This window comes from Centrocercus urophasianus, unplaced genomic scaffold (genome assembly GCF_019232065.1).
Source record: "Centrocercus urophasianus isolate 14NV4802_14NV808 unplaced genomic scaffold, USGS_Curo_1.0 seq_13, whole genome shotgun sequence".
Taxonomy (NCBI): domain Eukaryota; kingdom Metazoa; phylum Chordata; class Aves; order Galliformes; family Phasianidae; genus Centrocercus; species Centrocercus urophasianus.
In genome coordinates, this window is record NW_024884475.1 from 24,767,033 (window position 1) to 24,839,121 (window position 72,089).

Genomic DNA, 72,089 nt, shown 5'->3' on the forward strand with positions numbered 1-72,089 from the left:
GTAATTAACACTCCATTTGGTAAAATGATGGGTTTTGGAGAACTTTAATTTATTTCAAGCATGTTAAGGATTCCCTTTCACCTCAAAAGAAATTTTCTAATTTTTCAAAAGATGATTTTCTGAGCCTGTGGAGGTTCGATGAATAACATCAACAATAGATGGTATCTTTATCAGAGAGGTTAGAAAGGGGTCTGATACTCTTGAGCCAGTTTTTTAGATGGGCTCATTCTAAGTGGTAGCTTTGGAAACAGTGCAAAAATATCAAATATCCCTCCCCTTCCTGGCTTCCCAGCTATGTATAGTGAGGCTTTTCACTAAGGCCCAACACCAAGAGCAAATGGGCAAGGCTTAGAAAACAAATTTACAAATGGAAGTTCAGTGAATAAATGAACTGCAGAGTCAGAAGAGCAGAAATGAGTATAAAGTGTGATGTCACTGCTGGAGTACTCATGTGGAATTGGAAGCTGCAGTGAGGGATGGAGGTAACAGGCAATCATTCAGAAGTGGGCAGCATCTTCTTCAACAGCAGAGTATTATTTTCACTGGCAGTAAATGCTATCTTTCAACAGGTGTTAGATTTTATGCACTCAGGGAAGCCAGAACAGACACTAACAAATCCAATATGATGTAGGGGAAGGTATCTTGTAGACCACAGTCAAAGTTTAACCTGCACCACCTTGCAGTTGACAGAACAAACTGTGTGGAAAAAAAAACAAAACAAAACTGCTGGCTTCTGCAGAGAACTAGAACGTATATCTTTGAGCTGCAGGGCAGATCAGAAGCTTTTATCATGTGTTCACCCCCTTCTCCCCTCCTCTTAATCCTGCAAAGCTCACCTCCCAAGCCACATCAACTGCTTTGTACCCTTTCAGGGATAAGAAGAAAGCCCTGCAGAGAAGATGGGAAGCTAAGAAATTGCAGCTCCTCTTCCTCTGTCTGCCTTTCATCAAAGATGGAACCCCATCTTAGTTAAGAAGAACTGCAAAAAAGTCAGCAAGGAACCACATCTTCTTCATTGGATAACATACATGAAGACTCAAACTACCAGAAAGGAGGACCATTAGTTTGGACCAGCATCAGGGAGAGTTGGTAGCCTATTGCTAAGAATCACCTCAGGTTTTGTTCACTGTTCTCAGAGAAAAGGGATCCCAATAGGCACCTGTAAACCTATCCTACTCAAGGACATTTCATTTGTCTTAATCCTATAGATTAATCCCACAGCTTTTTAGTTGTAGTTTTGCTGCTATTGTCACCCATAAGCCCTCTATGAGCCTTATAGACTAGTGTACATCGACTTCAAAGTTATCACTGTGATAACACTGACAAGAAAGAGCCCCCAAAAGTCACAAAAAAATTGACTCTCACAGCAAATACATAAAATAAAAAAGAAGGTTGGAAGAGAATTTTCTCCTGTATCCACTTAGAAGAAACTCAGCTGTTATTGGTAGCAGGGAGGTCCAAGAGATAGTAACAGTTAGGGTTATCAAAAGCACATAGAGGCGTTCTCCTCTGCCACCTCATCACCATGAGTTGGCTTAGTCAAACCAGAGGTTTGCCTGAGCTCGAGTGTACATTAAGTCATCACCACTCAAGCACCAGGCATTTGTTGGCACACTGCTAATTATGAATGGTATTACCTGTAAAATATTTTGTTCCATGTGGGTAGAAAAGCGTAAATAACTATGTATTATTTTTACAAGCATACAGGAAATTAGAAACACATGGACAGTAAAATACTTCTTTGTACACAGCGCTTTTAATATGAGTGCCATCAATTTCTCAGACTTTGCTGCTCAATGAAACTTCAGTACCAAGGAACTTGATTTTTAGACAGTGCTTTCTTGGAAAGAAAGCTAGCTAAAGCATTCAATGCCACCAATTTTGTTCACTCTACTTTCTTTAGTCAGTTTATTCACTTTATAAACAGCCTGGGATAATTCCAGAAGAGCAATAAATCAAGCAGCAGACTTATACTAGAGCTCAATTCTGCATATCATGATTATCCTGTAACTAATGCTCCTCTTAAGGAAGATTTACTTAAAACAGAATTGAGCTCAGAGCAACACAGAGCCTGAAATGCCATGCTAGTTCCAAACCCCACATTTACTGATCTCAGTGAGACCATAAGCATCCTTAAATCAGAATACCTTGCCTTCTGGATGCACCTTTTGTGAACAAAGCACAAATGTGCAGAAAGGTCTTAAAGTTCTGTATCTGGTACCTAGAGGATGTAGCAAAGTAATGTGGGATGAACATCTGCCATTTTGTGAAGATCACATTCTACACTTCCACAAAATAATTTCCTGTGTCAGTGTGTTTCAAATGATCTATTGCAATGCTTCTGGACTCTTACGACCAAAGAGGAAGTCCATGTTCTCTTCACAAATAGAGCCTAACCCAGCCCAGACAGGTCTTGATAGCAGGATTTCCAAACTGAGATTTGGCTACATTCCATACATTTGAAGGGAAAAAAAAATTTTGGATGCCATCAACCCAGGGATGTTTTGGAATGCACTAATAATCCCCAGCAGAAAGCAGCCAGGTTTGGCTTGTAGTGACTAATGAAGCTGTCATACACCATTCCTTCCTGCTGTTTAATAATACTTTTGAAAGAGCTCTTTATGGAGATGAATAGCATAGTAGTACTACAGCTGAGGAACTGGCGTGCTGTCAAAGAAAACAGAGGCTAGTTTACTATGCATGGCACTGTATTTTTCATTATACTTCACAAAGCCTTGTTATAACTGAAAATGAATTCATCACTGGGGGATACATATTATTTAATAAATAGTTCAATACTGTTTTGAGACTTTATCCCAATAGCCAGATTTCATTATAGCAGCAAGATTATTTGTAGTTGATACAATCTCTACTGTTTCTCAGATCCTGAATTTCAGGGGATTATATCAGACTTACTAGCAAAACTAATTGTGGTGGAAATGCAGTCCATTCTTTCCACTTTCTCCTCAGTGACACACATATGCACACATGCTCTATATAGCATACAGTTAATTGAGGGGCAGTTCAGCCAACCGAATGATGAAAGTAACAGATCCCGTGTTCAGATCCAGATCACAGCTTCTACTCTGTTGGTGGGGTGATGTAATGTAGAACTGTACATGCTATTTTTGTATTCCTCAATGTTCTCATTGGTCATCTCAGGTAATCAAGGGGCACAGTAATACTACATCTGTGCAGAATACTCATATCAAACATTACTTGCAGCTTGTAAAGAGTTACGGGATGTTTTTCCCCACTCAGGTGGAAGTTCACTAGCCTCCTGCCTCAGCACTGTGCCCAGGCCTGTTTGCACGAGTTCGCCTGCTAAGGAATTCTTGGGAACTTCAGCAGCAGTATCAAGTAGAAAGGTTGCACCTCTGCTCCCTTACTCTCTTACTGTGAAGCATCTTAGGAAAATCTAATGTTCTCCATAGCCTTACAAGCATTCTTTACCACCTGTTCTCAGATGAAAAGCAGTGACGCAAGACTGACATATCAGCTCTCCACACAGAGCTCCACCAGCATTAGCCAGAGCCCAAGACTGGGTTGCCATGCACACACTGAATACAACTAAATCTCAGAAGCTTTAGTTAGGGATCATGGGCCTTATCTATGAAGGGATTTTTTTTTATTATTAAATACCCCAGCTGGTCTGCTTTGAAGTACTGCAGGGTTGTACAAAACATACCATAATGATTTTTAACATTCGCCAGCATCAGAATTGATATTATATAGATCTAGCTTGTCAAATCTCAGTTCAGTGATGTAAAGGAGGGAAAACACCTCCAAGCACCTTATACTGACATAACCCATGTAGTTCTGCATCTGGAGAGTTAACTGAGTGACCCAGGGAGCCATCACATCTTGAGTGAAGATTCAATCCCCAGTTTTCTTTATTCTGTTTTACCTTACTTTTACAGAAAGTTACGGGGCTGAAGGACCAGAAGTCAGAAGGCCCATCCTTCTCTCATGGCATCGTCTTTTTTTGCTGCCATTTTTAAGCCACTATCAGCTAGCCTAGAAGTCCCACTGCCAGAAACCAGACAGCGCTGTGTTTCAGGAGTCACATGGACAGATAAATTTGGCCTTGTGATTTCATGATGCTTTTGAAGCTAAAAGCAGCTAATTGGAGAGGAATAACAGGAAAACTGAAATCAGGCAAATACTTCTGTGAAACACTTCCCCAGCACCTTCACAAGTGTTATTTCTAGCTTACATCAACAGGCAAGTGGCAATTCAGAGTAACAAGACAGCATTTGAAAGTATTTGACTGTTTCTTCCTAGAAAACTCTAGGTGGACCAGAGCAGAACTGACCCCTTGAAAAGCCTTCAAAGTTTATGCCTTTTCTCCCAGAGTCTGATACCTAGCAAGAAGATACCGTAAGGCCTGGTATAATGGACCCCTGGATCTGTTTAACAGAAAAGGTCACATCTGCATGCTCCTGAGTATCTGCAAGAAAGTTTTTTAATTTGTTCTTAAAGTGGTCTAGAATCAAAACACGGCATCATTCTGCAACTTCCTGCACATGTTGATGCATTTTGTTTTTGTTTACTGGCATTTGTGGATACAAACAGAAAGCATTCTTTTGTTTACTATCAGAAGGCAAAATGCTTATGCAGTAGGGATTAATAGAGGTTTCATTTTTGATCAAGAGAGCATTTGAGTAGTTCTGCTGCATAATGAATATTCTCATAGGTGGAGAGTCCACGGAGAGGATCATGAAAAACTGAGACAAAACAGCAGTGTCTAGTCAATGAATTCTGCATATTATCTATCAGCATCCCTGCAATATAGTACACTAATAACCCAGTTTATTTTATAATAAGGGTATATGCTAACATTTTACAGAGTGCAGACAGCATCTTAGTTTTAAAAAAAAAAAAAAAAAAACCAACACTAGTTCGTGAGAGGTCTCCCATCACATTTGCACAGATAATCTCTCTACTCACGATCCTAGTACATCTTTTTGGCAACCAGAACAACGTCTTACACAGATAAGTAATATTTGGAAAGCATCTATCATTTTTCTATTTTTCTAATGCAGTCAACAGCAGAGAACAGGCAGGCAAGTCAGCTCAAGAGAGGCCACCAGTGAGCGTCGCCCACCAGAACTTCGGGGTTGTTGATGCAGTGATCTCAGCACCCGCTAACTAAGAAAGATGCTGCTGGATCAGGCATCCCCCAGAGGTTTTGTGGGCATTGCTGAACACAGCCATTTCCCCAGGTAAGTATTCTTCCCTCTGCACAGTGCCAAGCAGCATGATGCAATGGTAGATGACACTGTTTTTGCAGATGCAGTCTTGGACTGAAGCTTAACCCATTGACTACTGAAGGCCGTGGCACACTGCTGGATAGGGCACCAGGCTGTTGTCTGTTCTGTCTGAATTTCAACCTTAAGAACATGCTTTGGCATTGGAAATTTTATGGTATCAATATCAATGACTTCTCACAACTCTCATGCAATATTCTGATAAGCAGTAGAAAGATCTTCTTTAACAGTAGGTGAAGTCATCTAATTTTATCTCAGCTTCCTCTTACTGAGGAGACTCTGTGAGACTCAGCTGATGTCAAAACATTTGAATTTGATCTGGGAAAAAGAAACTGGGGGAAGACAGCATTACAGTGTTCAGGTTTTACAGGAATAGCCTAGAAAAGTCTACTGTTAAAAGAAAAATAATTGCTTCTGTGGAAGCTTGGCTGAGATTTTTGAAATTACACCCATGTATTTTAGTGCACTAGAGTTTTTTCAGATCTACCCTTCCATCTGGAAGTTGTGCAATCAAGCTAAGATGTGTTTGCTATTTTATAAGAGCTAGATAGTATTATATGATCAATAGATTCACACACCCTTTCTGGCTAATTTGATAGGAACTAAAAAACATTTCAGCAAAGTAAACGTTGATAAACACCTATGCATGAATTGCTTGAAGAAATTAAAAAACAGAAAACCTCATTCTACGTTTCTCAGTCTCAAAACTGCCATCAACATAGCTGTCAGCCCTGCTATACCTGGGAAGTCTATCTGATCTGCTCCTTGTTTGTCTCCCAGTTCAGCAGTGTTAGTAATGCATCATGCTCTTCAGTTTGAGGTCTCCAGGAAATTTCAGCTGGGGAACTGAGGACCAGCACCTCCATTTCACTTTTCTACTGATGTAAGACAAGCAAGTTTGAGGTATCTATGATTTCTAAGACCATTTCACACATAAATCAAAGATCAGACAACTCCATACTTTTTTTCCTAAGACACACTTCAGCTCCTTTGCAAAACAAAATGGAAAACTATTTAATAAGTGTCAGTTTCAATTTCCTCATTGAGCCACATGCAGGAACAGAATTCAAGGAGCTGCCCATACTATGGGAGGAAGCAATGCACCCTAAGTCTCAGAGGCAGCAAGTTGTCCCTGTCCCCTTCCTATCCTCTTTGGGAACCAGGCAGCTACTATCATATGTCCTCCCTATCCAGAAGTTACATCTGTGTGCAGTCACTGATCAGACACAGATACTCTCAGAGAAGGCAGACTGCTGCTGTAGTATTAAGGAACTTATGCTTCCCCTAGACCACATCTGGAGGGTATGCAATGGACTGTGCCTTCTTAAATCGGTATTGCTGCACTGAAGCCTAGAGGCCCCACACCACCCATGGTTCTGACCCATTCATTATAAGGTGATTGCACACACTGCCAGTACTTAAGAGAACAGCTATAGAAGTTTTCTACTAAGAGCGTGCTTGTTATTTTTTCCTAGAAGATCATTGCTTTCAACTTTAGACCTTCTTAATCCCCTGACAGAAGCTTTAACCACAAGTTTGCTTTTATGCCGCAAGACATGCAAGTGACCACCAATTTCAGTTCCATCCCCAGAGTTTACATTATGGGCTGTTTGCCCACATTTGAAGGAGTGTCTGACATCAGGATTAAATCAGCTCCAAGGACTTCAGTAGCTGGCAAGTCCTTTCTGCTTCTCTTCTCCACTCATTTATCAGATCTGGCTCAAAGCCCACTCCTTCCCTCTTTTGATTTGCATCCTGCCCCCAGGTATACTCACAAGGGCTTTTTTGAAAGGAAAAAAAAAGTGTTGATTAATTAACATTGGAAGAAATTAAGTAAAGAGGAATAGTCCTAAAACTTTTGATGAAGCAACACTACATTGTTTAATTTTTTTCCTCTTAGCTTATCTTTCCCTAACATGGATTTGGTATTGCCCTAGAAAGCTAAGTCCATCTGAAGACAGGTCTTCATCTCCAAAGGATATAATTACTTTGCTGCTGAATTAGCCAACACTACTAATGTGAGAGCTTTTCAGGCTTCAGGTATCACACCACAATAGGCCAGAATGATGATGAACACCACCCTATACATTGCTCAGAGAAGGGCTGCAAAAGCTGGCAAAAGTGCAAGTGTCAGAAGGGCTGATAGAAGGATAAACTGGCTTTGGATTTAAGTCTGCAAAAGTCACACAGTACAGCCCAGTGCATAATGTCTCACTACTTCATTTCAGACCTAAATAATATAGTTAAGTTTAAAGAGGTACAAAAGTATCAAATGGACTGTGATGAAGAAACATTTTGCAAATAAATCACTCTTCCTTCTCTTACAACACCTGCATCAGAGGATGAAAGCAGAGATACAGAGATTGCTTTTTCCTAAATAAATGGATTTATCTGTAAAGAAGTTTTGTAATCAGGATTAGCTACTTAATATCCATAAATCAAAGGATTGATTCCATGCAACATCAAATAGCCAACTTTACGTGACACCTGCTGCGGAGTGCTTCACCATTTGAAATACTGTCTTCTCATAACACTTAACATCCATCCAGAGATTACAAAGTTTGAACTGCTCTAATCAACTCTGGAAACCCCGTACTTCACATGGAAGGTTTAAGAGGAAGAGAACTTGAACCAGAATGACAGGCGAAACTCATCCCAGCACAGGGGGCTCCATACCACTCTAGGCATTATCTACCATTACAAACAAATGGAATCCTGCAAGTCACTAAGCCAGGTGATATCCAGAAAACTCAACACATTGTTAGATACACCCCTCATTTTCAGTTCCCAAGGTGAAAAGATAACCGGGCTAGAGATGAAAAGTCAGAATCCAGAAGGGACTGTTCTTATTGCACAGATAAAATTTAGTGGAGGGGGGGAGAAGAAAGCAGTATGGGAATAAACAGACTATCTCCAACAATTTTACTGTCATTTTTCCATTCAAATACTTCTTGAAAGCGTTTACAGCACAAAGTACTGCCTCTTCTGCAGCAAAAAGTTTGCAAATTTACTTCCTGAAGCCCATAGAGGTTCTCCACAAGCAATATTCTAGGAGCAGTTACTTGGGTAAGCTGGGAGATCTGTAAGAAGCATGTCTCAAAGAAGATGGATGCTATCTTCCATATCTCCTTTTTTATTGGAATTGAGGGGACAGCTGCCTGTTATTTTCTGCACCCCAGGAAATGCCTGGCTGCCAAAGAGCTCAGAGCCAGCAAGGGATTAGCACACAAACAGAATTCATGCACCTGGTAGCCACACAGTTAGATATGCCATCTTCATGGGATACAATACTTAAATCTCATTTACAAAGAAACAAAACCAAACAGAAATTACTTCATGTCGCTGTAATTATGATAAGTATTGGAATAATTTTGCAGTCTTAATACTGCATTAAGTGGCTGTTGTTTTCCCTTAATTGCAGTAATTTGTTGAAAGACTTATATAACTGTCATAAATATAACGCTCCTGGTTGCATGCATAAACTGTTCCTAAATAATGCAGGACTAATATCATTTTAAGTGACCAGAGCCTTGACGGCTCTACAGATTTCACATGCTCTGTGCAATATATTAACTTCGGCCTTTTGAATGGTATCAGAGAACAAGTTCCTGCATGGCAGCCTTTCTTCCTCCCACTACTGTCCTTGTGCTTGACAGCTGCTGGAGGAGCTCCCTGCCCTTGGCTGTGCATGTTGGATGGAGTGGGGCTGGTTACCACTCCTGTGCCTAGCTGGGCTACCAAGATGCTGGATGTCAGCCACCTCATAGGGCTGAGCATCACTCACCCATTCCATTATCAGTGCCCACTGTGGGACCTCTGCCACCAAGCTGAACTGGAATCAGGCAAGCCTCAGTGTGCACTGGAGATTCAGACAGTCCAGAACAGATAACTTAGGGAGTTCTACCTTCTACCTATGTATGTGCCCGCTATGCTAAGGCAAATGAGTTAGTAGAAGAATTGTCAGAAAATTTAAGAATTCAAAAAAATTATTCCCATCTGCAGTCTTATGTGCAAACATGACAAACGCTTAAGAAACTTCAGGAACAGGTAGCCAGAAATAAGGTCTGAAGTTACTGAAGAAGATCTGCCCCATCCTGGGAAATGAGAGCAGAGCCAAGCCAGACAGGGTACAGGAATTATCCTGACCATGGGTGGAAAAGGAGGACTTTTTACACTGACCCTTCGAGGCAGCATCTGTATTGTCCATGCTAATATTATGTGCCATGGGAACCCATATGAATAACAGAAAGCAAGTTTCAACCAAAAACAGGAGACCTTTAAGCCTCCCCCAACACCGGCTGCCGATGTCCATTCAGTCACTGACCTGAAGAAAACCAGGAGCAGAAAACAGACTGTGATGGATCCACTGTGACTGTTTTGAAAAGAAGAGGTTGTGCAATCACAGTAATATCTTAATGTTTGGAAATGGAAGTTAACAGAGTGTTCTTTCCCCTATTTTCCTTTAGGGATTTGTGAGCCATTAAAAAAAAAAAAAAAAAAACACTTTTAAGTCTATCTGCATCATTTCAATTTTACAACTATCATCCGAAATCAAGGAACTGCTATCTACTGGATCCAGTAGTTCATTGCATTACTGAAAAGCCAGGCTAGAAATAAAGGTCTGTATTCTCTTATCAAGCTACCTGCTAGCTTCTCCAGACTTCAACTTACCCCTTAACCTGAAAGAGGCTTCATCTGCTCTCACCTGGTATGTGATAGCTGAAAGGACAAGTCTGCAGAGAGCACAGTTCTGGAGGTGCGCAGACCATCTCACTCAGAGGCAGCCTTCTCCATCATACAGAACTGGGAGGCTTTGGGGTCACAGGTTCACAGAGAGCCCATTAAAAGCACATTCATGTCTGTCAGCCTTCAGTAGAAACTTTAGCAAGTGAAACGATTGGCAGTAATTCGTGAAACTCCACCAGCCCCATTAGGATGTTAGGAGCAGCCTCCTCTCTTCACGAATCCCTCGTGTTCAATTCATTTCCAGTTTTCTTACCCAGACAAAACATCGAAAAAACAGAAAACTTGAGTCTAAAAATAACAGTTTCCCAGTCTCCCAATCCTGCTAAGCAGCTTCCCAACAGTGACATCTTCTTCATGCAGTGTAGCAAACCTAAAGCACACACACTTCAGCACTCATGGGTAAAAATGAGCCAACACTGTTCTTATTAAGTTAGACTTATTTTCAGTGTAATACAGGTGTGTTATGCAGTTTCATCAGCTACCTAATACTCAGCTCTTAAAATAATGTGACCACGAATCAATGAAAGCAGTAATTGCCTGAATGCTTTAGAAAAAGTGAAAGAATATTTCCCCCCACAAAATTCATACAGAATACTCAGATTACTCCTTGTTCTCAAAGGAGATCCTCCACCAAAGCAAATATCACACTTTTTTTTTTTTTTTTTAGTATTTTCCAAGTATCTTCACACACCATATCACCAAAAACTACACAGAAAACCTCACACACACTCATAGGATTTCAGTACATTTTTTCCTTCCTTGGTTTCATTTTGTACAGTGTCTCTCAGGAAGGCTTGTGGGAAGAAAAGATTGACAGAAATTCTAAACTCATTAGAAATAAGCTCAAGCAGTGATTACGGGGTACTGATCTGCCTACTAGCTTTCTATTAATTTTCCAGTTTCCAGCCAACAGCCACCTGTATGATGCCTCTAAGCAAGAGCTGCAGACTGCATGAGTCACTGTGTTTGCATACTGACATACTGATGAAGCCAAGACCTACCTTTCCTGAACCCATCACTCTTCTGCCATGTTCTGTCACTGAAGTTATCTGAAGTAACATTTGTCTCTGAAAAATACAAAACAAAAAACCCCACGTAAATCAGTAATATCCATACCATAGAGAGGATCAGCTATCTGAAGCTATTAATGCAATAAAATACAGAAATAGTCATAAAAATATGTCCACAGCACAAGCCTCTTGCCACACGCAGCTCCACACCTCTTTGCCTCATTAACTTTTTCTGTATTTCCTGAGAAACACTGGATTTTCTTCCACGCATTTTGAGATGCTGGAGGGCAAATAGAAACAGGCATTCCCTGTGCGAGTGGAATATGCGTATTCTTAACCCTCATTATGCACATGGAGAGTATGTTAAGCAGAAGGAAACATGGAACCAGGACACAATGCAGTGCCACATTTTGGAAAACCATAGTCCTTTTGTTCCCCTCCCCCCTCCTGTTTTGTTTATATTGTTTCTGTGGTCACTGAGCTCCTAAATCTGGGTTTTCAAGGACTCCCAAGGCACCTCAGGACAGGGAAGCCTGTAGTGTTTCTCTGCAGCCCTACACCACTGGCTGTGCAGCATCCCCCAGGACTGACAATAATTGAGACTAATGCCCTCATCTAGGAGTCACTCACTACCCTTTCCTGAACCAGCTATCATCCTCTCTCCCTCTCAATCTGCTTTTACAATCGCATCCACAATGGATGCTGGTTCCTTTCTAAAGCTGTTAACAATCAAAATCTTTAGTCCTGAAACTGCTTGGGGAAAAATAACATAGCAACTGCAATCCTGGATGTCCTTCCATTAACTGTAGATGGTTTTCCAACACATTAATGCGCTTCATGCTACTAGGCAGGAAACATCTGTTTCTCTGTGCTCAACCAAGTTTTCCTTATAAAGCAGTCCTCAGTATGCATCGCTGGGTCAGTTTGGACAGAGACTAGCAGATGAGGTATTTTAATGTATTATATAAGTTGGAAGTGAATTGTACTGGAATAACTTAAGGAGGTCCACCTAGAAATGGTTCTCTCGACACACATGGAAGTACTTTATCTCAAAAATAGAAGAATTAGTACTTTTTTTCTTTTTTTGAAAGGCTTTTGTCTGTAATATTCCCAAGTAGGAGTTTACTCAAGAATTACTCACTGGTCAGATGCACACTGTGCCTGAGAGCATGACTGCTCATGTTTTGATACTGGAGATTAATTCCCCTTTCTCCCCAGTGGTGAATTCACCTAACATGTATAGAGACATGCGTCTGGAGAAGGGAAGCCTTTTCCTTCAAGATGTGCAGCTCACACAGATGCATAGACAGTAGGTGTTCTAGCTATCCCTATGGAGTACTTTACCCTGTGATTATAGGTAAAACTAATATATAATCACTACTTTATGCAGTAATGACAAACATTGGATAAGCTTATAAGAGAACTAAAAAAAAAAGTAGTATTTTATTACCTTAAACTTTAAACACAGTTATATAATCAACTAGAAATGCGAGTGCTAAATTACGTTGTGAGCTACATATACATCGCAGTGAAATTACCAGTTCACCCTAAGATCAACACATAAGAGACAGGAGTGTTGTGTTCAAATGATCCAGAATTGAATGTGCTTTTTTTACAGCTTTCTTTCATAGAAAACAGCCATTTCTCTGTTGAAGAATTAATTTTCCTTTACTCTTTCAAGTAGTACACAAATATTGAAGAGGAGTGAGTTCCCACACATTGAGTGAAAGTGTTACCAGACAGAATTCACAGTTGTTGGGAGAAGAACAAAGCATACTCTCGGGGGTGTAGTTACATAATTCTTGTTTTCCCCCCTGTAATAAAGGAGAGTAAGGCACTTGCTACACTGTCAGTCAGACCATTTCTAGATCAATGTACAAAAACCAGACAGTTGCTACTACTCTCAGAAATGGTTCAGCCTACAAAAGCTTCTAGTACAAGAAATTACTGATACATCTAGGCAGCACATGTCAGGAGTTAAAAACCATCTTGTTCTACTGTGGTTTAAAAAAAAAAGCAAAAAAATCACACAGTCACAAGCCAATAAGAATTCAAGGATCTGCAGAAAACACTACCTAATGAGGACAAATAAGTCCACGCAGTAACTACTTACAGTCATCACAAGTATTTCTCAATATTCAGTATTTTAAGATAAAATATTTGTGTGCAAGGTACTTTGGGACTTCCTATATGAACACTTTCCATTTGAGAATATCTTTTCCACAGCAGATGAAACAGTACACATGGGTATTAAGAGAGGAAGAAAAGAGCCCACAGACAAGAAGCTTCAGAGAAAAGCTTGCTTCTTCCACTAACGGAATTTCTTAATAAGATTTTTTCTATTCAAACTCAACCTTTGTTTTCCATTCTGACAACAAGTGGGGTGCAGGTGGCACACCAGAAGAGCAAGATGCCGCCCAGAAAGACCTAGACAGGCTTAAACATTGGGCTCAGGTGAACATCAACAAATCCAAGTGCAAGGTCACATACCTGTGTCAAGGCAACATCTAATATCAGTACAAGCTTGTGGATGAGAGGATTGACTGTAGCCTTTCTGAAAAAGGCCTGAGGGTACTGGTGGATAGCAAGCTGGACATAAGCCAGCAATGTGCCCTCACAGCTCAGAAAGCTAAACGTATCCTGGGTTGCATCAAAAGAACCATGGCCAGCAGGTAGGAGGTGATCCTGCTCCTCTACTCTGTGCTGGTGAGATCTCACCTGGAGTACTACATACAGATGTGGAGTCCTCAGTACAGAGAAACATGACCTCTTGGAACACATCCAGAGGCCACAAAAATTATCTAAGGGATGGTGTATAATCAAAGAATATTAGGATGTTATAATCACAAAGTAAACAAGAGAGTTAGAAGAGAGTTAGGCAAAGCAGACTATGATAACAAAAGAGAATAAGTAGAAGGCTTACCCCTATCCTGGGCTCACTCACAAAACTCCAGCAGAGCAGATCTCCAGAAGAGATCCTTCCCCACTGGTAGCCAGCTCTTAAATAGGTCTAGGAGCAGCACAGGTGAATTGTTGAATTGCCTTCACCTGTGCTCCTCTGCCTGACTGATTGCTCGCCTCAGGTGATCAATCAGAGGGTCAGGCCGTGACTCAGCAGTTCCCATACAGATGGAACATCTGCTATCAGGACAGGCTGAAATTGCTGGGGCTGTTCAGCCTGGAGAGGCTCCAAGGTGACCTGATAGTGGTATTTCAGCATTTAAAGGGAAGCTACAGGAAAAAAAGGAGACAGACCTCTTAGACAGGTTTGTTGTGATAGAACAAGGCGAAATGGTTTCAAGCTCAAAGAAAGTAGATTTAAGTTGGATATAAGGAAAAAGTCTCTTACAGTGCAGATAGTGAGGCACTGTAACAGGTTGCCCAGAGATGTGGTGCCCCAAACCAGGAGACTTTCAAGTCAAAACTGGACCAGGCCCTGGACTATCTGATTTAGCTGTGCACACCCCTGTTCATTGCAGGGGAGTGTGGACTAGATGACCTTTAGAGGTCCCTTCCAACTGTAAGAGTTCTACAGCTAAGATTTCTGCTAAGCAAAGGTATAGAGACCTACAACAGATATTCTAAATTAGCAAAGGATGAGTCATTTCTCATACAGAACCACTTAGAAGCTCTAATATACCTATTGCATTCCATCTACATTTACAGCCTTGATTTTAGTCCCCAGGATCGTGGCCTCCCAATGCACAAAAATGCAGTTCGTAGCAGAGCAGCAGAACTCCATGCTACCAGGGACTGTTGTGAGTTACACAGAAGAGAAAGAAAAGCTACTGAAGTTATGGTCAAAGCTACTAAATGTTGCCTAGACCACTAGATATAACTTCTACTCTAAAATCCTGACGTGAAATAAAACATCACAGAAAACAGCTTAAAGTACTTTAAGAAGCATTCAGAGCAAGAGTGAGCTAGAAAGCAAATAGCATGCAATCACAAATCACTGTAGATTCCAAGGTTTTTTATCAGTTATGGATTCCTTAGCATCAATCTAATGCAGATTTTCCAATTCACCTTTTATGCAACCTAAATCATAAGGGGTATATTGGTGATCAAGCAGCAATTTCTACTGCTTTATTCAGATGGAGTTCAGTTACCTCTTCTTTGCTGTCTCTACGCCATTATCTAAAGTTTGCAAAAGCAAGTTGAATGATAAAAACATTTTCAACTCCTAGCAAACGTAATGTATGTGTCTAACTACAAGTTAGCAACACACTTGATAACAAAACCTGTACCTTCAATGTTTGCTGCAGGCGTGAAGTCTCTTCCTGTGAAAGAAGCAGCACTTAACACCGAGGTATTTTCATCCTGCCAACATCAGTAAGAAGAGCAACCATAGTTTTGCTAGCAGGGATAAACTTGAGGTTAGAAATCAAGCACAGAACAGAAAAACCCTACCATTACATATTTAAAGTATCAGCCATCCCTGAAGCAGCTGTAGAAATGCCTGCAATTACCTCAGGAATGAGGAGCAGCTGAGTTTAGTTCCCAGTTAGCATTTATTGATCTAGTGGTTGTTAAACCTGTACATGTTGGGGGATCTCTAAGGGTCTTTAAGGTTCTGTCCAAAGTAAGCCATTCCACGATTTAGGAAGTAAACTTTAGGAGTGGAAGGATCTTAGGATTTTACATCTTAGTAAATCTTAGTACATCTTAGGTTTGGGGGCAGTGGAAGGACAAATGATGTGGGAGAAAGGTGTGGATTTGTGTGTGTGTGACATTTGATCTATTTCTCTGAAAGGCCCTATGGTTAGTTGCTGAAGGGTTGGAGAAGTCTCCTCATAAAAAAAAAAAAAAAAAACAACCACAAACCACGTGTGTATCACCATAGCAGAAGATATTAAGATACTGCATTTGGAAGTGTGAGCTAGTGGTGATTTCTTTGGGAAGTGCCAGCAGGGCCTGGTGATAGTCATGCCTCCAGAAAGCTGCTCTGGATGTGGATCTGCATGTCTTGTTTATTCCATTTGCTTATCCGAGGCACCCTAGAGATGGAGGATAAGGAAAGATCAGAGGAATTTTTTTCTACCTGACCTTTATCTTTTCAGCGCACTGCCGTGTATCTGATGTTGCCATGCATACTGCTAATACTGGAGCTTAGAAGAAAGAGAATGCCTTAAGATGAAAGGAATCACTTAGCAAAGTGTTATGAATGTTCATCTCCTCATCTTTCTGTCTCTCGGTTAGGTGGAGAGAGTGATCTTGCCTGAATAATGTCTCTTTTGCAAGTCTGACACTGGAAATATCACTTGTACAAAGAACACTTACACAGTTGCATGCACGCTTCTGTAGGAAGTCTGACCAGAAATTGTAAAACCACTGCAAGCTCTCTGCACAGTGAGCCATTCAGAACCATATGATACCACAGCCACTTATATGCAAGTAACAGTGGAATTGCCCTCTTGAAAGTGAAGAGTATTTCTCCCTTTGATTTTACAATATTTAGTGGACAATTCTGCACGTCCTTTGTACTTTACTAGAGGTAAGTGCGCACTCTTCACTGTGAATATGCTTTCACAAGGAGAATTAATCTTTAGGAGTCGTTTAACAAAGCAGATTACATGAAGGTGTTTTCTTAAGGGAGAAGACAAGTAATTTCCTGTTTCACACAGAAAATGAATGGAGAAAAATAATATCACAGCCAAGAGACAGAAAGAATCAAATCTCAGTTTGTGTGTATGATTCACGATCCCTTCTTGTGATGAATGAAGCAGCACACATTTTGATATGGAGTCCTTTCACCATGTCCTTGGTTTCGTATCATTTGCAGAGTAAAAACAATCAAAAGTACTTCACCCCCATTCTCCCTATAGGAATTCAGATACTCAAGTCACTCTGTTCTTTCTGGAACACATTAGTTTCACAACAGGTAAGCAGGAAGTAAAGACACTGAGTAATTTAGGAAGCAATGCAATACCTCTCAGAGCTGACTGGGATGTATGGCCTTGATTTGAAAAGGAAATTCTACCTTTCTGTTCAAAACTGTGTTCTTAATGTTGCAGATGTATCTTTGCAAGAGTTAAAGGACAGTTGTAAATGTCTCACAGTAATTATTTACTGTTTACTAGGAAGAGAAAGTTAAAGATCATATGGTCTGTAATGGGCAATTTTCCTAACTTATATCTTACAGACTATTCCTCATTTTCACTAGCTAGGGAAAGAATATCCATCTGCCAGTACGTTCTATGGATGCACTCTATAATTGGTGTTTTTAAACTAAAATCAGATGTATAGCATATTTTACAAAGAGACAAGGAGGTATGTGGAGATCTAACACAAGTGTCTTAATTTAAAACAGCACTGCCAAATGCAGGTCATTTGGTCCTTCATGGAAGAAGATGAACTTAGATCTATTTTCCATTCTTTGTCCTGATACAGCTGTTAGTGCTGTATCTTTGAAGATAAGCTGTCCACATGTCCTTCCAAGGGAAGCCAGATGGTCACAGCACATCACTGATGCACAACTGCAGTGTTAGTACAGGCTGAGTGGAACTAATGAGTGGAGCGTGGGTGGGATGCTCAATGACTTAAACATTTGTTTCTTTTTCTTCTTTAGATGATGCTGGTGGTCCGTGCAGCCTAGTAACCTTTGGTTCAATTAAGGTTGTAGGTGGATGATTCACACAATATTTTTTCTTTATGTCTGGACACTAATGAAAGCACACTTCTCACCATACTGTACATCAGTATAAGATATGCCATACTCATAATCACCTAAACTACATCTAAAATGATATTTTGTACTTCACACAATGCTAAAGTAAGACAAGATTTCTCATATAGTAAATTTTGAACTTTCATGAAGTTCTTTTAGAGAGTAGGTCTTTCCCAGACAACATTGCAAAATATCCTTTAACAAGGATATACTGAACATTGATCTAAAGCAACCCTGTATTTTATCTTACTGGTTAGCCTGGCAATGCAATTAGGAAATTCTATGCTCCTTGGAACATTACTGCTTCATATTTGATTTTTGCTGCAAGTGCTACTTCATCTCTTTTGTTTTTTCCTAAATAAAGTCGTTGTGCTTAATGTAGCTTTTGTAAAGGTGATGACAACTGCTTGTGAGACAGCAATAGGTAAGAGGAGGAAAGAGCTCTTGCAGGAAGGTGAGAGCACAGCAAAAGTAGTGAACAAGAGCCCAACTACCTCACTGCTTGCTGCCGGAGATCTGCTTAAGCTGTCTCTTCCAAAGAAAACAAACCCAACCTTTCTATTCCTCCAGTTCTTCTGTCTTCTCTATACAAGATCTGGTCATGTTACATAATGCTTCATTACAGGAAAAAAAAAAAAAAAAGTAATCCTTAACACTGGTTGAGGTCAATTAATTCTATAAAAAAGTCACAGAAACATAGAATCATTAAGGTTGGAAAAGACCACTAAGGTCATCGAGTCCAAAAACTGTCTCCTTCTGTGCTCTTTTTAGACATATATAATTTGGTTTAAAGCACTTTATAAGTTTAGTCCTTTTTTCAGCTTAGCACTTAAGACAGTTTTTACAAACTATTGTTTTAAATATATTAATATGAAAATACTTATTCAAGAGATACTTTGGGGTTATCCATATTTATTTTGCTGAAAATTGAACTAGAAATGAAGTCACACGTTTTTTACTTTTCTTGGTATTTCGTACTCTTCTTTTATTCTGCATTTAACCATTGTCAACACTAAGAAAAAATAGAAGTTAGTCTGATTTCCTAGAACAAGCCATGCACAGTCACAGTACATCTCCCTTGGCTTTTGGCCTAAACCACAAGGATTATACTCTTCATTGCCACTCATAACTTCTAGTTTATGCTTTCCAGAGCTAAATTCCTGAATTAGACACCATATTTCCTGCAGAAAATAGTCTAACACATTGTAAAGAGAGAGTTAGGAGTACCTGAACAGAGTTTGCAGCCGCCAGCACACTGACCAGAGAGAAACCGAAGGCAGCACTGTCGCAGCACTGAAGTAATGCAGACCCCTCTGGGACTCCTCTGCACAGCTTGAGGCCATCTCCCCTCCCTGAGGCTGAGGCTCACAGTCTGGAAATCCTCCTCTGGACACTGGCATTTGCCCTGGGCAGCGTTTTTCATCCAGAGTTTGGCAGAAGAGAAGCAGCTCTTCTTTCCTCCCCCAGGGGACATAGATGCAGTCATATGGTTTAAGCTGCTTTCTAAAAAGTAGTTTTCCACCTTGACTCCACTTCTTTGCATGCATGCATGCATGCCCACCTTCTGTGTACAGAACTTGATTTATCAGAGCTGAGGCTGTCTACTGGCTGCCCTTTTGGCTTGCCTGTATTCACACACTGAGCACAGCATAAACACAGATCCCTCTGTTACAGCCCCCAAAATGAACCCCACCAGCATGTGTTGTCACCTTCAACTGCTGTAGTAATAACAGCATTCATCATTAGCATTGTTAATTGGTAAACTGCTAGTAATATTTGTCTTTTGTCTGTTGCCAAGCTCTTAATTCAGTATGAGGAATATGGTGAAAGTATCTAATACATTTACATGATCAGAATCTCCATTTTGCTGTTTGTTTTTCTAACTCTGAAGCCAAAATATCTTCCAAATCATTGACACAAAGAAGGCGGAAGCCTTTAGATCTTCAAAAATTAACTTTTTTCTAAAGCTTTAGTTCTTAAATGAACTGTGAAATGGATAATTAACAAGGTCTTCAGAAATACAAAATCAAAGCTATCATCGTTTTTGACTTAGTTTGGGACAAAAAATGACTACAAACCACTGCAGCATACCTTTCAGGTGCCAGTGTGAGCCTGCAGGGAAATCAGAGCATCCCTGCAAACCAGGAATTCTCCTGCCCACCCTCCAATGTGTACAGTGGTTCCTGATGAACACAGAGGCCAGCAGCTCACCTATACCTGTTCAGAAGATGTAGATCCCACAATCAGAAAAGTAGCTCAGCCTGAAAATCTGAGACACGTCTTTATGATTTTACATTTCTTCTCATGATTTCTGCTGAAGTTCCCAGTTTTTTTAATAGAAACTTCATCAAATTCACTCTTGTGGGATCATCTTGACGTCAAAGGTATTAAAGAATGAATAATTACGGTCCTGAGAAGAAATGCAGCATTGGACCTGAGTTATTCTGTGTACTAATGGAATTTATTAGTTCCCAGGCATGGAGCTAGGTTAGAGTCTTACTCATAAAATATCTGAAGCTAATCAATCGGCTGATCTTTGGTCCATTAAAACCAGTAAAACTGGACATCTACAAAAACATGCAGCCTTCCTACAGTTTTTCCAAGTCATGCTATGATAATCAGTAGCTGTGAAAATGAAGTCCCTACACACACATACAGAATCATATCATAAAACAATAGTATGGCTTGGGTTACAAAGGACCCCGAAGCCCACCCAGTTTCAACCCCCTGCTGTGGGCAGAGCTGCCACTCACCATCTCAGGCTGCCCAAGGCCCCATCCAACCTGGCCTTGAAAGCCTCCAGGGATGGGGCACCCACCGCTTCTCTGGGCAGCTGTGTCAATGCCTCTCCACCCTTTGAGTAAAGAGTTTTTTCCTAACATCTAACCTAAATTTCACCCCTTCACCCGTTTAAAGCCATTCTACCTTGCCCTATCACTATTAGACTGTTTAAAAAGTCACTCTCCTAAAGGGAGCTATAGAAGGTATCTCTCTTGGCAGTGGTTCCTGAGATGGGAACTGGGAGTCAGCATGGGTTGGAATGCAAACTCTGAGCTGCACAACAGCGTGCTTGTGCCCCAATCCTGGGGAAGGATGGGTACAGCACTGGGCTTTAAACAAGGGCCTGTGAGTGGAGCCAAGATGCTGAAAGCCATCATTATAGAGTCCGAGACAAAAAGGAACAATAACAACAAACAGTTGGGTAACCTTTTTGAAGTGGATGTGCTCCTCTTTCACTGTTTTCTGAATCTTCTTAAATTTTGATTGGCTTTAGATTAGAAAGCAATTGGCAGACACTCAAAATTTAAAATTGATGAAGCACAATCAGTCTGTTCATGGGCCTCTTGGAAAGGAAAATAATGATCTTTCAGACAAAAATGTTCAGAGGAAGCTAAGCCACAATGTCAACACGTCAGAAAGCAAACAGTGGCACTAAAATGGCTGGAGCAAACAGTATTTAAAAGAAGGATTTGTCCTGGAGGAGTTGTAGCAGATGTAGAGAGCTTTGTGCTTGGCAATCTACAGGACACTCCTTTATGCTTCCAGGACACGCTGGCAGCACAGCAAAGCCCAGGGTCACAATTCATTCAGAGAAATCACATTAGGTCAGAGGTGTGACCTGCAGAAATGTGGTTCGTGACATGAAGGATTGGCATGGCTGCACTGATCCAAGAATTAAAAAAATGTCAGCTCCATGGAGTACCATCTAGAAAGGTAATCCCAAACAGGAGCTCCTAACACACTTGAGGTAGCTGTGACCCAAGGTTAATTTTTTTTTTTTTTTTTTTTGCTAAGAAAGCATATGAAATACCTGCGCTAGCCTCTCCTCAACAGGAGTGTGGCAGTGCTAAGTCACTGTGAGTCCATCGCTTACTCTCTCTTCTCCCTGTGCAAAAAGCAGCAAATGCCATGGGACAGCCTGCTGGGTCCTGGCTCTGAATCCCCTCGGGATCCCAGGGCAGCTTGTGGGATGCTAGGATTCTGATGGAGCTCGTGAGTTCGGCAGTTCTGGAACTCAGTATTTGAGCTGTGCATCAAATTTGATCTACTTTTACATCTGTATGTCTGAGTGATGTGTCACTGACTGTTGTGTAAGCGTGCCCAGAAGAAACGACGTTCCTTCCAGTCAGCCAAGCAGCAGGTTGCTCCTAGACTGTAGCCGGACTTTTTGGTGTGTGAAGGATCAGGGATGGGATTAAGTGAAGGATCTATTCTTATGGGTTAACCAGTTGTCTGCTGGAGTAGTTTGAACATTTGGGGCAGGAGAGCGAGGGCAGTGCACTGCATGTGTAAGTGTGTGAGGAGCTGGGGAGGGGATAGAAAATCTGTAACCAATAGGCACCTTTTCATCTTTCTTTCTCTGTTTTCCTTCCAGTGGTGCCCAGATAGAGGACAAATCTTCCCATAAACAGTAATCCTTTAGAAAGTGCTCAAGTACTGCTATTACTTAACTTCCTGATTAGTAGCAGTCACCACCTGCTACCTCCTGCTCCTCATTGTCCAGCATAATGGAAGTGTTCATTTCCCCTGGCTGTGAAAAGGTAATGGGAGGGGAGTCCCTGTTCTCTGCTTTGGCAAAAAGAGCAACAGGCCTCCTTTTCTCCTGTAACTAATCCCAGACCATATTTATCCAAGAAAATAAAATTCTGTTTCTGCCAACAAATAGGGCAGGTTATGAACACTTTTGGAAAACAAAACACCACAGAAAAGCAATCATTCTGATCACTTTGAACTAAATCAAGGATTCCTGCTGCAGGGCTCTTTTATTGCCTGACCGTGGCTTTGAGATCCCAAAGGAAAGACAATATATTCAATATTTTTGACACCTCAGACATGCAAAGACTTCTGTTTTCTTCTGAACTTAATAGCTGAAGCTGCCAAGAGAGCTGCACATTCTGCCTTGAAAGACAGCTGTTAAAATAGTCTCCTTTGATCAAAATTCTTCCACATTTATGGTTAGAGCACATAGAGTATTATAGGAATTTCTTAGCATGGGCAGAAAATCATAAAAAAGAATGAAAGTTGCAAAACCCTAAAACTGCATTTGTCATGAGCGGGCATAACTTTTGAAATGTCAGTTAAAAGGAGACAACCCCTGAATGGACACTGAGGATTCTCAGACTTTGTATTTCCCTGAAGTCCCCTATTGTTTTACACCAAGAGTGGTGCTGTCTCTTCCTAGGGAAGCACAGGCGGGCAGTAGATTAGTCCTTATTTAGATGGTAAGTTCCAGCCTATTTGAATTGTATTAAGCATTCTCCTTCCTTCTGTGGGATTTGTCATAAATCTTGAGTAAATATACTTAGCACAATCTCAAAGACTGAAGTTTTGATTTCTCAGAGGGCTCAAATCTTTAAGCCTTAAAACTTCTCTTGTTTAAGGGAGATAAAGCAAAAGAATCTACTTGTCAAAACAAACACAGGGAAAAAAAAGCCTCCCTACAACCCTAGACATTATCTCAATGGGAAGTGGCACTCATTTGAGGCTTTTTGCTAGCATTCTTTGCCCAGGAGTGAAATCTATTATAGGAATTAGTACTGCCCCTTAAAACGGTAGCATCACTAAGCAGCAAATGAATCCTACTCTCCTTCCCTCTGTTTTCCTATCCATTCTCCTTCTTCTAAACAGTATTCAAAGGTTTCTTCAAAGGTCTTCATCCTATCTTTGTTGCCATGGTCTCTCACAGAGTTGAATCAACATTTTCAAAACTAATGCCCGCTCTAAATGCATTGTTGTTGGGATGCTGAGTCAGTTCTCTGCTGACTATGGAGAAAGGAAAAAAGGATCTTTGAAAATCAGTTTTAACATTCAACTAACCTGAATGGGGAAAAGCAAGAGATCTGTACTCTGCTAGAAAGAAGCAAAACTTCTCAGGAGCAAGATGCCTTGCATTTGGAGGAGAAAAACAAACTGTCCTGGGCTTTTTGTGCCAACTGTTCTTTTTCCTCTTTCATTTTATTCATACTAGACCTGAGAAAGATAATTGCTTCTTAGAAGGAAAAAAAAAAAGAAAGGAAAAAAGAAAACAAAAAGCCACCGCAGAAAGATCCTGTTGATTAACACACAGATCCCAAAGTAAAGCCTTGCTGTGAGGGTGACAGGGATGCTTGGTATGCAGTAGCAGTGACAGGCATCGCTAGCTTTGGCACGCTTGAAGCAAGCAGGGGTAAATGGCGAAGAAGCATCGTTATTTTAAGGGAACTAACAGGATACCATGCTTCATGTATCAGGTGTTGTTTGCCTCTCTTGTTTAACTACTTGCACGGTCTTTGGAACAAGGTCCAGCTCTAACACATGTATTTGTACAACACACAGAAAAATGTTTGCTAGACTAATTTGAACTTCTCAGCTTTGCTCTATAAATAAGAACCTCTATTTGCTATGTAAATGAGAGCACCAGACGCTTCATAGTTGAATTACAAGAAGAGGTAAGATCTTTGTCACAGGTGAAGCTGCATCAACTTTAAGCTGCCTTTAGCTGCCCGGCCCCAGCTCTTTTAGGTCTTTTGAACAACTGTCCTGAGCCAGTGGTCTGACATGGCATGCTAAATTCTGTATATTTGTTCATTATTCCTGGGAGAGAAATCCGCATGAAAATTCTGCTGGTGTAATTATATGCCTCAGCTAGAGAAACTATTCATCTGTCTGCAACAGATTTCACCTTCGTGTAACAGATGATGACTTTGCCAGAGACTTTCTGGACGTTGTAGCAACCGCAGGTTTTACAGCATGTATTTGTAGTACGGGTCATAAACTGAAAGAAAGGAAAAAAATCCAAAAGTGATTAGATCCTTACAGCGTGTTCGAAAACAGCCCTTCATCCTCAAGGAAAATCACAGTTTAATGGGGAAAGTTGTTAACGGCAGCTTAGGAAATGTAAACGCAGTCCCTTTACCCTTCTGCCATTCTATTTCCCAACGTTAGGGAATTTAGGCAGCGAATGAAGAGATGCCAGACAAGGATCTAAAAACAGCACAGGAATGTGTTGTGAGTCTTGATTGCTGAGATAGATGGGACACAATATCTGATACATTTCATGGTGACAAGATTCCCATAACTTTAAAAAAAAAAAAAAAAAAAAATCTATGTGAAGTACATTCATTAACTGGGAGTAGTAACGGTTGTCCCCATTTTTCGCATAAAATCAACACACTGAAACACAGATTGTGATCACTGTCTTTGAAGTTTCCAAAGCTGTCCATGTTTTGAAGGCTTAAAGATATTCCCAAAGAGACCATACACAGATTGCATGTTGTTACTCATGAAGAGAGGCCATCATCCATTTTTTTGCCCTTTTCTCTGCGACGATGTCTCTTATCTCCCTGTGGTTTTAATTCATATAACTCTCGCCATTTCACCTCTAAATCCTTTCCTTTCTGGTCTTTGGAATTTCCTCTTTTTTTTTCTTACCCTTTGTGTGCGTGCGTGCTATTTGTCTTCCCCCACTCAAAATCCACTGATTTTCCCTACCCTTCAATTTACATGCTTTCCCTAAATTCCAGCCTCCCAAAACTTTCTTGTTCCCCCTTTCTAGTCTGTTCTTTGCTTTACAGACTATTTTAGCACTGTTTGTTGCTGTAGCTTCCACGGCCTTTTTAGATTTCTTGAATTTATTTCCACTCTCTGACCAGCCCTGTCAACCCATCAATCCTACAGCTCATTGCACTGTGAGCACTTGCATTGCAACAAATACCTCATCACTTGAAATCCATTTCTCCAGCTAATGCCTTCTGTTGGATAGCAGTGCACCTGCATTCTTCTTGTGACTTTCCATCTTTTAGATTCCTCCAGGCTCATTTATTCTCTGTCCAACAAGCATTTCTTCTAATGAATAAATTCTCAGAGCTTCAACATTTCACTGTGTTTCTGTTATCCTTGGTTTGGTCTCAGATGCACTGCCCTTTTTGTGCCAACTGATGTCAACCAAAATCTCCCCCCTTTCCATGTCCATTTCAGTGCCATGAGCAATTGTGATGAAAAGAGTGGAGAATAGTTTCTTCCACATCTGCCCACTTGGGCTTCCTTCCTTGCTGCATGTAACCTCGCCATGGAAAAGATGCACCAGCACTCAATGTCACACTGATGGGTTTTCCCACCCCACGCGCAGCACAGGAGAGAAATGAGCACTGCCCTCTTCCCTTTCCTCACTCCACACCATTGGCTTCATCTTCATCTCCTCCTTGGGTAGATTCACTGAGGGCTTTGACATTACATCTGGGGACCTGGACCTCCCCAATGCTCACCAAGCAAACAAGAGTGTCTGCCTCTTCTCAGTAAGGGCCAAGAATGAGAATAGCAAGGGTATTTCAGGTCAGGCCTGAGGCAAATTATAAGACAAGTTGCAAAGCTCACACAACATGTGGCCACATTATGTGTGGCTCCAGTCAGCACTAACAGCCTTCATTGAGCTCCATGTTCAAACAATTTAAGCAAACAGGAAATACAGAAGATAGGAGTGGGGAAAAAGCCTTCGAGGAATTGGAGAGGTCAAACTGCTTGGTATACTTGGTAAGCAAACATTGCAGCAGAGAGGAGGGCAGAGTACCCATGGGATAGACAGAGATGTGCCCAACTTCCTACTGTGCAAAACCAAATGAACATAAATAAGTAATCCCATTTTAAAAAGTCACTCAGCCAGCAATTTTCAGAGCTGCATAGGAAACTGACTGCTGGTTTAGGCTGTGCTTGATCATGTGAATTATTTGGGAGAAAAAAAACATGGTTTTGGTTTAGCAGTGAGGAAACAAAAATGGGGGGGAAAGGAGGAAAAAGAAAAACAAGTCTTAGTAGCAACAAAGTAAAATTCAACCACACCAATATAAATAACTTCGATACCAGTATTGGGAAGTAAATATAAAAACATTTTAAAATAGAACTTAGAAACCATATTGTATTGTTTAGCATGAAAATAATAGGCTTTCAAGGCAGTACTATTAGAGAATGTATTTAATCCAGAGCAGAATTGGCTATGAAACCGTCCACTCTACCATGGGAATGCTTAGCTCAGTATCTGGTAGGTTGCCAGCCATTTAAAATGTTTTTGTGTTGGTTTAATGATTGTTCCCATGAGCACTGATGGTAAGGGTTGACATTAATTAAAATACTAAGTCATCAGAGCTTGCATTGTGGGGAAAGGGAGAATGGGCTGGATCCGATTGTCTTCAAGGTTTCTTTGGCCTTCCACATTATTTTTTTTCTTCTTAGATGCATCATACATGCCAAGTATCCTCTTAGCTGAGGTATAACAATGTAAACAGACTGTCTCTGCAAATATAATCTTTTTAGGTTTTCCACACACTCGTTTAACTGACTAGAGGACACTCATTAAAATCAGCTAATCATGTAATGTGGCTGTGTTCTGAATGCTAAACAAAATGCCTAAATGAAAGAGGATTTTAAAACATTGTCTGCCTCTCTTAATTTATTTCTACTGTATATTCAATGGCACACAATACAGTAGGAATGCTGGGCCCTATCCTCATTAACCTCAAAACTCATTATCTCATATAAAATCCAGCCTTTTACATAACGTGTATTGGAAAAGCTATGGAAAAGGATATGAAAGACAATGTCTTTAGGGATAGATTCTTGGAACACTACAAAGGATTTTACTTAGAACTGTGACGCTAATAAAGAAAAGCAGAAAATTGCAAGTATGATGCTATGCTGAAACAACACTTGCAGAATTTGGATACAGTAGCTATCATTATGTCTTTCACTGTCATTTCATTAACTCTCCAAGATCGCCCAGAGAGGTTGTGGATGCCCCATCCCCGGAGGCATTCAAGGCCAGGCTGGATGTGGCTCTGGGCAGCCTGGTGTGGTGGTTGGCGACCCTCCTCATAGCAGAGGGTTGAAACTGGATGATCATTGTGGTTCTTTTCAACTCAAGCCATCCTGTGATTCTATGATCCAGATCTTCATGGGCACACAAGCAAGAACTCATTTAATACATAGAGTTCTCTAAAGGCCAAACATAAGAGTCAAGGCTGCACTTTTCTGCTACCACCACCTAGCCAGTGAATCAGCAGAGAAGCACAACCCAAATGAGGTGTAGAAATCAGCTACCATCCCGGCTCTGGTACTGGCACAAGGGATGGGGCTTCCTGTGACACTGGGATGCTGTGCAGTAGAGTCCTTACCTCTAAAGACCAGCAGCTCAGCCACCATTGCTTTGGCAAACACAGGCGTTGCTCAGCCGAGGCCCTTCACGCAGCTCTGTCACCCTGACATCAGGTGGGGCTGAGGTCACCACAGGCTGGAGATTCATGCTTGGATGGGATGGGCGTACTTGTTGGCTTTTGGATGTGAATCTTCAGCCTCCTCCTATACAAAACGACCAGGTCTTTGAGTCCCCCTCATGTAACATGGAAGAAGGAGAGCATTTGAGGAGGCCTTGTCCATGCACACAGGGGCGGTAGGTCCGATGCCCTCCTGGGGCTGCTCTCCAGCAGAACCACCTCTGAGCACGAAGGAAGCTAGTCGTTGGGAAGGGAGAACGGCTTGCTTTTGCTTTTGTTGAAAACCGTTTTTTGCAAAGCTCTGGGAGAGACTCGTTCCACGTGCGATTCCCTACTCCCCTTCCCCTCGCTCTGGGTGCAGAGCTAGAGAAGCCCTCAGCGCTTCCGCAGGGCCGGGGCCCCGTTCCCCATCGGCGGGGCGCCGGGAAGGGGCCGGGGGGCCCCGCTTTGTGGCCGCCCGCCGGCCCCGCCGTGGTCGGAAGCGCCAGGGTAATCCGGGGAGCCCTCCGCAGAGAGTGGGTGGTCCGCGGGGACGAGGCACGGGCTCCGGGCTGCCCGGCCGCTGGCCTGAGCCAGCTCCTGCAGCTGGGCCGAAGGCGGCCGCAGAGCGCTCTCGGCACATTTCTTCATTTCTCACTTGAGTGCCCTTCTTTAGTTCCCTTTCAACTGCCCACTTTATATCGGCTTCATTACACCACCGCTCCATTTGTAATGTAAATCGGGAAACTCAGGGAAGTTTTTCTTTTGGCCTTGTCTACGGAAGAATACCGAGAGGTATTCAAAACGTATTAACACAAATCAATGGCACCAATAAAAGCAAAATCTCCTTAGCAACATAATCTTGATTGCAAAAGGAGAACTGAGAGCATTTAGCAGAACAGTGGCCCACATGGAATACGCATTTGTCTAGAAGAATGCAGCACAAAGCCTAAAAGAGAGATGCTGAAAAAATCCAAAATTAACTCACACCGAACAGTTACTCTTTTTTTCAAAAGTACACAATTGGCTACATTAAATCTATCGTGCGCTTTTCTGCTCAGCAACATTGTATCATACCGCTTTGCAAGGCGAAATTACAACACGGAATGCTTCACAGCCCCTGGCCGAGCACCCTCCCGCACACACTCGGTCTGATGCGCGCTGCGTTGGCGCACACACGCAGATAAACCATACACACACACATCACACACGCACCGTACGAGGAAGGTGCTAAGATTTCTACACTCGAATAACCCAAGAGCTGTAAAGCATTCCACATGCAGGAGGAAAAGCTAGCTCCTTATGTACCACACCAAGCCCCACGGCCTCGAGAGCACAGGATGCGTTGTTCACTGGGTTCAGGTCTGCCTGCATCTCATGTCGGAGCCTTACGCATACTGGAATTACACGAATGGAGTGATTCCCTTGTGAATAAACGGTGTCTGCCTTAACGAGATGGGAAGTGCATAAGGAGAAAACTAGCACGTTAAAGGTGTGCAAACGGCTTCAACATTACCACCCAACCATAACAGTTACATACACAACTGAGCTTACCGGCATTAGGACGTGAAAAGCTTGAGTAACTCCAAACGCAGACTTGATGCTAGCCTGACAATTTTAAGACAGGCAATTCCTCTAAGTTTGGTGACTCTTGGACTAGAGTTAAATTACTGTTTTCTTTTCTTCTTCCCCCACCCTCGCAGTCCAACCAAACATTGACTAGAAATGAGGAGAGAACGCTGTGTAAATTTGAGGTATTTTGTTCTTTTTTCTTATTCTTTCCCCTCCACCCCAAAATACTACATAGGCAAAAAATAGTACGGCTTAGCAGATAAGTTAACAAACATTTTATTAGTTTGGAACACAGACAACTTAACAACGCTTTAAAAAAATCATATTGGAGTCCATTCCAAGTCTGGGTCAGGTCAGGAAAAACAATGCTGATGTATTAAATAATATTCTAGAATTCAACAATAGATTAACTTCAGTAATTTAGCAGTTGTGGTTAAATATTCTTAAATACGTGTATTTACAATTGTGCAGCCTTAAAAAGAAGTCTCATTCTTTCTGTCTTCTCTCCCCAAAGCCCGTGCCCTGTGAACACAGTGCTGGCCTCTGAATTTTAACAACTCTCATCCAGACTTAAAATATTTGAAGAGGAATGTTACAAAAGCAAAAATCACAGCAACCCTACCTTCCTAAACTCTTCATTAAAGGGAATCCTCTGCAGGCTTTATCATCGAGTCTATATAAATAGCAGCTTCTTAATATCCAGTTCTATGTTAAATTATTGCTTATGCATTTTCTGTTTCACAGATCTAGCATAGATGCAAAATATTTATTTAGAAGTTTGCCATCTTGAAAGCTACCACTCCTTAAGTGACTCACTTTCTGCTACTGCTTTTTATGTTTAAGAAGTTCTTCCTAAGCAAAGTCTGCAACCTTTTAAAACAAAATGAATTGCATTGGGCTAGCACACAACATTTAGGCACCATTTTCTAGTTTATTGTTCTTTTCATGTTTGGAATTAGTTGCGTATTCTCTTTGCCACATTCAGTCTCATATAGAAAGAATCACTTTCCAAATCTCTAAGTGCCCTGCATTTGTTGTTGCCCCACTGAACCAAACCACTCATGGGCAAAACTACCACACAGTTAACACACAGAATATCCCAACAAGTTAGAAAGCCTGTTGCAAGCACAGAGGAGCAGAGAGATTTACAGTTGATGAGTGAGATGTGTGCACTGGTACAGTTAAATCAGTTTAAACAGAGCCACTAAAAATATCAGTTACATTGCATCTGGATATCTGACTCCTGTTTTGTTCAATTTCTAAGCGTGACCATAAAAAATGGATTCACAAACCTAAAGCACTGTAACAGAAAAAATCATCAGCTAATTACTATGTCTAGTTTCCAGCATGAGACAAAGAAACTATCAGTGATGTAAACGAGGAGAAAAAGCATGTTTCAGCAAAGCATTTAAGATCCGCTCTCCAAAAATGAGGATTTGTTAATGGCTCCCTTCTCCATAGAACTGAAAACTAACTACAAAGATCTCTTTTAGTTACCTGAACTTAAGCTATCCTAACTGGATGCCACTCCTGGCACTCGGACATACTGTCACATGACAGGAGCTGCCTGGGCAAGGAAAGAATTTTCTTTGGGAACAATCAGTGCATTACAGGCCCCAGCCTAGGGAAAGACTGGTCTGCAATCTGTGCAGCTCTCACCAGTGATTCCTTTTTGGTCTGGATATTTTCAACTGAAAGATGCTGAGTTACAAAGTACGCTTGTCTCCCTATCTGCATAATAGCACACTTGTTACAAAAAAACGACAGTAGAAATGAAGACACTTCATATGATTATTGAAATGGGCTGTTAGCCTTTACTTAACTTTCATTATTTAATATCATTTCATACGGTTCAAAACTGTTTTCCAATACACACAAAATTTCAAACCTAAACCTCGAGTTCAGTCTTTCATGTGTTGCTTCTTCTAATTTCTGTGTTTCATTAAATTTCCCCGGATGGTCTGCTGTATTTTCAAGAGCCAAGCATTTATTAATCTCTTTCAAGATTACAAATCTTAATGAAATATTAATGAGCTAATTGAAGCAGAAGAATTTTAAATAAATTCAACATTCAGTTAATAAGAGATGTTCTACCCAAATGCCACGTGGTGGAGATGCACACATCAGAACAAGTCAAGAAACAGTTTCATACAAGGATTCCTTTTTAAAAATTTGCAAAAAATCATTGCTAATTCAGCCCATGCTGACTGAAACACCACTGTGAAATAAGTTTTAAAAAAAATTCATCAACTACGAAACACTGTTAGCAACAGAACAACCTGAACGGATATCTGTAACGAATCTGTAATGAAGAACAACTGCAGGATGGCTTTGGTTGTAGTTTTTTTCTTTTTCTTTTTTTTTTTTTTTTTTTTGTTTGTTTTTTTTGTTTTTTGTTTTCCTTCTCCCAGTGAAAGCATTTGCTTTCGGGTACTTCTCCCCTTGTGAAATGTTTCTACTTCCCTAGGAATGACACAGTTTCCTCATTACCAGCACCTCCTGATTCATCCAGCCTGAAGAGAGAACTCGATACAAGGAACAAACACAGCAACGAAGAAGGTAGCACCGTTAGAAATAATCACTCTGTCCAAATCAGCGAAAAAAAAAAGTTCATTTATCCTCATTCAACATACTTTGACATTCAGCAGCCTAATAATACAGGGTAAATAGAGCTCTCATTGCCATATATTGGTAACATTCACAATGGTCATGCATAATACAATCAGAAGTTTTCCGGGGTGCCGTTTGCAAGTAAGCCTTCATGCAGATAGGCATTCAGCTCATAAACTCCATTTTCCTATTTTCTATTAGTCCCTGAGTAGTTAATATTTCTACCTACAATATGGCTATTAAAGGCATTATAACCACCATTACACCTAGTTGTTTGTAACAGAAATGCAATGTGGCTTTAGGAAGAAGCAGCACGGAAATTACAGCAAATCAGTGGTGACAAATAGAGATTGCATTTTTTAAATACTTTGTTTTTGTAAGCAAGGTAGCTGAAAAGCAACATGAGTTATTTTAGTCATGGGTACAAACTAGCCAGCTCCTCTTAACCCTTCATTAATAAGTCGCTACTGTGAACCCAGAGATTCGGCGCTCTGAGACCTCTCTAATTGAGCATTTCCTTTACACAAAATCATCTAGATTGTGACCAAATGTAGGTCATCGGCATCCTTCTTTTAATTACCCAACAGCAGTGCTTAAAGAACTTAAAAGAACCAGGGATTTTCTTGCTTAACAGGTCTTTCGCCTCTTCAATTAAAGTGATTTCTAAATTATTCAGAATTCAAATGGTGGCTTTTTGGTGGACAGCTTGCATTATTGCCAGCTGCTCAAAAACTATAAGCTAGGGCTCCCAAAACAGGGGGACTGATTGAAAATTAAGACTCTAGGATGGGGGCTGGGAGGAGGGAATGAAGACAAATTCTTTCCCTTTGACTTCTGCCTTCCAAGCAGTTACAGATTGCATTTTAAAGCTCTTCCCTGCAACCTTCAGGGCTAGACAATGACTGTTAGAAAAATGAAAACCGACTTCTAAGTAAGCATGTAACTTTCTCAGCACATGGTCTTGACAGTTACAAAATAAAAGTGTCATTTAACAAATTAATTTCCAGATTTAGCTTACGTCTAAGTACTGTAAATAAGTTCCTATAATATACTTCACCTGGTTTTGTGTATCATAGGGAATTTTTTAGATTTACTAGAGCTGTTTTTGGATTTGCATACACAGTGTATTAAAACTATTACACAATGTAACTTATTCCCAAACATTACAATTTCTGGTGAAATTTGCTAATCCCGTTTTAAACTTCACATTATAATTATTTATCAAGAGATAAACTCTACAGAATTCTTATATATGGTCAGAAAGAAAGCCCTTCTGCCTCAAAACTTATTTCTAGGTATCACTAAAAGAATAAAAATATATTTTTTAATATTATGTTACAGAATAACTCTTAAACGACTAGCTGAAGGCCACTATACCTACAAACAATAATTAGCTTTGACAGAGCCAACAATGCCTCTACCAGTAGTTAATCAGGCTAAAGGTGAAACAGACATAATTAGCAACAATCATTTGTTAAATGATTAATACCAAGTGGCTATCTAAATTTCACTACTAGAGTAAATTGGGAATAGACAAGATCTGTAGGAATTGCTGAGTTACTAGAAGCTGAATAGGTTACTCTAATGTAATAATTATTTTAGCAAAGAACAGCCTGTCTTACAGGTCCTACTACAGCTTCTGATCTGCTCAATTTCAACCCTGGTCAATTGAACAAAAACAAGGTAATATGTATTCTTACTGGCAAACAAAATAAAATTAAACACGTTAGAAAAAAATATCAAAGAAAAATCCTGTTGACTGCTGCAGGCTTTAAGTAGGAGATTTACTGAAGTTTTTCTTCAGTTCAATTTTTGTTACTGTAATTACTGAATGGAAAGGCATTGTGCTAAAATGCTTGCTAACATTCTTACTAGACAAGGGTACTACCTCAACAGGGAGCAATGCTTTTGAGCTAAACTCATCTATACATAAATGCACTTTTCCAAGTTTTCTGGGTAGTGCGCTCAGTCAGAGATAGTAAGACAAGAAATGTTTTAAAAGGCAACTAGTCTACCACCTTACTGTGGGATTTAGGCTTTTATTTGCTCGAAGCCCTACTTTGGACCCTCTACAAATAGAATTCTCAGAGAGTAAGTGATAGAGAAAAATACAGAAATACCAAACAGCAGATGCACCTAAAACAGATGAGTTCTTAGAAAGCATTACTACTTATGAGGTATTCTAACTAACAAGGTGTTCTCCGCAAATCTTAAAGTCAGACTGCATTCACTGCACTTGTTTCAGCACACATCGATCTCGGAGTATCTTTAAGAATCAGGTTTGGCAAGGTAGTCACAGTGTCACAGAATACAGCATGGGAAGCTTGGGGAGCAAACTAAGGTCACTGGCTGACACTAAAGAACTACCAGTAAAAATCTGCCTGCGCTGTCAACTGAGAACACTGATAATAAAATCTAGGCATGGCATATTCAGTATTCATTTTATTGGAAACTGAGACTTCGAGAAATCAATATGCATTTCTGGTCACCAATATTAAACACTAGTTATTATTTAAGTTCATTTTCAACCTCATCCCTGCAACTCCCAACCCCCAGAACCTCAGCTGCCATCAATTTTAAGCTTCTGTCCTCCTTCACAGGCTGAAATTGGTCCGAGATTACAACAATACTTCTGAGTGTGAAGAGTGCTGCAGACCAGATTCGTACTAAAGAGGCTGTAACTGATTTTAAATGAAAATAGAAATGAACATTGTAACTAGTTTCTTTGGAGAAAAACCACTGCGGGCCCCAGAAGACCTAGACAGCACAAAAGTGATACTTGTTGATTAAAAAGTCACCTTCAGTCAAATCAAACAAACACTTGTAGGCTGTATGAAAAGCATAGCTGAGCTATTTTTAAAGTAAACAGCAGGAATTCACACACAAAAGCTGAGCAATGGGTGGCTTTAGGGAGCTGATACAGAGATATGAATTTAAGAAAACTTAAAAGTTCCTAGACCACTCCCACTATCAAACATTTAGGAACATAATACTGGAGAATATTTTACAGAGAATAAATATTTTGAAGACATAGAAAAATAGTTCACAGCATCAAGGTACCTGTAATATATTACCTTGAAATAAAACTTGTATTTAAAAGATTAAAAAGAGAAAATTACTCTTGTAGTGGTATCAACTTCTCATTCATACAAATATTAAGCAGAGTGTATCTGTTTTTCATATATTCACATTATTGCTTGCTACCACAACTGTACAAGGAAGATATTCATAGCTTACATTAATGTTCATGTACAGTAATTTTAGATACATAAAGCAAACCTTAAAACATAGGTAGCAATTTAGAAAAGCTATGTCTGAAGATATGTACAACTAAGACACAAGCAGAAGAAATAAAATACAACTGGCCTGACCCAAGCAAACATCAAATACCCAGTTTAAAAAAAAAGAAAAAAAAGACTTCGTATTGTGCAGAAAATAAGCTTTGTAAACCAAAAGCAGACAATGAGCAGAAGCAAGGGTGCAGTACATAATTATTTAACATAATTAAATTTACACTGCTGACCAGCATACCATATTTTGATAATTTCTGACATATGGCACCTGCATTTGTACCCAGAATTGTACTATTCAAAATTAGCCCAATAACTTTCTTCTGCTTATGTGGCTTAAAATAAAATTAAAAATGGAAAAGAAAAAAACCACCCTGTAAGGTCTGCCTGGAGAAAAAATTTTAGTAAAACAATCTTCTGCACCCCTGTACACTGTATGTGTCTGGTAAACAATACAAATAAAATGATACATGGCATTAGCCTGAATTAAAACTGCTACATTATAAACCAATATAAAATATTGGTTTACATACTAACATATTGTTGAAATCTGGAATTCTACTAATCAGATGCATGCAATTTGTTCAACAATTTTCTAATATGAGTAATTCTATTTTGCTTTTTTTCTTCTAAGTTCAGAACTTCTTCAGAACCAGCTGACAGGACTTCTTCATGAAAAGCACAGAGATTCCTATTAATGCAATGGCATATGGGTTCCAAAAAGCACAATTTCAAAAGGAACTTTATTACCCTCTTTTGTTGGAAGAAGCTAGCCAATATCCAAAAAGAAATAAAAATATTTACAACTGACTAGTCACTGACAAAAGTTTAGGTAGATCTTCGATGATATTTCAGCACATAAACTAATAATCAAGAGGACTTACACAATGTACAATCAAACAGTTTTGTCATTTGGGGGTAAAAAAAAATACCTGCTCACTTGTAGAACATTTTCAGCTGTGTATTTATAGTAATATATGTACACACGCGCGCACACATAAAAGACTCTCTGAAAATCAAGATACATTAAACAGAAGTAGTAAAAGTAATAACTTAAGTAGTAGTTAACATTTGCATGAAATGACTTTGCAGAGTTTGACCAAATGCACTTAGAACATGCTCTTATTAAAACAAATGAACAAACAAAAACAAAACAAAAAAAGAATGGAAACACCACAAGAGTCTGTAGAACCAATGCTATGTCACCACCAGGAGAGCACCAAGCAAGGCACCATTGGAAAGACAACATACTTGAATAAGTCTCTTAAAAATAAATCAAATGCTAATCTGGTCGAAAAATCGGTGTCTTTGGTAAAAATTCTATAAGGATGACCTGCACAAAAAGAAAAAAAAAAAACAATATTAAATGGCAGTAGCAACCCTATTACTTATCACAATGATAATGCACTTTTTTTTTGTTAGCTTTGTTTTATTTTGAAGTCCATCAGGTAATAGTATTTTCAACAGGTGCAGAAATCATATTAAACAGAATGTTTTGGAGGAAGAAAACCGTAACTAGTAAAGAACCAAGAGGAAACAAAAGTTTGTCTGGTGATATTAAACACATCTTAAACTGGAAGAACCAAAAACGTGTGCAACATCCACTTTCAGTTCCATATGCAATTCTCTTGGAAATTGTTTCCACTCAGTATAGGACTCTAAAGGCAAGTCTACACTTCAAAACTCATGCAGAAATTTGTATCAACTACAGAAAAATTTGCATATCAAGCAAACCTGCAAGTGGTTAACAGGAAACCTAACTAATGTTTCTGTATGATTATGCTTCAGGTCCCTATTCAAATTTTAACTACACAGATCCAGTATTGTAAAGTCAAGGATGCAATTCAAGTAGTTATCTTGTTTTATATTTAAACAGAAAGCTCCAAGAAAATATTTAAGTGTGCACTTTCATTCTTCATAAGACTACCAAACAGCATGATGGTTGTATTAGTAAAAAATAAACATTCTTGGTAATATAACTAAAGATTTCATTTACTTGTAAGGGGAGCTTGGTCTTCTATAGGGTTAAAAAAGAATTTCTAAACACTTTTTTACCAAAAAGAATAATAGAATTTGGCTGCGTAGGGTATAAATAAATGCTCCAATCTGATTACATACCAAACACAAGAAAAGAAAAAGTATCTCTGATATGACTTATGAGGCCAACTCTTTCAAGAAAATTGAATGGCATATGAATAATTTGATAAACATTCAGAAGTGGTTTGATATCCTGAGAGCAGAATGCAATGCAAGCAGCTCAAATCCCACTGATGGCTGACACGAGATGACCACTGGGTACTGGAGAGCTCCTGGGGCTTCTGATATTCAGGCAAAGTTTAAAAAGAGCAAGAAGAAAAGCTGGAAGTCTGTGTTTATGCTAAGGAAGCATGACACCTTACACAATTTAGCATCTCCAGCAGCGGGTGTAGAATGTGTTTGTGTACAGGAACCTAAATTAAAGCACTTGTTTTGAAAAAAATATATATACTTAAAATTAAACAAGAACTACAACATTTTGGGTAGGTTTTATAAGAGACAAGCTAGTTAACCGAAACTAAGGAAATGACATAAGGAGGTTTTTAAAACCTGATTAAACATATCCATAGATTGCACATTCAATGTTTCGTTTCACAAACTGAAAATAAAATCTTAGACCATCACCCTGTAAAGCTCTACATCTATTCTTACATATTAATGCAAATAGTTCCAATCATTTTAAACTGTATTTAACATAAGAAATGATCATCTTAAAATGCTGCTGAGCCACAGTATTTAAAAACTATCTGTGTACGTGTCGTTTTTTGTTGTTCTTTTTAAATTGAATCTGCAAAGCACTGGATGAAACAGTTTTTCTTCAGAAAAATGAATCAGTGAACTACAATTCTTAATTAAAGAGAAACTCAAATTTACTTTGTGAAGTTTGCTTTATGCAAACTTATCTAAAGTCTGTGGAAAAGGTGATACAAAGTCCCTACTTATTCAGTGAACTGAGTAGAGCTACTCTGCAAAAGAAAAAGGAACTTGAAAATCTTGTTTCTGACTAGAAATCAGATCTAGTGTAGAAACAGGGATATAAAAAAGGCTAAAGGGAAAAGGTTAATATAATTTCCTACTATTTAATCAGGCTTTAAATCAATTTCACACGCCTGATAGCTTTGTTGTTTCAAAGACAGAGTATCATACAACAAAAAATCATAGATAAGTTGGAACTAATAAAGTAGATACTTCTCAAAAATTATTCTTTATTTTTTTCAAAAAAGTTAACTCCTCCTGTCACCTACTTCCCAGAGGGTTAAATGAAATTCTGCAAATTCAAATAAACCTTACATTTTAGCAGCTTAATTTCACCTTCTCTAGTACCCTCTGTGCAACTCCAAGAGATTTTCAAAATGGAAGCATAAACAGCATCAAGAACAAGTAAGAATGCTGCCAGCTAAAAAAACTGAAATCCCACACAGGACATGATATATTATACATATAAGTTATCACTGTGCATTTCTTAGAAAGGCTCACGTGGTCTCAGCCAAAGACTAGAATTTTGATTTTGAACGCTAAACTTAAAAATATTCAGTGATGTCAATTTGAGATAAAAATACTTTCAAGACATTTGAGATAAGGGGCAGTTAAAACCCAAAAAGGCTACTAAAGGTTTCTTAAGCTCCAACAGCTTAATTGAAAGGTCTTCCATACTTTTAGACTTGATTAGCATCATATAAAACAGCCATATCTGACTTGCTGCGTAACCAAAGTTGTGATTATTCTTTATACAGCATCTAAAATTTCACACTCCATCAGCACATGTTTGAGCTATTTTATCTTGGCAATTAATTTATTATTTTTTAGAACACAGTGAAGCCTTGTTTTCAAGTCATTCATAACTTTATAAATCAGTCCTGCACATGAAACCATGCATCTGTGAACCGTAGAAAATCCTTGCACTCAGGCGATTAAGCTCCTGACACCTTTACTGATTAATAATCACGAAAAGAATAAGATCAGAAGCAAAATAAATGATCATTTAATAGAGAAACTCACAAAACAGCCCTTTAACTTACATATTCCATCATGTTATTCGTTTCACATTTCCTTTTGCTTAGTCTCCAATGCAAGCACAGCTAGACAAGGAGGAAAGAAAAAGAAGAAAAATGAGCTGTATTTTATTGCAGCACACAGACTGGCCCATTTGTCCACCTTTCATATTTTTCGTTCAACAAAAGCATCTGTTTCCATACTGTGCAATTCAAACTCCAACAGTACGAAGCTGCTCCCTGCGGCACTCACCTTGTGGTATAACCTATTGTTTTCCCATTCTAATAACTTCTCAATCGATCTTCGTGTCTGGAAGACAAATGAGAAAGAATTTTACTCTTGAGTGGTTTTAGAAAAACTTTGTTTTGCAGCTGCTTTTGTGTGAAAAGGAGAGAGGTACAGGACAGTGACTGAGTACAGGGTGGTCTGTAGCACTACCAAAACTTCCCTGGTTTTAAAAAGTAACCAGTGGAGAAAATTGCTTTTTATGACAAGCAAATAACTATTGTCAAAAGAGTGTAGAAAGACATGACCAGTTTGGAACAAAATCTGTTCACATATATACAGCTTCATAGCAGTTACAGCTTCAAAACCTATTTCAGAAACTTTAACATGACCTAAGCATAAATGCAGGAGCATAGCTCAGTGGTACCAGTGGTCTAAACTTCACTTCTTAGAAGGCCAGTATTTCAGCAGACAAAAGTTGCAAACAGTATTTTACAATGTCATAGGTTGAGTACCAACACGCAGTAGTCCATTTGAGCAAACAAAAACAGAGCCGTTACATTTATGCTCAGATTTAGGGAGCAAATCCAAAACGCAAGAAGTCCCAGTAACTCACAGAAACAAGTGTTAGAAAACCTGTGATTTGCATAAAGAGCAAACCCAGTATTTAGGACTCCAAAGCCAAGTTTGAATGCCTGTTTTTTCCACAGTTGACACTTCAGATAGAGAATTCCGAAATCTGTTTCTTCACAGCTTTTCCAAACCACACACACAAGCATTAAAGGACTTTCTGCACTGTAAAGTTTCACAGCATTTTGAATATAATTATTCTGTTGTATTTACATTTGAGAAATACATTCTGACATTTATGGTCATTTGACTGCCAAAATATATATACTGCTCAGCTCTAAATGGGATTTGCTACTGACTATGAATAAATAGAGGATAATTCATGGTGCCAGGTGTTAAGATGAGACCAACAGAGCTGCAGGTGCAAAAGGACGGAGCAATGACAAGGATCAAATACAACTTAGTGCAGCTGCAGCTTCCTTACAAGGCACAGAGGGGTGAGGGGAAGGGATGAGAAAGCATCTTGCTGCTATTACTACAAAATACAAGTACTGTAAATGAACCTTAACAAATCAAGCAAAATGCAGCCCTGGCAAAAAAGCATGTCTGAACAAAATAAAAATTAGACAACAAGTTATTCATTTCCCATCAAATTCTAACATTTTCTGCTTTTAAACCTCCAGTTACTCTCCAGCATAATATTGTGGTGGCTACAGGGAAGCACGTCTAAGCATGGGCTGCGGTCACGTGATAAAAATTAGATCACTGCCATCCATAAATACTCATTAAATTGAATTTTTATTATTTTGTATTTCAAAAAAGCGTAAGTCAAGGAACTATCCAAAGGTGGAGGTGCCAGCGACTAATTTATCACTTCAGTTTGGAACTGAGCGTTTTGGGGGTTATTGTTATTATTATGTTTTTAAAGACAGTGCCCTTTAACAATAATCAGTAGACCTCACTTGTTTCTTTGTAAAGATAGCCTTTTAGAGTCTGCTCTCCTTTTAAATGAAAATAGGGCAGCAGTTATGGTCACACTTTTGTTAATTTAGTTGCCAGTCAGCTCCAAATCAAAAGAAAATAAGGCTGCAGAGTGTAATTAACATTCAGTTCAGTCGTTTTGTCCCTTGTCTAGCCCCCAAGCTTTGTTAAAATTGCCATCTGAATGCTGAAGGCTGTAGGGAAATCGATTTGATTCTAATCGCACCATGAAAAGAACATGATCTAACTGCTTTCAGCCCTCCGTAAATCTGTACTAGGTCTTTAGCACAATGCAACTTCCAATTTAAAAAGCACTGAATGTCTCGTCAATGACTTTGTGAAGAAAAAAGAACAAGGAGCAGACATAAAAATTCCAATAGTTGTTTAAGCATTAAAGTTCATTTGCATCACAGCAAACCTGAAAAGGGCTGACCTCTCAAACCGCCTCTCAGGTCTATGAAGTTGTAGCCTTGACAAGCTCACATTGACAGAGCTCATTGACTCTGAAAGGCTACTCTATCAATGGTGAAAAATGGCAATAGGTTCTACTCTGAGCAGGCATCTGCCTGCCCACCCGCTGCTAAACCAATGGCAAAACCGATTCAAAACCTGAATCTACCTTGTAATCTTCCTTGCCGGGACCTCTTAATAATAGATTAAGATCACTATACAATTTAATTTCATTGTTTGCCCAAAAGAGTGTGAAAAACATCTAAGCTTTTCAAATTCCAATAAAATTACAAATATATTACAATGCATACACATAAATAAGAAACTGATAGGTAGTCATGTAGTATTAATTGGTTGTCTTAAAAAGGAACCCAGTTTAAAGTCATTTGAGCAGCACTAGATAAAAGCACATGCAGCCTTGCGACCGTGATCATTTGAGTTCCCAAGGATGCACATCTAAACCCTCCTGTAGTATAACTTGGGATATTCACAGCTCCCAAATCACACCACATTATATATACTAAAACGTTAATGAAAATTAGACTGTAAATTATTTCTGCAAATCTGAGCTTGGAATAAAAAGAAATGAATTAAGCAGCATCACACAATTCACTATAGTAAGTTTTCTTCCTACTTGACAGGTGAAAAAAAGCACTTGCACGTGCAGCTTAATTAATCACTGCTCTTGACATCTCAATGATTTACAGTGAGGAGCAGGTGAGGATATACAAAACCAGAAAGAAGCACTTGATTTGAGTGTAGCATTTCCAGCACACCAGGATGACAAGCTTATATATTCTGTCAATGGTATACAGAAAAACCTATACAGCAAATTATTTGTTAGCCACAACAAAAGCACAAATTAAGTGGAAGAGAGACTTGCTAGCGTTAGAAAGATCTAACATTATCCAGCTTCTACATTTTTTTTCTAAGAAAACACATTAATATTTGAGCAAAGCTGAAACTGCAATTTAAATATAGTTTATAGTATACCAATGATATGAAAGCGTACTTTGTAACACGCTCTGTAAAATCGCACGCAGTGTTTAATGTTGGCTATACATTTTTGTGGCATAGATCCCTTCAGTCTACATGCAACCTTTAACAAAAGAATTTTTATTAAATGACTCTAAAGATGTTAAAGATGCTAATGTAAGACTGTATTCTTTGGATATTCAGAATACCAAAAAAGCCCAAATCAAAATGCAATTTACCAATTCGTGTTACTCTCAATCAGATACAGTTTTGCCCTGGACATGAAAAATATCAGAAAGACTATGAACTCATCACACAGAAAAAAAGGCAGCAATTATTACAAATAGAGCGCCACTTGTACTATCAACCACAAGAGCTTTCTCCTATGTCTTCACAGTGTCTAGTGACGTTAGGTTGCAGTTCCAGATGCAGTTATGATCCGGACTGCAAGGCTGTACAGACATAAGGCTCCCTGCAGTGTGTAACCTGGAATACAGACACTGCATCACGCAGTACTAGCAAATGAGTCAAAGCCCCTCCACCTCATGCTGTAACCCAACCAATGACTAACGTAATGTTAAACAAGAGGTCTTATGTGATACCCAAAGTTGTGCTCATTTGAGTAACTCCCTATGCTTTAAGTGAAGAAACAATACGGAAACAAGACAGTGACAACACTATTCATCATTACCAATTTTATTCATAGGTGTCTGGAAACAGCAGAAGAATCTCCCCTTACGTGCATTTGATCTGAATCTGAAGACTTCCAACATTTATGCAAATGTAGTGTTATGCTAGTCCCATAAACTGCACATGGAGATTTTCAAATACAAAATCTTACCACAATCAAGTATTAATAATCTCAAATATTGCTTTGAAAAAAATAAACATACTTTATGCTCAAATTTCACAATACAAGGAGACCAATTCAAGAAACTTTTTGTAATGGTCATACTGCCCAAATTTCAAATACATCTCAAGGAAAATAAGCTGAGAATCCTATCAGAACTCTGACCTTCACCATCTCCTTTCATTCAAAGGAAAAAAAAAAAAAAAAAAAGATAGAAGTAGGAATGAATCCCTGTTAATTTTCCAGACAAAGATATACTGGTCTACAAAATTCACACCCAAGTAATTTAGTTATCACCCCTGATAGTGAGGTTAACCAAGTCACACAGTTGTATGCTCACTTTCAACAAGCCAGAATATCCCTAAACCACCTCTCTCACACACAAATGCTTTCAGAGATTTAATTCTTTCACAAAGAGTTTGAAAAAAAAAAAAAAAAAAAAAACCACACTAAAAGTGTGGGTATATAGTTGACACTCAGGCAATATCAAGTATCTATTAACCATATTTGTGTGAGAAATGTAAAAACATACTGTAGACAGAGCTTAGATGGAGGAGGTCTTGGTATGCTGTCACACAGCATGTTGCTTCTAGTATTAAAATGCCTTTTGTAGAGTTTGTAATGTGTGGACTGTGAAAGAAGTCTAAACAGCTTTAAGTTCTATATTAGTGGCATGAAAATACCAATATTGTAATCAAAACATACATAACTGAACTACAAGTATCTTGATAGAGGTTTGAAAAGCTGTCTGTTAGATCACATTAGTGCATTTTGCACAACCTTTCCTGTTGGCAGCTAGGATGCTTCTTACAAGCTTACGAGTGTGTACTCATATCAGAAGCCACTGCACTAAGAAAGTGAGTGAAACCCATATACGCATATTGAATAACATCTGGAAACAAATGTAGCACTTCTGGTGGAAACTTCCTGCTATGGAGAAGTCTTGTAGTGAAAAATTTTGACCTTGGCAAAACTAGCAGTATTCCTTTCAGAAGGCCTAACTGTGAAGCGCATAAACATTTCATGGACAGACATATATTGACTCAATCCCTGAAGCATCAAGATGATAACTAATATTGTTACTCCAAACTCAAATTGGTAAACGACTTAATTCTTTCATTCCAAGATGAAATTCCATCTCTGAATCTGTCATTAAACCCACAAATCTCCTTCCCTCCAAATAGATTTAATTCTGGGCACGATAAAGGCATTCACCTCCTGCTGAAGGACACCCTCACAGAAAGGGTCACACGGAACATGGAAGGTAGAATTGACCACAGCAGGGATGAGAACAGAACAGAATCTACCAAATAACTAATCTGGTGTTGTCCACTGTGAGAAGTTATAAACTGAGTGCAGATTATTAAAATTCTACCTCCACCTCCCTTTCAAGATTACAAAGATGTCAGTTTGGATCTTGATCATTTATTTCCCAAGTATCCAGTAACATGCCACAGAATATAGTTCAGGGCCAGAGTAGGTGGAGAAACTCAATGATCTCAGGTTACAACTGTATTAGGAAATGAAGCTGTGCCCAGAAACTTTCCCATTCAGTTGAAGCCAGCTGGCAGGGAAGAGCTGACATCTCCATCAGTAAGTTTTCGTAACTTCCAAACCACCCATAGTGTCTGAAGCACCCTGATAATGCCTAGAAATTGTTACACAACAAATTGTTACACAACACAGGACCAACACCTGCCACAGACCTTCCTATGAGTACAAGCTATAAAGCTCCAATTCCTAGGAACACTCCCAGGCTTCATTTATTAATAGGAAGCCTTTCATTCTTGCTGTTACGATTATCTAAGGGCAGGGTCAAAGAATGGAAGAGAAACTACATGAGAAGCAGCACAAAGCAACAAAATAACTTCAGAAGGCCCTGCAAAATCCAGCATGCACACTGAAGATCCTTCTAAAGGGAACAAGTCTCTAGCATCCTGCCTCTCTAGGACTGAACCAGAAGATCACAGAATCCTAAGTGTGCTGATTCTGTAGATAATCAATTAGCTGGGAAAAAATAAACATTGCTACATTAAAATTCAGATTTTTCCATCAGTACCATCATTGTTCCAAATTCAAAAAAATAAGTTAATAGGGAACAAAATGAACGGTAACTTGTCACTTTCCACATGCATTCGGTACAATAGCAGACTTATGATCTCCTGCAGTCTTCTCTTTGTAGGAGAGCTGTCTCATCCTTCAGAATCAATACCAAAAAGGAGATGATTTGAAAAAACTGTATATTAGGCGCATACAAATTCTTCTTTTTAAGAAGTTTCACTAAACAGGCTAGACCCAATATAAATTTTGCATGTTTTCTGTTAGAATAAACAAAGAGGTTACAACTTTCCAGAATCTTCCAAATTCAATTACAATGTGAGCTTATAAGAAAAGAGATTCTAAATAGAAAAAAAAGCAGCATCTTTTGTTTTATATGATTGTCCCTTGAAACTGTTTGGAAAAGTATTACCACATCAGAGCATCTCTAGTGTCAAGTTCCTGGCAGGTATGCAGAGAAGAAAATCTTTTTTTTCTTCAACTGTGTAAATAAATGAATTGTATTAAAAACAGCAATAAATAGAACTAATGTGGTTTATCACTATCACCCTTAAATTTAATCCTGCATCTCTACTGCATGTTTAATTTAATCAGCAGTTTGGAAGTTGTAATTAGCTTATGTTTATACAGCACTCTGAAGATGTAAATTGCTATGCAAGTGGCAATTAATAACAGGGTTTAAGCAGCATTCATCAGCTTTGTTTGAACTCAAAAACAAACAAGCAGCTCATAAAAGTATTAGTACAGATTGCTCTTAAATATCTCATTCTACTCATTTTAAGAGACTGCCTATGAACCTCTGAAACATGTAATTTACATGCAGAACACTATTAAGAAATCTAGAGGTATGGCAATTTTATCATAGCTTTCACTGTTACAGTTTCTCTTGAAACCATTTATCCCATTTACACATTGAGAACAACAGCACTTAGTACTGAAATGACTGTCAATTAATTTGAAAAAGTGGCTCCAAATGGGCACCTCAGCCTGTACACATTTTTGAATTATAACTCATTATGTCATTCTTTTTATTTAAAGAAAAAAACTCAGACTTATTGTCCATCTGTACAACCTGGAACTTGTCCCAGGAAGGATGGTACAATCTGTGTATAACTGCTGAAGATCACTGACAATCTAGATCTGCAAATAAGGAACTGTACTTCCTGCAATTTTCTTGCAGCTTTTATTCATCTAAATCCAATCAAGACCACATTAAAGGAAAGAGGCAATAAGATATTTAATCAAATTAAACATTTATTCTACTGGTGAAGAGTACCAGGCTCTTTCCCTAATACCTCATTGCAAAAGAAAGGCTTGCAAATGCCTGTGATTTAAAAAACTCCTGGTTTAAAGGACTTGCTGATCTAAGGAGACAAATCCATAACTTAATTTTTACACAAATGCACAAAAATAAGCATATATTCCTATTATACAAATAGCCATTCAAAGTGTGTAGCTTCAAAATAATTTACTTTTGTGATAGCATTCAAATATTAGAATTCAAAAAGCTATTGCAAGCAGTAAGGAGAAAATAAAAAAGAGAATTACTGTGACTAATTCAAAATTCTGATGAAAGTGCCGTTTTCATTTCATCAAGTCTTTTCTCAGCCAGATCCAGGATTAAGAGTTTCAATTTGGGAAAGCACTCCTGTATTAGTCAGTTAATTAATTCTCCTCTATATTATAGTCATCAACTCACCCAACTGAGTTCCCAGCTCTTCACCTGATAGACAATAACCCTTTAAACAGACATCTATATGTTGCGTTGCTGATACAGACAAATGATGTTGTCACAACATCTGACTTAAAGGATTTTCATTCCACAGCAATAATCAAACAGCCTGAACACATGTATTCAGTGCTATCACATAGGCTGTAGGTATCATGTCTAGTGCCACTATGCCACTCACAGTGGCACAACAGTGTTCAGGCAGCTGAGACCTACCTTTAATTTCATCAGGTTCTAAGCTTGTAAGTCCAGCATGAATCACCCATCTTCAGTGCAGGAAAAGCTGTGGAATTCCTTAAGTAATACCTTCTGAACAGTGTATCCATGCCTTTTTTCCAGATTTATCCTTCTGAAAGAGAGCTTACCAGAACTCCCATCCCAAGCTAACAACAACTGAAGCACTCCTCTGTTGCTTCACTGGGTTCTTACACAGAACCTCTTTCCTCATACTGCAACTCTGTTTCCTGGCACCAGATAATATAACCCCTTACCTTTTTTTCTGACTCTGTTAAACACTGCATTAAGAAGTCGATTACTAGCGACTTTCAGTACTGGATTCCAAGACATCAGCCTCCTCCTCCTCCCAAAAAGCAACATTACTTTCTACCACCAGATTACATTTTTAACAAACAGAGCTAGACTTCAAATAGAAAATAGTTATCTCTGCAAGCTGGCTAGGTCACCAATCTACCTGTTGAAGTAATCAGCTGATTTCCTGCAGCAGACTTTCAGGATGTAGATATATGGTCATCCTACAGGAAACTCACTAGTTCATAGCAACTTAAAGGTACAAAACCAAGGGCTTGAAATAATTCAGACTGAAACTGTATCTCTCCATGGACTCCAATATTACCAGCAGGTTATTTTGCATACAGTTAAAACTAGTTTAAAGTAATCCCTCCAAGAAAATACTCATTAAGATTTACACAAAAAAAATTAGACAAAAGAAATATGCACTGGTTTTATTATGCTCTATTCTTCTTGTTTGCTTTCAGCACCTGGGGGTTTCAGCAGTTCAGACATAGCTTTTACAGCATACAATGGTACTACCAATACTAAAACTACAAAGCAGCTTGCACAGCTTCTGGTTTTAGCAGCACCACATGCTTAAGCAGGTGTGCATTTGTGCAGGAGCCTCCATCTGAAAATGCTTGATCAATATTGAAAAGATGAGCAAATAAAAATATAAATATAAATTATAATATAAATATAAATAAATATAATCACATTGCAGAAGCATATAATCACTGTCAACCTCAGAGCACTGATTTACAGACTGCAAAATGAGGTCTGCTGTAAAAAAAAGCACGAAGGTATTACACAAGATGGAATACACACAAGCGTCATCATGAACTTGAAAGCATTACAGCACCAATATAAGGAGAGGATGGTGATGCACAGAGACTTCTTGCAGAGAAGTAAAATCACATGAGCCAAAGTTTTTACACACGTGAAAACAGAAGAGATGGGGAGGGTTGCAAAATTACTTGCAGTGGAATAAGGGAGGGGAAAAAAATCAGACACATACAAGAAGCTTCTGTTGTGAACAATACACTAAGAGACACAGACACAACACTAATTTCTAGCTGTTGATGCAAGAAGAAATATCTTATTCATCTACAGCTTGGAAGGAAGATAAAACAATCTTTAAGAAAATTATTTGTAAATGCAAGCATATGGCTACTTAGGTCACAGTATAATTAGAAACTCCTCACATTCTCTTCACAACAAACAATGTCCAATTCTGATGATCCCAAACAGAGTATCACAGACAAGCTATTAAAAGTGCTCAGAGTTATCTCTGTAACAGCAAGTGCTGCACAGTACACAGCTCTAGCAGAGACACTGCTGAACTACGAGTCACTGAGTTGTAAACTCAGCATTCTCACTACCGTCTACTTTAAGTTGTATGACAGACAACAGGGATTAACATGTATGAAATCAAACTCATCTTCATAAGCAGAAGTATGCTTTATTAAAGTTGACATGGAAAAAAAGAGGATATGAGAAATAAGAGAAAAAAAAAAAAGAACAAAGCCAATACAATTCTGACTACCAAAAATAAGAACAGTTCAACTTACTCTTTTACTGAGGCAGATAACTGGCCACATACTACAACCTAAAGTGCAGCAGCAGCAAAGGCATCCACAAAGTAGCCATCGTACATTAACTGGAAGGTTCTTCTTAAGACAACTGTTAACTCTACTGATGCTGGCTTTAAATTCTTCGGGTGCAACCTACAAGAAAAAGCAAAATACTTATTACCACAGCAGTGTGATTTATTACTCTTGGAGTGGACCACAAACTTAAGCTTTTGCTTTTTTAATAGCAAAAGTCTTAAATCAAATTCTGTTTTTGTTTTGGTTTGTTTTTTTTTTTTTTTTTTTTTTTTTTTTTGGTTTGTTTTTTTTTATTCACAGATACTCACCTTCCCAGTTAAAGATGAAGGAAATTCTGCTTCAAATTTGTTGCTCAGTCCAAACCTGAAAAAACAAAATGATACTCATACCAGAATCATAAATAACCCCAACCTATGACACCCAAGCTACGAGCACCCGATATGAACCCAAAGAACAGCATCGATTTATGGAAAAAATTGTTTCCTAAAGGTAATTACTAAATGCTATCCTAACAGGCAGACACACACAATCATAAACAGTCTGCAATTCACTTTGCCTCCAGCCTCTTTTAAAGATCTGTAGACACTGTTGACTCTTCCTTAAACTCAGCAAAATCTTCATAAGCAACAGTATAAATATGAAAAATTAGAGGTATTTAAGGGGAGAGAAAGGTAAGGTCATAGTGCAAATCTTCCCACTCCACCCAGTACAGATGCATCTAGAAGAAAAGCTCATTTAGCAGGATCTAAATGGAGTAACACCAAACTGTTCTAAGCATAAAAATGGATTCAATAACACCTTGCTTATTCAGAAAAAAAAAAATTACTAGTTTACTGGATGGTATTTGCTGTTCTCAAACTTACTAAACACAGTTTAAGCGCTAACTTGAAACAAACAAACATCCATATCAATTGAGAATGGAAAGCTATGAAAAACCTGATATGGACTAGAATTTCGGGCTGACCTGGGCCATGGAAGATCTCAAGATTATGAGTTTCACCTTGACATAAAAAAAATAAAAAGACAGAAAAGCCTGTTTGTTTTCTATCTTACAATTGGCTGACAGGGTTCGTGAATGAAAACATCTCAAAGAAAACTTGAATGCTTTCTGGCATCCAGTCTAGGTTGCAGCTAAGGGACTCTACAGCCTGAAAAAGGTGATAACAAAACTGTATGACAAGCTACTAATTTGGAAAACAACACTCAGGTCAAAATTTTATTTGCAATTAACAAGTTCCTGAATACAAACCAATGCAGATTTATCACCAAAACTACAAACCAAATCAGACATTAAACTACTCAAGACTTCAATGTTGACAGCAAGACCGGTTACTCAGTTGTGCTCCAGCTAACTTGAGCCCTGACAGTTGACTATTTTAAATAAATTTTTTGAGAATACATACACTGAGCAGCTGGGTATTCCTCAGGCAATATTTTCTTTCTAAGCAGAGTGCTCTGCTTGCCAATGGACAACTGTGTCCAAGTACGTCAGCGGACAACGGGCAGTTAAGTGCTGCACCAATGGAAACGCACTGCAGACACACCTCACAAAACCAAGTGAACAAAAAATGGCACATGGACTTACACAAGAGGTTCTGAATCTTGGGAAAGCCAATGTAAACTACGCTTACATGATGCTCAACTTAGTTTGGTAGCTACATCTCTCAAGGCATGATTCTCTTAAAACATGAGCTCAACAGCAGCAGCCATGAAAAATAGCAAGGAAATACTAGGAACCATTAGCTAGACAATTAAGACCACAACATAGGGCATCATTTTGACTCTCCATAAAACCCTTGTATGCCCACATGTTCAGTACAGATTGTTCTTCTGGCATCCACATCTCATGGAGAACTTGGAGTTGAGAGAAAGCAGAGAGAAGGAAGACTGATATAACTAAGGGAGTAGAAACAGGTGCCTTACAAGACCATGAGGCTGACATTAACTTGGAAAACAGAAGGCTCGGGGGAGGTTATGGGACCAAAGTACAAAGATTCAGGAAGAGAGTGGTTAAGGTCAATGATCAACTCTTAATCATCAAATCCCACAACAGAGGGCTGAAGCCGGCACGAGACTGGTTTTAAACAGATAAGACAAGAGCTTCTTTAAACTGCAAGTAGTAAACTTCTGGGTTTATTCTGACTTGAGATTATAGAGGCAGACTGTGCCAACAGATTTTAAGACAGATTAGACAAGTTCCAGTCAAACAAGCACTAAAGGAAAAAGATGTTAAAGTATACATTACCCCTACACAGCTGTGGATGCCAGAGACTACAGGGCAAACAGATGCCAGGCACAAGTAGGGTTGCACGCATCCTCTAAGCAGCACAGTTTGCAAAAGCATGCCAGAATAGATAGCTTACCAATTTGATGCCATAGGTAACCCCTACATACATTCTTCAGAAGTTAAAAAAAGTCACAGTCCTGCCACTTGACAGAATACAGTACCTGACTTACACCTAAGTCACCTAACACAGCGGAATACTTTAAGTAGAATGGCAGCTCTGCAATTCCTACAAATCCCTCAAAACTGAGGAATTAAATTGAAACTTAACTAGAGAAACGTAAGGCAAGTTTACCACTTCAACACAGAACACACACACACACACACAAACTCTTACTACAACTCCACAACAGAAAGTTCTGTGGAATACTCTGTCAGGAAGACCTTCTACATTTCCCCAAAATCTTGAGTGAAATCAAGCACCCAGGCAAAGATTATGTCAGAAGCACCACACCCTATCAGTTAAGCTACTTATAATTGCCAGTAGGCTGAAGATGAAACCAATTGCTGAAAAAAATCTCACGTATCCACACATATTTCATATGCAGCCACACCTGGTAACACCATTCTAATATATAATAAGTCCATCCACTCAATAGAGACATGTCCTCTCTAAAACAACTCATCTTCAAAGAATGAATCACAAAGCAATCTTCATGTACCTGATACTTCAACACCCAGAAAAGATTAAATATGAACTCAAACAATAGAGGAGTGGCCAGCTGTAAGGATAATTCCATTCAAAGCAACTCTTGTTCCCAAGAGGAAGTGAGGCTGAGCCTTGCACCAAGAGATGCCAAGGAAAGTCTTTACCCCGAGGCACAAGCAGGTAAAGCAAAAGCCCAAGTTCCCCTGTTCTCAGTGAAATCACAAAACAACATAATTGCAGTTTCATGCTGAAGTTTGGTTGGGAAATCAGCAGAACAGAAACAAGGCTTTTTTGTAAATGCACAATCCAGAAGTATTTAAATACTGACAGCTTCAAACATTACAGCGTTGTGCCTGACAAAGACAATCCAACTCAAAAGCTCCAGATTTATCTTTAGTCTTTTAGAATAAAACATCAGTATTTAAAGTAGACAAAATATTTTTCCCCACTCTCCCACTTGGAAACAGTCACATTGCCTCAGTGTGACTGTAAATTACTTCAAGTGCAGCTTTCTAGCACAGAAACTTCTGACCAATACAGATGCACTTTGATAAAGCTACAAGCAAATGAGACTAAGGTTCAGTATTCAAGATTTGTGGCAATGTTTAATACATGTTGGGATAGCTAAACTGAAACATCAAAGCTAGCCAGCTACCAATAGCACTCTGAGCTTTCTATTTTCAGTTGCCACATGTAGGTGGTAAAAACGATGACTCCATACTTCAAATGCTTTGGTAAGTAAATGATATGATCCCAGTGTTATCGCTGTTGACTGCATGCTATAATTTGGAAATTAAAAGATTAGGAACTACACATAACACTGCTACAGGTTCACTGTAATGACACAGGAAAAAGCTGCAAAAAATGTCTTAAAATCACTTGAAATAAAATTCCAGAGCTGCATTTCCTCAGACAGCTGTCCTCATGTAGCACTAAGTGTATTTTGTACAATGCCCCATTCTCAGTAAAGCGTACATTCCTCTGCTTGCTCTATGCCCTTTCTTATTTCATACCATGACCTCCATGTTTTCAACACATCCACGCTCACCTTGTGCATGAGCACTTCCTTTAACCTTCCTGGAACCTGAAAAAGTGTTTCTTGAACATGTTTCTGCTTGAAAGGCATAGCTCAGTTCCTCCCTTGTTTACACTGGGGAGAAAGAAATGATGAGAAGTGCAATCTTCAAAGGAAAAAAAATTACAGTATAGAGCTCAGCCAACATACAACTTTTTCGCAGGCTGCAGCTCTGATCTTCCTAACACATAAAACTGATGGGCATTATCTTCCTCCTCTTTGTCATCTCTTATTGAGACACTAAACCATTTTTTCCATTCTTCTCATCTATCACAGAATCATAGTTGGAAGGGACCTTTAAAGGTCATGCAGTCCAACTGCCCTGCAATGAACAAGGACACCTACACAGCTAGATCAGATTGCTCAGAGCTCCATCCAGCCTGACCTTGAATGTCTCCAAGGATGGGGCATCCACATCTCTGAGCAACCTGTTCCACTACTTCACTACCCTTGTTGTAGAAAACTTCTTCCTTATATCCAATCTACATCTCCCCCCTTTTAGTTTGAAACCATTTCACCCTGTCCTATCACAACAGACCCTGCTAGAGAGCCTGTCCCCTTCTTTCTCATAGATCCCCTTTAGATAATGAAAGGCCACTATCAGGTCACTCCAAAGCCTTCTCTTTCCCAGGCTGAACAGCTCCAACTCTCTCAGCCTGTCCTCACAGGGGAGGTGTTCCATCCTTCGGATCAATTTTGTGGCCCTTCTCTGGACACACTCCAGGTCCATGTCTCTCCTGTACTGAGGACTCCCATCTAGACACCACACTTCAAGAGAAGTCTCACGAGCACAGAACAGAGGGGCAGGATCACCACTTTCTACCTGCTGGCCACACTCCTGATGCAGCTCAGGACAAGGTTGGCTTTCTGGGCTGCGAGGGCACATTGCTGGGACATGTCCAACTTGCTATCCACCAGTTCCAGCAAGTCCTTTCTGGGCTTCCACACGTTCACAGCTCTTACAAAATACATACAGATTCCACACATCTTCACACTCTCCCATGCATGATTCTTCCATTACCCTCTTTTTCACTCCCATGAAAATTTATTTTTGAAGGTTTTGCCCTGCCACGATGCCCCAAACAGTTATCTTGCATCAACACAAGAAGCACTAAGATGCACAGCACAGAAAGGCATTCAGAAGCACATTACAACAGCTCTCTATCAGTTTGGTGCTGCAGAAGACAACTAAACCCAACCTTACTAGCTAAAACAGCCTGGGATAAGGCATGTATGTCTCAGCTGATCAAGAAACAGGGAAGCCCAGAAAAAGTCACTGAAAATACAGTAAGATAACATCTATCACAAATATTCTCTTAGCGATTTCAGACTCATCCTGAACCTCTCCTTCCACCCCAAGATTTTAGGAAAAAAAAAAAGTGTGAAATACCCTGGATTTTTCAATTCAGTTAACTAATGTAAATAATATTCTGTATTCTCTCAGCTCTCAAGGTTCTTGTCACTAGAGATCTCTTCAAGGAAAAAAAAAAAGCCACCTCAAATACTACTACTGAGTACCAAAATACCTAAATTTTGCCGGTGTGAAAATGACTTACCTGAATATTTAAAAAACAACGCTTTTACAAAATATATATAAGATTGCATGCAGCATGCTCCAAACAGTGAATTTAAAGAGGATTACTCTTAGCATCAAACAAAAGTCCCAAAATTGAAGGCAAGGCCTTCGTACATTTTATCTGGATAATATTTACCTGAATTCTTTTGACTCTCTTTTAACTACTTAGCTTAGAAAGGATTCTCACACATTTCCACTATCTGTTGGATGAAATTGAGTAGTAGTAAATGCCTTTCTGACATTAATCTGTAGTCATGAAAATGACATATTTCAAACAAAACCTTATGACTCCTATAGAAGATCAGAGGATGTAACAGAAGACAATGAAAAAGAGAGCATCTATTTAAATACACACACAGCAAAATCAGTCAGCACCTCTTTAAACAACAGAGTCAGAGACAGATCAATCCAGTGTTCACTTTATTTAACCACTGATTTTTTTTTTTTCATTTTTTTTTTTTGGCCAGGCCTTCAAAGCACATATATGCTTTTATACCACGCAAAACAAACTAATTAGACACGTACACTTTGACCTATTTCTTAAATTCAAGTAGCGAGTGTCCTGACAGTGATCTAAGTACTAGTAATAAGCTTCTCATCCACTAGGAAAAATGTCATAGGCTGCGGAAAGGTGAAATGGGCTAACACTATTCAGGGAACTGTTTGTGCACCCAGTGCAATAAAAAAAAAGTACATTAAGATCTAATTGCATGATTTGGGAGGTCCATGCTCACACATCATTACTCATCCAGAAGCTACAGAACTAATATTTTGAGGAAAGTGTTACAGCTATGAGCTAGTGATCATTAATAAACAATTAATGAGACAGCTATCCTTCAGCCACAAAGTCCATACCAGTCACAGACACGGTATGCAAGCTTCCTCAGGGTTTTATTAACGGATCTCACACAACTTCATGTACTGGAGAAGAAACCAGTGCTTGCCTCAATTTCAGTTCTTGATACTTTTCCATCCGTCAATAAGACAACCATCCACATTCTTGATCTGCTCACCAGAAAAAGATCAAGGCTACCAGCTTATTTTCACAGATGGCAAACAGCCACTGGATGACAAAAACATCTCCATCACAACGGAGTGAAATACAAAGTCATACACTGAATATTTTGGATACGTTTCCCTTCAGTGGGCTTCACAGCCTCCTGCCCACTCCACACCCTCCCAAGCTTCTAAACCTCTCTGTCTATCACATCTTGTTTCCTGTTTATAGCCAGCTGGCAATCTCCACCATCTCGTTGTCAGCATTTCATAATATCAATCAATTACAGCAGTGATGAATCAAAGCACCACCAAACTATTCCAAACTTAAACCCAGATTTCTGGACAGGGCGGTATATGGAAATCAGCAGAGGTCAGGGGAGTCAGAGAAGTAGAACACAATACCTTCAACTTTGATGCTTCTGCTACGAGGCTAGTCCTGATGAACAGTTAAAATATACTTCTTTAATGCATACAAACTTCTTTAATACATACACACACAAACATAACTATTTATATAAAGTTTGTTGTGCAGTGCTTTGTCTCTAGGTTGTTATGTCAGTACCTGAAGCTGGAGACAACCTTATGCTTCAGCAGGGTGAGCCACTGGAGGAAAGTCACCCTCACCTGTTTAATTATTGAGAAGCCCCACGCCAACTCACAGCGTTAGCGCCAGGGATATTTGCAAACCAAAACTCGCAGCACCTCCCGTGTCAGACAAAGTGAAACCACGTGCACCCACCGCAACCCAACCCTACCGCAGAGATACCCGTGTGTCCCGGGGCTTCTTCCGCACCCCCGAGAGCCCTCGGGGCGGCCCCACGTGGCCGCGGACGGGCAACGGGCACGCAGACAGCCCTGCGGCGCGTTCCCGATCCCACACACAGCCCCACGCACCTGACTTCCTGACACCTCACCGCTCCGGACCCGCGCTTCGCATTCCTCTCTTACTCACAGCCCCGCATCCTCCTCGCCTCCCCGCAGCTCCCCGCTTACCCGCGAGTCCCGGGCGACCCCAACTGGCCCCAAGCCGGCACCAGGACAGCGGCTCCGGCCGCTGTCCGCAGCCCGGCCCGCCGCCCGTCCTCCGCCTGCCCCCGGCCCGCCCCGGCCTCCCCTCGCCTCCCGCCCAGGCACCCGGCGCGCAGGCCCCGGCGCGGCCCTTACACGGTGACATGGCCGGAGCCGCGCACCACCACCGGGTCGGGAGAATACTTGAGGAGCTGCTCCTCCAGCGCTCGTTCCTCGTCCTCCTCCTCTTCGTAGATCTCATCGAAGTCCGCCATGGCCGGGCCCGGGAGGGGGAGGTCGAAACGAGGAGCCGAGGCGACGGGCCCGGCGGGGGGAGGGAGGGATGGAGGGGCGGCAGGAGGCCCGGGTCCCGGGGCCGGAGCGGGCGGCAGCAGGGCCGCGGAGAAGCGGCGGCTGCAAGACGGCGGCTCCGGGCGAGGAAGCGCCCGTCACCCTCCGCGGGGGGAGGGGGCGAGGGGCGGGGCAGGAACAACAACAACAACATCCGGCCGGAGGGACGCCCCGCCCCGCGCCGCACGGGAAGCGCGGATGGGCGGTGCGTGGTTGGGTGGCTTGTGCCGTTGGTTTGGGTGGGTGTTGGTGCCCGTCTTTGCTCTACGCTCTTTTCTGGGGCGTCCACTGAAGTGGTGGGGCTACGGGTGTCTATTAGGCCTTCTGGCTTAGCTGAGGGCTCTGTAAGGGAAGCGATTTCCATCCAGCACTGCTGTTCTGCCGCTCGGATGGGGCTGTGCGGAACGTGTGTCTGAGTACTGCAGCCTTCCTTCCGGCAGCCTGCCCAGTCGTCTGCCCGTGGACAGCAAAGCAGAGAAATTGCAGGAGAATGGTCCTTATGCGTGTTAAAATAAACCACGGAACCCTGAAAGAGTGAAATTCTCATTCTCGACACAGTTTGTAGAATCATTAAGGTTGGAAATGACCTCTAAAAGCATCTGGTCCGACACTCAGCCCATCATCACTATGCCCACTAACCTTATCTGTAAATGCTACATCTGCACATTCCATGAACACCTCTAGGCACAGTGACTCCACCACCTCCTTGGGCAGCCTGTGCCAATATATCCCCACTCTTTCTGAGAATTATTCTTTCCTAGTGTCCAATCTGAACTTTCCCTTGTGCTCCAGACCCTTCACAGCTTTGTGGCCATTCCCTGGACATGCTCCAGAGCCTGTCTTTCCTGAAGTGAGGAGCTCAAAACTGAACACAGTACTCAAAGTGTGGCCTCACCAGTGCTGAATATGAAACCTCTTCACACCTCTTCTCCTGCTGGCTGCACTACTTCTGATACAAGCCAGGATGCCATTGGCCTCCTTGGGTACCCGAGCATACTGCTGGCTCATGCTCAGCCAGCTGACAGCTAACACCCCTGGATCCTTTTCCTCCATGCCACTTTCCAGCCACTCTGCCCCAAGCCTGAAAAAATGGATGGCACTCGTGTGATCTAAGTGAAGGACTCCGCCTGTGGAGTCCTGGCTGAGGCAATTGGGCTCAGCCAGTTGCTCCAGCCTACACAGACCCCTTTATGGAGCCTCCCTACCCTCAGTTGGATTCTCACTTCCTCCCAACTTGGTGTTGTCTAAACTACTGAAGATGCACTCAATCCCCTCATCCAGATCATCAATAAGGATATTAAACAGGACTAGGCATTATACTGACTCCAGAACCTAAAGTAAAGGCTAAAAAATGCCAGTGAGAGTGTAACAGCCAAAGCAGCAGGTGAGCTCTTGGCTGTTGTGAAGGCAGAGGAAGGCAGCAGTGAGTAGTATTCAGCTAGGTGATGTTTCAAAAGAGAGAAAAGATATTTTTATTGGGCAGGGAACTCGTGGATCATGTGTAGATAATACAGTTATGGAGACACGGAAAACTTCTCTAGAAACTTTCTGGGGATGAACCTGGTTTGTTTGTTTGTTTTTGTTTGCTTGTTTTTTGTTTTTTGTTTTTTTAAGTGAAGCGAGAACTTCACATTCCCCTTTTTTTTTCCTTTTTTTTTTTTTCCAGCTACATTTATCTTAATCACATCAATCTCTTACTCATATTAAAAGTGTTCACCGTTTGCTAACCTCTAGAACCTACTGTTCTTTTTCCTTTTCTCTTACAGCATACATGTACCAATCAGCTTATTTTCTGAAAGACTATGTTGGCAATTGATTTCCATTATTCATAAAGATGTTCATGGTGTATTTCTCAAGAATAAAGTCTATAAAAATATGTAACGGTGCCTACTGCTGGTAGAGGCAATATAGCTATGAAGTATTCTATGATGCTGTCTTGCCATAGAGGGAAAAAAAAAGCATTATCTGTCACTGTCACACTGAAAAACTGTATTTCTATGTCATGACCTACTTGTGACAGGTTTCACTTACCAAATAACAAGACTCTGCAGAACAACACAAATTTCCCACTGATTAATGTCTTTGGTTTTTTTTTTCACCTAGTGAATGTTCTTGCATGTGTCTTGCGCGTAGAAACTGGAATTTGTGATACTGATAACTAATTGCTCCTACCTAACAGTCCTAAATTTGGAAAAATTGACCAAACTTAATATTGGCAAAAGCTAGTAAAAACCCACTGGTTTCAGTGAAGTTTCTTATGCAAGTTCATTCCACAAATGAATTTGGTAACCTTTTTTTTTTTTAAATGACTATTTCACTGTACCAGCCAGATTACTGGAGTCAGTGCTGTGCAGCACCATGCTGGAAATAGTTTTGCAGGAGTGGGTTTACCAACACTATGTATGAGTTCTTATAGCAGAACTGCACAAGCCAGTTACCTTATTTGAGGTCTGCAATCCCTGTCTGCATGTTGTGGCAAGCTTGGTTTGCTGTCTTGATGGGTTTGAGATAAGACCAGGAAAAAAATAGTCCCAGGATTCTTGATTATCGTGTGAGGTATACATTCCCTGTTTTCTATGGTTAGCTTAACAGAGAGAGAGCTGTGACAAATATTGAACTGAAGTATCAAGTTCCTAGGCTGAGATGGCCATGATGTTTCAGCACACTGTGTTCTGTAGCACTTGACCTGCTCAGAGCTAATGGGTGTAGTGAGTACCAGTTACTTCAGCATCTCACAAAGTACATACAGCTAGCAACCACCTCTGAAAAGTTCAGTTTAAGTTCAGTTTAATTTTCATCATCTCACGTTGGAACAGTTAGCCTAAATTTAGGCAATTAGGCAGAAATTATATGCCTTAACCACAAGGTTGTTGTGTTTCTTCGTCTCATTTGCCAAAAATCTTTCCCAATCACCTTATATACTGCCTTTAGGGGTAGCAAATTCCATGGTTTGTGCTCTTGGTGTCCCACCACATGCTGCAGAAGGACTTACCTTGGGCTTCTCTCCTGTCTTCCAGTGGATATCACAAAAGTTATCACACCTTCACTACTGTCACCTGGACCCCTGGCAGCCACTTGCTGTCCGCTGTGAGAAACTTGCTCAGCCAGAACAGAGCCTGCCTGTGCCTTCATATCACCACATTTGCTTGCCCAAAATGGTGGGACACCTCTCCTATCAACAGTGCATCGTCCTGTCACCAGGAACTACATAAATAATGCCAGTCTTGTACTGATTGTATTTTTAAGCCACTTTTTGTATCTAAATAAAAGATGATGGGTTTAAAGTTCAACTCGAAAGTGCTCTGCTGTTGTTTCAAGCAGGATTTCCCTGCCCCATTAGTTTGTTTTCTGCACCTGCTTGTTCAGTGGGATAGAACTGGTGCCACACACAACTGCCTTTGACCGAAGTACTAACTGCTCTCAAGAGCTGCCCTGTAAGAACCATGTACTGCAACCTAAGGGGACTCTAAACTATTGCCCCTTTTTTTTTTTTTTTGTACCTCATTATACCACCTCCCTTTCTTTGTCTTTTTCTGCCTGATATATTTATTTGTCTCTCCTTCCCTTACTGCTTCTTCCTTTCCTGACTGTGCTTCTTTCCCAGTTCCACCTTTGTCATTTTTCCTTCCCTCCGTTTCCCTCTAACATCTCTATTTCACTTGCCTCATTCCTGCCAAACACGTTGGCTTGTTTCTCCCTGTCTTTTCCTTTGTTAATTAGTGCGGTGTTCAGCTCCTGAAGGAAACTCTTTCACTCAACGGTGAAAAATCAAAGAAAGAGCAGTGGGTGCATTGGTAACCTTGTTCTTTGAACTCCTACCACTAAACAGCAAAGCAAAGCTGACAGGAGCCGCTTCTCTTTTTCTTTCCCTGATTAATTAAGAGAAGAGAGGTAGTAAGAGGGAAAACAAGAGTGGACGGTGATAGCAAGGGAAGAGAGCAAGCAGGGAAGGACAGGGCATGAAGTCAGAGATAAGAAGGTAGAAATAGTAGACTACAATTAACAACACTTAATGCTGCAAAGGGAGTTGAGAAAAGCTACAGGACTATAGCAGACTTCTGAGGATGCTCACTTCACTTTGTGCTCTACTTTTTTTTCATGTAGACCACATCTCAAACCAGCCTTTCCATTGCCACACAGCCTCTCATCTCTGAGATGGCTCCTCTGTCCTGCATAAGCATTCCTTTGCTATCTACAAACTTGACTGATAATGTATGCTTATGGTATCAGTCACCTAGACCCCTGGAGTTTCAACAAAATGAGTATCAGATTTCTGTTACATTATGGAAGCATTACTTTTGGAGCAACCTGCATATAATAAAGTGAATAATAGGATTCTTGCAGTTTCAAGTCTGCTAAAACTGTGGAGAGATGCAGCTGAATGCTTCTGCTCCTTCAAGAAATACATGAGAGCACATTATTGAAGGCAGAATTTCCTAACCCAAGACGAATTTGGAATATTCTGAAGTTAAAGGCTCTCTTATGTTCACATAACCTGCAGCCAAGATAAGTTCCTGAATATTTTTAGACATGAGTTTCTTTTTAATCTTCAGTAGAACTTGCTGATGTAGGAAATGTGCATGGTCACATGTTTCATCATCAGTAGGAAATAGGAAATCTATAGGAATAGGAATCAACAGGAAAATCTAATGGAGCACTGTCTTTATTGGTTGTTTATTTATTTATGCATCTATTGATAATAATCACATCAGTTAAGCAGAAACACACAAAGTCTTCATCTGTCATTTGGTGAGATGGATGTAGCATTGAAATTGATGGCATATTTTCACACTGCAGGTACAAAAGTGTGAAGTTCACTAAATACAAACAGAGCAAATCCATTTAGAAGTACAAACAGTCCTGTAAGATCAAGGTTTTTAAGATGTACAAATGGCGAATGTGCAGTACTTAACTTTTCTTCTGAAGATCATCTTTAAGAACAATATTGTTGGCACTGTTGAGAACAAGTTTGAAGGATTACCGAGGGCCAGATTCTCTGCACTGTAAGAGATGCAGATGCTGTTATTTGAGTAAAGGTGCAGTTGACTTGTAAGTAAAAAAAAAAGAAAAAAAAGAAAAAAAACAGAAAAGGCAAAGTTGAGGATTTTCTAGCTGTTAATGATGTGATTACTCATATCCCCTTGAATATCATCATTATTTTACCTTGTTTTACTGGTTTTACCTCCTTTAAGGCCTCACCTGACAGCTTGTATTTTTTTCAAGGTTAGTATTTTTCTCTTAGTACACATGACTGAATGCCTAAGATGTTTACTCACCATCTTAAAGAGTCAGTGTCTGGCTGGGATGAATAGTGATGAGTAGCTAACTACTGCAAGCGAGCTGTAAATCTTCACTGTAACATTATGAAGATTCAAAAATCAGATATACTAATCAGTTGTTAGGATGAAATGCTTTATTATAACATATTTAAGAGAGTTAGATAATTACTCTGCCCACTTTTGCTTGAAAATACAAAGTGCCAACATTTTTATCCTGCTTAAGGGCAAATACCTTCTGCTATGCCACCCACATCTACCCAATCAGTCGGAAAACTAGAACTACGTATTCTTTTAGGATTGAGAACATAATTCTTTGCCTGTCAGATTATTCTGACAAATTACACTATAATTACTTTCTCATTAATTACAGTGACAAATGTTGATCTAAAGAGAATAAGGAAGGATGGCTTTCATGTAAAGTCCTCAAAACATGAACAATGAAGATTTTCCGTAAGCACTTTAATGTTCACTGATATTTGGACATACTAACATGTTCACACCTTCTGCATGCATGCAAAAACATATTCCTAGCATGTCTGTTTGAGATAGAACGTTATTTCTGATCATCTTTGAATACTATCTTTTCTGCTTCCAAGGAAAAATTTTTTTCTCTCTGATACTATCAGTCTTGACCAAGAATTGCTCTAAAACCATGAAAGAAAAAAAAAAAATAGACGCTCTTGTTCTTGGAATTATTTAAAGCACTTAGAGTGGAACACATTACATTCCTAGAGTATGAGGTCCTCAAGGATTGGAAGAGTTTCCCAACCTCTATGGTAAAGCATGAGAGATGGGAATAATTTGCAACTCAAAAAGACAAATATTTTCCTTTCAGAGCAAGAGAGATATTGGAAACATAATTGCCTGTCTTTGAGATATTGTTCTTTCTTTGGCTCCAGTTCATTTTTGGCTGCTGGCAGCCTTGCACTGTCCATCAAGACTGATGTAGCAGTCATACGTTCTTGATGAATGTGTGAAAAATAGAAGAGTGAATAATTGTCCATGTGATTCAGAGGCAGTTTGTAATCAGATTTGTAAATCTCGTTGCAGATTGGTATGACACTGAAAGAGTTGTTTTCTCTCCTTGAAGAGAGGAGAGTAACAATTCATGCTTGCAGTAAAGAATAAAAAAATTGTAAGTTTGGGTACTGATCACTTTGTACTCAATGGACAACTTGCTCCAGAATCTACCTGAAAGCAGAATAGCCTGTAGAAAATCTTACCCACAAAGAAAGGGGGAAGCTGCATTAGGTTTCCTTTATGTTAGCAGTTTTTAAAGTGCAGTCAATCAGGTTCAACAGACTTTGCGGTTCTGAAAAGATCACTTGTGAGGCACTGTTACTTACTGCAAGATCCTGAAAGATAAGAGACACTGGGTCTAATTGCAGTGCTGAAATGATCTTATTCTGGGACCTTGGACAAAATCAATTGTTTGAATGTGTACAAGTTGGTTGCACTGGGTGAATTTCTGGCAGAGCTCTCACCAACGAGAGTGCTCCCAGGGTTTTCCTCATTGGACGACACCTTAATGTACAAGTGTTGTTTCTACATGTATCTAGGAAGTGTGATTGTGGCTTTCATTTTTATTTATTTCGTACCCTTGAAAGATCTTTTGTAGCTCTGGAGAACGAGGTGACCTCTTTCATTCTCTTCACCTGAAAAACATTGTATTTTAACTAACCTTTCAAAACACCCGGCCAAATTCTACTCCCACTGCACTATTCAGCATAGCTGCTGAACAGCTCTATCTTACAGCTACATCACTAAGAGCATTATTTTGCCCAAATCTTCCCACCTTCTGATTCATTACGAATCTATGTCTCCATGTGCTTGAGGATACATACAGCCATACCTCTTACATAAGATAACATTATCTGTATGCTGTACATACAGGTATCTTAACAGGAATGTTTGCTCTTTGGCTAAGCTGCAGTGAAGCACAGAAGAAATGTTTGAGGCTGAGATGTTCTTCAAGTTTCAGACGTAGTCTTGGCTGATTTTCTTTTCATCTGGTTAATCTATAATGGTAATTATATTTGTTTGCATTTTAAAATCATGGCTTATTTTAACCCTCCTAGTTACATCTTCGTATGGTTTAGATTTCAGTATTTGTTCTATTTCTTCCTTTTTTAGAAGCTTCACACTGTATATTTTTCCATTTCAGTCTCTTTTCTTACCACTAAGGCAGAGCTTTGCATCTCATAAACTTCTGCCACTCAGGTCCCATGCCCTGAAAGGAAGGAAGGAAGGAAGGAAGGAAGGAAGGAAGGAAGGAAGGAAGGAAGGAAGGAAGGAAGGAAGGAAGGGAGGGAGACCACTTTTTCATCACTCTCAAGCAGAATGCTTCAATCTAAGTGTGACTTCCACGGGTTGAAATGCTTGAGGGTGTAATTTCAAGAGCAGAAATGAAATAGGATAATTAACATTACAGAAGCTTATATCTTTGTCCCTGTTACTATGAAGTGTAGCACTCCTGTGTTACTTTATGATACATCAGTGTCAAAACTAATTCCATCATGGTTGGTGTGTTCAGTCATCTGTGGTAGGTAACAATTTTAGCTGCAAGAGCTCTAAATAAGGACTCAGGACTGAAGTATGGCCTGACGTTGTCCCATGTACTTAGGGACATGGCAAAGCCTCTCAAGTCCAAGACAAAAATAACAGAACTGTAGAATCATAGAATGGCCAGGGTTGGAAGGAACTTCAACTCACCTAATTCCATCTCCCTGCTGTGGATGGGGTTGCTACCCCGTCAGGTCAGATTGCCCAGTGCCCCATCCAGCCTGGCCTTGAATGCCTCCAGCGAGGGGCAACCACAGCTTCTCTGGACAGCTGTGCCACTGCCTCATGCCCTAAGTAAAGAATTTCCTCCTAATTAGATTTCTAACCTAATTTTTCCCTCTTTTAGTTTGAAACCATCTTGTCCTACTACTATCAGACCATGTAAAAAGTTGGTCTTCATCCACTTTATAAGCTCCCTTTAAGTCCTTAAAGAAAGTTACCACTAATAATAACAACAGTAATAATAATGAACAGCCGGAGAATAAGGTCATTGCGTTAAAGAAAGTTGTCTGCAATTAGCCCTGCAGGCAGAGAAGAGAAAGGCGCTGGAAGAGCAAGCCAGGGCCGCATCTGTGGGCCAATGGGGATAACGGGCTTCCTTTGCTCCATGGGCAGCTCCCCGGGGCCGGGCGGGGACATACTAGCGCCTGGAGGTGGGGCAGAGTTTGAGGGGTCTCAGCCTGGTGAGCTCTCGACCCCAAGTGCAGTTTCTCCCAGTCGCCGCCTCCTGTCCCTGAGATCCTTTGAAACCCTCAAAAATAAAGGGGGACGGGCGGGGAGTTTTCAATGTTACACCCCTCTCTTTGGAAGGAGTGCGGTTTTCTGGCCGCTGCGACATCCCTCGTTAAACAATCAGCTCCCGAGCCCTGAAAGGAGAGGCATTGCACCCTTCTTGCTGAATGCACTCCTTAGTGCGTATAACGCCAAGGCCTTTTGATGTCTCACAATGCGTGTTACGCCCCAAGATTGTCTCTTTGGACAGATCTACAACGCTTGGCTTCACGTTTGGAAGTTAAATGGCCAGCGAAGTTGTCGAAACTCCCACGTCTGGAGCTGCGCGGCGCTCCGGCCGCTCCGTCCCCTCCCGCCGCCGGGGCCTTGGGGCTGCGGGGCGGCGATGGAACGGCGGGGCCGGACCTCGGCCGGCTCCGGGGAAAGGAGAAAGCAGCCCGGCCCCGACTTTTTCTCTCTTTTCTTTTCTCCACTTTATTCTTTGGCAGCCTTAAAAAAAAAGAGGCCGTTTGCAAAGCGTCCTCCCGTGTAGGTGGCTTGTGTCTCGAAGCCGCTGGCAATGCTGCCGCTCCATGAAATCAAAATTTATGATTATTCAAATGTTGGGGAGTGTGAAAAGAGAGGAAGAAAGAAGGAAAATTAATATTGCAGCTGTTCTTCTGATTAATGAGAGATAATTGCTCATGAAAAGTCACCCCTGTGGCATTTTGTTGTCTCCTGGATCTTTGTTCTTTTCCACTATTATTGAGGACTTTCTTGAAGACTAAGCGGTTCTTTTCAATTTTTGGTATTCAGAAAGTGTTGCTTGGTTACAGATAATGGAGAAATCTCGGGCTATATCGGGTAAGATGTGCCACAGACAGCAATATCACAATGCCACTCTCAGAAAAGGATGGATACAAGTTAACGATGCGCTTTCAACAAAACATTAATAGACTTGTTCACGCTTTTATAATGACCTCATTAATGGGAGCTGTGGCCAAGTCCTGTCTTTTTTTTGCCAGCGCTCCCTTCACACAGCCCGGCTCCGAGATAGCCAGCGGCTTAGGGAGCCGATCCCAAATCGGTGTAAGACCGGGGAAGGAGCGCTCTCCCGGCTCAAGGGCCGGCGGCCCCGCGGCCACACGGGGTTTTTTGGGGGCGAGGGCCGCGCCTGCCCAAATCCCTCTTCGGGTCACGTTCGCCCCGCAAACTTTTTTTTTTCCCCTTTTTTCTCCTCAAAACGCGGCCACGAGGTGCGGCTCTCTCTGCCGGGTTTGCACCGGGCGGGCAGTGCCTCTCTGCAGCCGGGGCTGGGGGAGGGAGGGGAGAGAGCTGCTTTTGTCGCATAAGCCGTGAATCTCCCCTACATAAAGGTGTTGGAGACATCTGGGAGAAAGGAGGGACCTGCGCCCAGCGCTGCGCTCCGCGGGCCGGGGGAGCGGCTCTGATGTTCTTTTTGAACTGCTCCACTTTCAAAAGGGGGCAATTTCGTTACATTCTCATTTGTTACACTGCCTTGAACTAAAGGCAGACAAAGCTATACTCTGTCACCCCGAGCAGAATGAAGGGAATCAAAGGATTTTCCCTTAAAAGGACTAATTTTCTCCTTGAATTATGAAAGTAATGGCTAGGTAACAGCCTGTGCTCTGTACCCAACCGCTTAATACCTTCTAAATCCTTCCACGTGGCTCTCCCAGTCGTAGCAATTAGAGCTCATTATAGGCTCATAAGAGCTCTCATTTCGGGGATTACTTAATGGACAATGAAATTTTATCGGACAGAATTATTGAAAAATAAAATCGTAACGAGGCCGATGTGATGTGGGCGCACGCCTTACATCATTCCGCCTGGTTTGGGATATCTCTGCTCTCAAATGACTTCTTTTCTTGCTCCTGCTTTCAGGGCTGAGATTTGCTTTGTGCTATTTTTTTTCCTCCTTTCTTTTATCACCGCGCTTGGTTTATTATAACAATTAGAAATCGCAACTTTGATCCGACTCTCGCTGTCCACCCCACTTACAGCAGCCCCCCCTTCCCAACCCCGCTCCATTGCTGCACACTGAGGTTTTCCACGCACACTGGAAGCCCTTCTTTCTAAGCAGCTTCTCCTGAAAAAAAAAAAAAAAAAATAAAAAGGAAGAAAGAGAAAGTGAGAGGGAGAGAGAAGAAAAAAGGAAGAAAAAAAAAAAAAGACAGAAAAGACAAAACTGCATTTTAACCGGAGAAAGTCCACTGCGTTCGCCCTGGGACCTTAACTACAGAGCCTTGGGAAAGGCTCCGGCCGCCCCGAAGCCTCGGCAGCGGTTTGGGGAGAGCTAGGTGAGGTCGGAGTTGACCCGTCGAAAGCCGCCGGTCCCTAATTGTTGTCACAAGACGCGGGATTAGCGCATTGCTGGAATAGCTGTCTGTTTACACTCCGGAGCCCCGCAGGCCGGTAAACACTTTCTAATTGAATTCTAATCACATTCAAATAGCTCCATAACCAGCCTCAGCTGCAATTCATAAAACTTTAATTGCCATCCATAAATCCTCAGTTCTCGGCTGCGGAGCTTCCCTAAAACTCTGCGACATCGCGGCCGTCGAGGGGAGCCAGGGCCGTCCGTGTCCCCTCTGACGGGGCTAGGGTAAAGCGCTGAGTCCCGGGCCGACGGAGAACCACCCCGATAGGAGGGCGGGCAGCGGTGTCGATGCCTCTAGTTTTGTTTTTCTCGATTTAAAGAGTGAAGGGGTACAGGGGATGTCCGCGTCCCTGCTCTGCGCGCGCCCACAGCCTCTAAAGGCGTGAAGGCTGCCGATTTCTCCCGGGCCGCACTCCGGCAATCAGCCGTGCTCTGCGTTTTCTGCCTTAGAGCACAATTGTCGCTCCCCTGCGCCAGCCGAGTGCGCAGGATGCGCGGCCGCTTCCAAATGCCGCGTCGTATCTGCCCAACAGGAGTGCGATCGCCCTTCCTCCGCCGAGGACTCTTTTTAAACTCCCATAAAACAGGTCATTGGAAAATCGCGTAATATGCCGCAAATACCTCGGCCCTTTAATGCAATCTGAAATGCTCGGGAGCCACCGACCGTATTTAGCTGTTTATCCAATTTTACTTTGAATGACTGCTTCAGCACATTCGGTGCACATCAAAGCGGCTCCGGCACGGCCGCCTCTCAGCAGCGCTGCGCTCCGGTCCCGGAGCGACCGGGCACTTGGCGGGGCAGTGGCGTTGTGGTAGCACTGGGCCGAGGTTAGCGCCGGTGGGGAAGGCTCAATCCCAATTTGGAGAAAGCTTCGGATGCGGTGAGAAGGGTGAAAATAATAATAACAACAATAACAACCAACGCCAAACCCTGTGAGCAGAAGTGTTTATGGACAAATGTAGGTGCACCCCATCCCGAATTCCCTACCTACATCTACATCAGCGACCCGAGCTCCTCCGCTTGCAAGCGGCCTCCCGGTGCCCCGGGGGAGCCCCGGTCCGGCCGCGAAGGCAGCACTGCCGTTTCTCCCTACGCATCCCCGGCTCTCCCCTAGCTCCCTCCGTGCGGGATGCGGAGGTGCTGCCGGGCACAATGTTTCACGCAAGTTTATCTCCCCTCCGGCTCTGCTGCTGGACGGATGCGAGGTCACCGCTCCGCTCTGCACCCCTCCCCCTCCCCCCCCTCCCCCGGCTCCCACGCTCTCACAATTTGTCTGGGACGAAGGCGAAAACTGAAGCCATAGGGCAGCGAAAAAGCACGCGCGCACACTTGGTGCCCCCCTCCCCTCCCCCTCCCCTCGCCGCCTCTCCCGCCGGCCTGAGAAGCTGGGCAGATTTAGGTCCGAGAGGCTTTCAGCCATCACGTGTTTAAATAGTTGATATAAAACCCTCAGCGCAGGGGATCCAGGCGGGGGGACTTTAAGACCAGCCCTCTCCGGGGACCCTTTTGTTCGCCTCTCCAACATAAGCACCTTCTCGCCTCGCCAGGACTTCAGTGGCAGCCCGGTCGGCAGCAGCGCAGCCCGCCGCGATGTCGCGCTCCTTCTATGTGGACTCCTTAATCATCAAGGACTCCTCGAGGCCGCTGCCGGCCCTGCCCGAGCACCACCACCACCACGGCCAGGACTTCTTCATCCCCCTCGGCGTGCCGTCCCCCCTCGTCATGTCGGTGACGGGCCCGGGATGCCCGTCCCGCAAGAGCGGGGCCTTCTGCGTCTGCCCGCTCTGTGTCACCTCTCACCTGCACTCCTCCCGCGGGGGCGGCGGCGGCGGCGGCGGCGGCGGTGGCGGTGGGGCCATCCCGCTGCTCAAGGGCCAGTTTCCCCCCGCCGCAGCCGCAGCCGCCGGCGAGGCCCAGTGCTGCCCGCGGGGCAGCCCCGTCGCCCCTCCTCCGCAGCCCCCTCCGCCCGCCGTGCCCGCCGCCGCCCTGGGGCACCCGCCGCATCATCCTCCCGCTTGCGCGGCCACCGCGTACAGCGTCAGCGACCCGCGGAGGTTCCACTGCCTTGGCATGGGTAGGAGACCGCGGCCGGGAGTCCGGGAGGCTGAGGCGGGTTTCCTTCCTCGGGTGTACTTCTGCTCTCTTTTTTTCCTTTCCCTCGTCCCGCTTAACTTGTCGCTTGCCTCCCAAGGAGGGTCCGATTCCAGCCAGATCCAGAACGGGAAGAGGATGCGGACGGCGTTCACCAGCACGCAGCTCCTGGAGCTAGAGCGGGAGTTCTCCTCCAACATGTACCTGTCCCGGCTGCGCCGCATCGAGATAGCCACGTACCTGAACCTCTCCGAGAAGCAGGTGAAGATTTGGTTCCAGAACCGCCGCGTCAAGCACAAGAAGGAGGGCAAAGGCGCCCCGCGGAGCTCTCACGGCGGCTGCAAGTGCAGCACGGGCCAGGGCCACTTCCCCAGGTCAGAGGACGAGGAGTCCCTGTCCCCATCCTCGGCCACCGAGGAGAAGGAGATCTCCCCGCTTTGAACCGTCGGGGGCACCTCGAGCACCGCCGTCGGAGCCCGCGGGCAGACGCTGTCGGTGCGGTCAGCCACGGCGCTGTGTGCAGACCCTGGAACGGGCACCTGTCCCGCCCAGCTCGGAGCGCGGACCCGGCCAGGGGGTTCCTCCCCGCCTCTCCCCAGAGCGGTTTGAAGGAAGAAAAAGCCGCCCGAATTATTTCGGACAGAAAGCCGAGACTTTAAAACCTTAAAAGAACTCGTAGGCTGAGAACCTTCTGGACGAACTTTCTGAAAGTGAATAAGGAAGGCAGTAAAGCACCAGTCGCTTGGGTTCGGGCCGTCGGTTTGTTTGTGAATAGTTTTATATAAAAGTTCTATTTATATTTATTTAAATAAATGAGATCGGATGAGAATTTCTTCTTCCTCTTCCTATTCTTTATTTCTTTTGCCCGGCCGAAGGCACAGTAGCGGCCGGGGCAGTGTGCGCTTCTGGGCGCAGGGACAGCGCGGCTCCGTGTGCCCCAATTCCGCTATAACCCAGCTGAGCTCCGCCGCCAGCAGCCGAGCGGCTCTTTGCCACCAACGGCTCGGGCGGGGCGGGGTGGGGGCTCTGGCAACAGGGTGGAGCCGAGTATACGAACGAGGCCGGGAAAGCACGGCCCGAAACCGACCACAGCTCTCTGCCGTCAGGGAAGGGAAACGGGGTCGGGGGCAGACAGCTGCCGCTGTCCCGAGTCTGCCGGTGCCGGCGTGGGGCTGTGCGCCTGGATACTCAGTTTCTGCCTCTCGAAGGGGCTGCATGCACACAGCGACCTCGCTACTTTTATCCCGTGCTCAGCTGGGTGGTGACAGTCAGAGATCAGATTATTCAAAAGAACATTTTTTTTAACTTCTTTTTCTGTGGAATGGAGAGCTGCTCGGTCCCAGCCGTGCCTCTTTATAACTTTTTCTTGGTTCCTCTTGTCCTGGAGGATGTGTGTGCCTCTCTCCTGCTGTGCTGTTCCCCACTCGCACCTTTCCCAGTCCTTTCCCAGTGTGGCTTTTCCACTGACTCCATCTACACTTCTGACTTCAGCCCCTGAATCCAGTACAGAGCCTTTAGGAAAATAATACCCCCCAAACACTTTCTGTGCTTGATTCATAACCTCAAAAGTTCAGCTCAAAGCTCCAATTCCAAGTGCTTGCCTTGCTTTTAATCAGAAAACAAGGAACAAGACCTCACACAGTTCAGCAGGAACTGCCCAGTGCAGGGTGTAGCTGCTGAGGGCAGGAGGAGAGGGCCCAGGGTGGACTGCTCACAGTCTGTGCCAGCTG

The 72,089-nt window shown here is 41.4% G+C and overlaps 2 protein-coding genes across 2 annotated transcripts; one reads left to right on the forward strand and one right to left on the reverse strand.

Annotated features, from left to right (window-relative positions):
• Positions 1-29,745: 29,745 nt before the first annotated feature.
• On the reverse strand, positions 29,746-57,306 carry CHIC2 (cysteine rich hydrophobic domain 2). The gene is made up of 6 exons (XM_042811570.1): positions 57,120-57,306; positions 49,681-49,735; positions 49,334-49,489; positions 39,667-39,723; positions 39,441-39,500; positions 29,746-36,718 (listed from the first exon to the last, which is right to left on the reverse strand). Exons 1-6 carry the CDS (start codon positions 57,236-57,238, stop codon positions 36,668-36,670), a joined length of 498 nt encoding a protein of 165 aa, XP_042667504.1. The 5' UTR covers positions 57,239-57,306; the 3' UTR covers positions 29,746-36,667.
• A 12,552-nt stretch (positions 57,307-69,858) lies between these two features.
• GSX2 (GS homeobox 2) lies at positions 69,859-70,800 on the forward strand. The gene is made up of 2 exons (XM_042811568.1): positions 69,859-70,342; positions 70,460-70,800. Exons 1-2 carry the CDS (start codon positions 69,859-69,861, stop codon positions 70,798-70,800), a joined length of 825 nt encoding a protein of 274 aa, XP_042667502.1.
• Positions 70,801-72,089: the final 1,289 nt, after the last annotated feature.

What these genes read in the sequence shown, in the direction of transcription:
- GSX2 (XM_042811568.1), top strand. Translation starts at nt 69,859, where the DNA reads ATGTCGCGCTCCTTCTATGTGGACTCCTTAATCATCAAGGACTCCTCG. An exon ending in GTTCCACTGCCTTGGCATGG is followed by an intron (nt 70,343 to 70,459) that starts GTAGGAGACCGC and finishes TTGCCTCCCAAG; the next exon opens with GAGGGTCCGATTCCAGCCAG.
- CHIC2 (XM_042811570.1), bottom strand. Translation starts at nt 57,238, where the DNA reads ATGGCGGACTTCGATGAGATCTACGAAGAGGAGGAGGACGAGGAACGA. An exon ending in ACAATAGGTTATACCACAAG is followed by an intron (nt 39,501 to 39,666) that starts GTGAGTGCCGCA and finishes CTCCTTGTCTAG; the next exon opens with CTGTGCTTGCATTGGAGACT. An exon ending in CGAATAACATGATGGAATAT is followed by an intron (nt 36,719 to 39,440) that starts GTAAGTTAAAGG and finishes CTTTTTGTGCAG; the next exon opens with GTCATCCTTATAGAATTTTT.